Consider the following 72089-nt stretch of genomic DNA (forward strand, 5'->3'; position numbering starts at 1 on the left):
TTCACTTTTCAAATAAGAATAACCTTTAATTAAACTTTGAATATATATGGTAATAAAGTGAATAATTTTCTATTTTTAAGACACTGCTGCCAATACGGATAGGAAAGAATCCAGCAGAATTTACAAAATAATATAAATTTCATGATAATTGTTGCAAAATATACTTAACATTTTACACATAGGGAATTTTAGGGATTTTTATAGTCTTTAAAATAAAAAAAAATAAAAAACACAATATTTTCAGTTCTGATTTCACATTAAATGATCTTAAAATGTTATGTATTATATTTATTCATAATTTTTAATAGTAATAGGCATTCAATTCATCAAAGACAGTCAACAAAATTTTATAAATGAGGCTCGCTTTATTATGTATTAGTGGCACTTATTTTAAATATTCACGCAAGCAAGTCTGCACAAAAATTCTATTTCAATCGGAATTTTTTTTAAAAAGGAAACTAAGGGAACTCGTTTTATGGAATTTTCTAAAATATACAAAAAAAAGGAGAATTTTTATTAAACCAGTAGATCAGGAGAAACTGTCAAAATCCAGTAGTTTCCTGGTAAATCCAGTAGAGTTTGTAGCTAAGTTAAGATTATTTTATTTAAAAGTGGTAAATTGCCAAGTGCTTACAATGTTCCAATTTGGCATTTGTTTAAATTCTGCCTCTCCATTGCAATTATTAATTCCTTAATAAAATAATTTAAATTAAAATGTAAATATTTAATATTAAATTTTTCAAAAATTTAAGTCTAAGATAGGGTGCATTTATAAATCTTGCAGGCGGCCGCACCAAAGTTTATGCATGCCACTGTATAGAAGTAATATATATTCTAATCAGTTATAAATAATAAACCACTATATCTGTAAATAAACATGCATTAATATTGTTTATCAGATTTTTTCCCATTTCCAACAAGGGTTTTACCAAACCCTGATTAAAATAATCAAAAAATAGTTTTTTAAGCCTGGACATGCATTCTGATTTTGCAAGGTTTTTCTGATTTTAAATTTTCATCCCATAACAAAAATGGTTTTAGATACTTTTAAACTCTTTTTGCACTTACCAACCCTAATGATGATTTAGGATTGGTTAAACATCATTTACGATTTGTTTGAAGATTGGTTAGAATGTAAAATTTTGTTCTTTTTCCTTTAATTTGGACTTTCTTATGAGCATTATGTTTTCGACAAGAATTCTAAAAAAGAAAAAAAAAAAAAAGAAAAAAAGCAGCCATTATGGAAAGCAAAATATTAAAAAAAAAAATGACTTTTTGAGACTCTTCCTATAAGACTGTAATTTGAATAGCTTTGGGCAATATAGTGATAAGCAACACTTTTTTCCAAGATGACATTTTCATATCTCACTGTGCCTTGATATTGTTTTCATTTATATTTCAAAGCTTTTCTGAATTTCCCCTGTATAACAACACAGTAACTGCATACCAGGAAATTGTGGCCTTATTCAACAAAAATGCACTCCAAAACAATTCAAAAATGAGACATATCATTGTTCTAAGTCCTTTATAATGAAACAAAAATAAAGTGTTTAAACAAGGTCTATTTAAAATGTGAAAACATAAGTAATCAAAAAAATTTGAAAGTAGACTTAACAAACGTGCTTTATTCAAACACACATTCGAAAAATGTTTTAAATGTCCACATCATATATATATAAATATATATTTATAGGCATTCTTTTCAATGAGCTGCTAAAAAATGAAAGATCTTCCTCACAACTTTTCAGTTCTTCTTTTGTTTAAAATAAGCACTACAAAACGAATGCGAGAAAAATAAAACAAATAATTTTACAGTGTAGGATCTCCATTCTGATCAAAGTAAGTTCCAGAAAAATAAATACATCTTTCAATATTCTTGCTTAACTTTTTCACAACCATCTGAATTACTACTGATATAAGAAAAGCTCCTCAGATTTGTACTGAAGAAGAAAAAAACAAAACCCAACATCATTAGCATCACTTAACACGTGCTTCTTCCAATTTTTTATGTGACAAATGTTAAAGTTTGATGACTAACGACAAAGATAAAAATCCAGTTTGTTTTTATGACGTTGAAAGAAAATACTTCTTTCTTTCTTCTTTTTTTGTTTTGACTGAATAGTTGACTAGGCCCCTTGAAAATGGAAATCGTGAAGGACTGAGGTAAAGAGTTAAAGATTATCACAAAAAACACACACAGTAAAGGATGGGGCGAAAATGGTACACAGTTCCTACGATATACATTGATACAGGATGAAGCACACACATTCCACGTGTGACCTTATATTTTGTTCGGGTGCCTCCTGTTAGAAGGCGCATCCAGCAAAACCTTTTATCAACTACATTCCGTTGCCATACCAACAGCGATTGCTCTTTCCTGTAGGAGGATAAGCACAAAGACAAAGTAGGAGTTCAGTTTTAAAGTGAGCGTGTGATCACTTTATCGTTGTGAGCGAGGAGGACCAGAGGCAGCCATGGTTGCACTCTGATGTTGCATATTACTGTTATTGTTAAGAGGAGGGGAGTTGGAATAAGTAAACGGTCCAGGGGAGGTTCCAGGTACTTTGTCGTTTGCAGATAGTTTGGAAAAAGCCATCAAAGTGTCTGGAAAGTTTGGTGGAGTGGCAGGTGTATTTGCAGGAGTTATCATCTGGAAGAAAGAGATAATTTAATAAATAAAAAATAATAATTTTTGTTTATTACATTTAGATACAGTCAGACCTGAATCAGTAGTTTATTTTGGAATCATTTATTGTTAATGATAGATACCGGAAAATGGCGAATTTGGACCAGTTCCAATATCAAAAAATGGCTAAAATAAACAAATAACCGACCTGCCCTAAATAGGGCATACAGAGTAATTTTTTTACCCCTGTTGTATTATAAGTTGTAAAGGCCCTTATATTGCTAAAGGCTCTTATAAGAGTAATTAAAATTGGAAAGTTTGGGCCTGGCTGGCACAATTTAAGAAAGATTAAGTTTCACAACATAATAGGAAATGGTACAAACAAATTACAACAAATAAGCAAAGTTACACAATAATTCACCACTAAAAGTGGGTTGAGTGGCAACTACAAAATTAAATATATAATAAACAAACCATAGGAAAGTAAAATCATGCAAGGAGATAAAACACCAGTATAAGGCAACCAAGTATAAAAGATAATTTTAAAAATGAGAAGAAGAAAAAAGAATTAAAAGGTGTTGAAATAGATAAATCTAAGAGAATAATGAAATCAAGCAAATTGTAAGCCAAAAGGGCTTGTAAAATCTAAAATAATAAAAATCAATTAGAGAAGAAGTTAAAAATAAGAAAAGCCAAAAGACCAAGTTATACAAGTAATATCAAAAATTTACTAAAAAATGTATGAAAATTAATAAGTAATGAACTTGAAAAATCACTAAATTTAAATAAGAATAAACAAATTTGAACATAAAAAATCTCGTACTTACAGTAAATGTATTCACAAGGCAAAAGGAAGACTACATACAGCAAATTTGCTTAATTTGAAATTGGATAACTCATATACGGGAGATCTTTTTGTATTAAGTCTTAATATTTTTATCTTAAATTAATTTATCTTGTATTAAGTCTTAATATTTTTATCTTAAATTTTATATTAGTTTAACTTTTACAATGCAAAAAAGGAATGAAAATTAACAACAACCAAGGAGGAATAAATTTCCGTCCTCTTCTATTGTTATCGACGCATAATAGACTTAATCCAATCAGAGTCAGTGAGGGTAACAACTGTAGGGAATGATATACATTGTCTACATCAGAGGTTGCCAAAGTGGTCTATATAGACCCCAAGGGTCTATTTAACAAAAGTGGGGGTCGATCTCAGCCAGGGGGTCGATCTGAATCGGAAGGGTCGATTGGGGGTCAAAGAAAAAACAGTTCTTAATACGTAAATCACACATATCTAATTGAGTATGTAAAATTAGTGAATATTTTTTATAATTGACTTAATATCAGTTTCTTTATAGAACATAAATTAATAAACGCATCATCAAAAACGTGGACATCAATCTGCAAGATAAGTTTGCTGAATTATTATCGGATCTTGAAGCAAAGACGCCTTTTAAAAATTTAACAATAAGTAAATTTTGAACAAATATAAATATAAAGCAAAAATATGTAGAACTTTATGAAATAGCTCAGCCTTTTTATGCTAGCTTTTCCAAGTTCCTATATGGTTGAAGCCGGTTTCAGTCACGTAAAATCAATCTTAACTAAGTACAGAAATAAATGTGGAGTTACGAGAGGATTTAATATTAAAATTGACCAATTTTGAACCCAATATAGCGAACCTTGCAAAAAAACACCAGGCACACTCATCTCATTGGTTAAGAAGCAATAAATCTGTAGTTACTTTACTTATTATTTCTACTTATTTATAATTACTTATTATTTAATAAATATTAAGGTATTTAAATTTCAGCATTAATATATTTTTCATAAAACTATTGTTACACAATGTACAATTACTTTAATAAATGTTTGAATCATAAAATAAATGTACTAACACAGTATCTAATAGAGTTTTATCTTAATTAACAGAAAATTACTTTTATGGGGGTTGATGGAGATTTCAAAAAATTATATAGGGGTCGATGATCAAAAAAGTTTGGCGACCCATGGTCTACATCAATACTAAATTGTATTGAATAGGAATTCATAAATTAAAATGTTCAATGTAGATGTACGAATTCAAATTTCTTCTTTCATTTTTTTTTCTTCCTCTTTCAAATCTAGTGTGTTAGCCTGAAAACTATCGTACCAGAAAGTAAGTAAATATATATTAAAATGTTTAATGCAGATGTACGCATTCAAATGTATTTAATTTTTCTTCTTCTTCCAAATCTAGTGTTGTAGGGTTGAAAATTTTTTTTATCAGAAAGTAAGCATAAATTAAAATGTTTAATGTAGATGTGTGCATTCAAATTTATTTCATTCCCTCCCCCTTTCAAATCTAGTGAAGTAGAGCTGATAACTTTACCAGAAAGTAAGTAGAAATTAAAATGCTTAATGTAGATGCATCCATTCAAATTTGTTTCATTTTTTTTCAAATTGAGTATTGTAAGGTTGAAAACTTTTTTACCAAAAAGTAAGAAAGTACAAATTAAAATGTTCAATGTCGATGTATGCATTCAAATTTTTCAAATCCAGAGTTGTAGGGTTGAAAACTTTTTATCAGAAAGTAAGTCATTGCATTGAAGGGAGGGTGGGTGAAATCTAAAATTATCACATCACCTAAAGTTATAAAAGTTCTCTTCAATTTTTTCATTTTTATTTTACTGTAACCTCTAATTTTTTTCTACATTTATGAAAAACTATTCTGTGTAATTTTATTTGCTTAAGAACGGTTTTATTTACATACATGTATACATACACACACACACACATATATATATATATTTTAAAAGATTTTTTTTTTCCGGTTTGGTTTTGTTATTTAGAAACTCCAACAATATTTTTTAAAACTATGCTTCCAGCACAACAAAAGCATAAATAATAAATGTGCTCTGTCTACATTTTACAATTGAGACCCGGCATAACTTTTATTCTGATATAATCACAAATGTTTTATTAATGAAGTGTTTTGTCGTAATTAAAACTTATAATTTTTTTGTTTCCTTATGTTGATATTTATGACATATACACATCATTAAAACATCGAAATGTAATAAAGGTTCACTATTTTTAGTAATTTTGGTTTACGAAATAAAATTGTCAGCTTTTAAAAAAATTCTAAAAATTGGACTGTTTCACTGACTTTTTAAGTTTACCTGCAGATTTGTCGAATGCCCACAGAATTTCCTTAAAATGGTTCTTCCCTTCCCTTATTGGTACTTTAATTGAGACAGAAATGTTACAGCTCTTATAAATAGCATATATTGGTGTTCTTCATATTTATCTACTGTACTTTAATTTAATGCAATGATCAAAGTTAATCAAATCAATATTATTGTGAGTTGTATTGCAGCTTTAGGGAATTTAGCAGGTTATAATGATTTAAATTGCAAATTAAACTAAATTTACTTTATTCAAATAATTATTTTTCACAAGGTCGTCCTAATAGCAAACAGAGCCCCCCGGTACAGAAATGTTTTGTAACCCTATAACATGTCATACTGTTTAAAATTGAACTAAAAAACTTCACATACATAAAATAAACCAATTTTATGATATGCAATAATTTTAACCAACTTAAACACATTTTTACTACCCCAAAAACTCAAGGCACATAAAATAAAGCATTTTTAAAGCATGCATAATTTAAAAAAAAAAAAAAAATGAGATGCTAACCAATTACAATCCTCAAATAATAAAATAATTTTTCAATACTAAGAAGCTAAATAAAATAACTAAATAAATAAAAAAAAAAAAAAAAACAAGAGTACAACAAATAAAAAAAATCTAAAATGTATGAAGTATTTTGTCTAACTAAAATCAGTTATTAAAACATCTTTCAATGCACATCAGACAAAACCAGTTTAAAAGCTACTGCCTCATAGTGCTGCGTAATTCTAAGCTCTTTCGATTATTACTTTACTTAATTATAAATACTAAACAGAGTTCGTGGTGGTCAAGCATATATAGAGACATTATAACTTAGGAGTTGAGTACCTAAAAATAGAAAAATAAATTTCGGTCGACTTTTTAAGTTTTTCTGGCGATAAACTATTCAAATTAAAGGAATTTGCATAATAATCACTATTTGTAGAAAAAAAAAAATTCACACTTTTTACATGAGAATAAATTTATTTTAAAATATATATAATATAATGTTATTTATTCTTAGCTTTTTCTTAAATACAATTTATAAAAAAGTAAGATTCTCAAGAGCCCCTTGAGAGCTTGAAGCACCCAGGCGCTGCTCGGGTACGTATGTGCATGAAGATGGTATTGATTTTTCATCAGATATAATTATTTTTGCAACATAAAAATTTTTGTAATACATAACTTAAATAGTTTACGATTTCCAGTGAATTTTACATGATATAAAGCATAAGCGAAATCACTATTAATACAATATTTCTGCAAACTATGAGGTTGTATTAAAAAGAAAATGATATCCCTACATACAATTGAACCTAAAAATAATTTCTGAACATTTTAAAATATTTCAAACTAAACAATTAAACTAAATTTACTTTATTCAAATAATTATTTTTCACAAGGTTGTCTTAATATGAAACAGAGCCCCCCAGCACTGAAATGTTTTGTGTCCCTATAACATGTCATACTGTTTAAAATGGAACTAAAAAACTTCACATACATAAAATAAAGCAATTTTATGATATGCAATAATTTTAACAAACTTAAACACATTTTTATTACCCCAAAAACTCAAGGCACATAAAATAAAGCATTTTTAAAGCATGCATAATTTAAAAAAGCTTAAAGACAGCTTATCATTCGCTAGTTGATACTACGAAAAAAATTATCATTATAAAATAATCTTAAAAAGTTATGAAAACAAATTATTATCAAAATAAATTTGTTTCATAAAAGCTTTTACCTAATCTAAAATAAGAAATGACATATTTGCTTGGGAAACAGTTGTAGTTAAATAAAGTGGCATTTCAAGAAAAAGGTCCTGATATTTATATATTTTACTATTTATATTTAGGATTTTTCTTTCAGCATATGAATTCAGTAATATTTTACATATTTATATCAAATAACAATATTTTAAAATTTTTTAAAGTAAAATACTAGTTTTAGTATTTTCAGGATTTCACTATCAGGGATCTATCCAGACACTTTGTGAAAGGTCCGTTTTTCGTGAAATTGTGAAAAAATTACTCACATTCTTTCAACCAGGGTCCGCTTTTATGAATTTGTGCAAATAGGGTCCGTTATTGCAAAAAAAGACTTTTTCAAGGACTTTTTAAATTGTAAATAGATACAAGATTATGCTCGGCACTGTAAAATTACTATAATAAAAAAATTAAATTTTCAAAAATAAACAGCAATTGCTGCTTCTAAATTAGAGATGCAACATTTGATATTTAGCCTATACGGCTGAACGCAGAATATTCATTTCGGACGAATAATGGAAGAATCGTCTGCCGAAGACAAAACTTAATTCGTTTACATCCATCTTTCTTGTTTTCTGCCCTGGGAAGGGTTTATTCGATTAACAAAACAATAATGAAGATAAACAAATTTGTGAAGGGTCCAATTAAAAGAAAAATCATTTTGTGAAGGGTCCGTTTTTAAGTTAAAAGATTTTGTGAAGGGTCTGTTTTTAAGTTAAAATATTTTGTGAAGGGTCCGTTTTTATGAAAAGATATTTTGTGAAGGGTCCGTTAACGGACCCAAATTTCTTCTAAACAGACCCCTGACTATGCAAATATCGTAACTGTTATTACTAACTAGCTATAAATATTTTGAAGACAAGAAAATTTCCATATAGGGGCCTATGCCACAGAATCAGAAGTCATTATAGAGAAATCTTCAGAAGGCATTGGCCCACATTTGGCTGTCTGACCAACTATGATGATGACTGTGCCACAGATTTGAACGGTTAAAATCCTAACTATTTTTGAACAAGTTATTAAAAAATTAGGTATTTTACACGTTGATTTTTGTTGCTTTGAACAAATACTAGTACAGAAATACCCCCTCTCATTATATTACAAGTAACCCTCAATGTATAATGTATGTAACCCTCATTAACAAGTGACTCTTAAATGCTATTTGTCTTAAAAATAGTTTTCAGAAGAAGAAGTAAAGGGAAAAAATGACTCGATTTGATCAGAGGAATTCATCATTAGCAGGTCACTACTATTTTAAATACATAATTATTTCATTTAAAACCTATGTAGTTATCAATTAAATTGAGAAATGAAATTATTAAAACTAATACTAATTTTGAATGCATTACAGAGAAAACTCCTATGTTAAAAAACCTACATATGTATTTCATATCACCAAATAAAAATAAGAAATGTAAGAAAAAATTGCATTGGTGCTAATAGCAATAAAAAACATATAAAAAATTACACACGTTTTATTATATTCCAGATTACGAAAAATTCAAATTATAGGACGAATCCACAAGTTCTTAAGACTGTTTGTAATAATATATTACTTTTAACACGTTATTAAGGTAATGTTACATAAGAAAATTTTATATTACATCAGGAAATTTTAATTATAAAAAAAATTTAAAACAAATATTGAAAAAAAATTATATATGAATATCAAATTAAACTCCTAAAAAAAATAATAATCACAGCGCAAAGAGTTTTTCGCTTGACCTCTGAATTTTAAACGGTAAATAAATTAAGATAACGAACGTAATCTACTATGTTTATCTTTTTTCAAAATGTAAACAAAAGACATTTTTAGAAATTATACAATAACTGTACAAGTAAATAAAACAAGGTGTTTTCAATGAACTGAAGTAATACTTACATTTACAGAATTAAACCGACTATTTTGAGTATGGTGGCAAGTAGGCACTGTTGCTTCTTGAAAAAAAATGCTTAGCGCCGTCTGCAAAATAAACAAAAATAAATATTTATTCCACTCATTACAATGCCTAATCAAAATGAATATTCAATAATGAATAACTGACAAGTGGCTTGAATTATAAAATGACTACCGGTACAATTAATTATGTCCCAGATAAACAAAAACAGAAACAATAACATACCGTGAATATTTTAATAAGTACTGTTAAAAACATACCTCAAATTGCCAATGAGCCGCTTGCAAGAGTTGTTTTGCTTGGTCTCTAGCACAGCCAGCAGCTAGTACAAACTGATTTATCATTACTTGTTCCCTCAAAGACTCCATATTTGATATAACTTATTTATAATAAGTTGATAAACGGAATATACAACAAAGTATATATCCGTAAACGTGCTGATGTTTTCACTATGGCTGGTTGGTGGTCGCATATATTGACGTCATGTCCGTGTCTGATGTTTTCTCACCTTTTTTATTTCTCTTTTTTTTTAAACTTTTGTCTCTTAATTCTATATTAAGAAAGGAATAGGAAAAAGTTCAAATTGAAACTCGTCGGTATTTACAGAGACCGTGAATTGTTAAGTTTACGAGAGAGAAAAAACGAATAACAGAAATGTAGCACTCTTTTTTTTTTATTTTGTGTTTGATAATACATTTCCTCTTATAAACATTAGCTACTGCGCATGCGCGAATCTAATGTTTATGTTTTACATCTGGGATCTCTTTCCGTTTATTTTTCGAGCTATCCCCTTCCCCTCCTCTTTATGTTAATTGTTATTTAAGTCGATTATGCTGGTGTATATCGCGATTGATTTGATTCAAAAATATTCTTAGATATTAGATTAGCAAAGAATATCAGTTTAATCAGAATATAATAAATTACTTCGCTTTTTATTTTTAAATTTTTTTAAAATCATCTTGTTTGTTGCTTTGTTGCATTTAAAAATATTGAAAATTAGAGAGTTCGTGATATTTTCTTATCCTTTTCATGTATTTCAATTGCATATTTGATTAATGATAACTTAGTTGTAGCTTCGAGACGCAAAATCTAAAATAAAAAAGAAAAGATTCTTCCATGATCAAAGGCGTAAGACTTCTGGCAAAACGCCAAGTCATTCAGTCTTTCATAAGTGTCACAGAGAAATGCGTAATAAGTGACGAATAATGCATACATACTTTTACATTAGTTTAAAATAATAAATTAAGTTTTGTAATGCTGTAACACAAAAAAACAACACTTTTTTATGTTTTAGTCATTTATAATAATTTTATTTTTGTGTTTGTAAATTGAATATCAGTATTTAAATTGCAGTGGTGAGCACAGTTTAGAAGAGTTCAGGCTCACTTTTGGAGGTCGGAGCCCGAGATACATATATTATATTTTTTTCTTTTTTTTTGGGGGGGGGGCAAATTTCTAGTTTGCCAAATGAATATCAAATTTGACCAAAACATTAATTATTCATTAGCTTCAAAAAAAAAAAATTTTTTTTTTGTTGCTCTTATTTTCACAATATGTTTATTTTTTCTTCGATAACATTCTAAGATTAACAATTTTGTATTTAATCATTTTAGTCAATGATGAATTATGATAAGACAATAAGGTATTGAACTGTTAAGAAGAACTTGTATTTGATTCGAAGTGGTGATTTAAAATGCCACAATGTTTAAAAACTAATTAAAAAGCTTCTCATAAAATTTCAATATAAATCATTATTTAGCTTTGAGGCAATAATTATAACAAATTTAAACATATTTCGATTCTTCCCGAAACTCCCCATTTTTAAACTACGCATAATTTTTAAAAAAAAAAAAAATTGCAATGCTAACCAGTTGTATTCCTCATATAATAAAATAATTTTAAAAACCATTTAAGTTACTTAAAATGATTAAATAAATAAACATTAAAGTATAACAATTTTTTTAAAAAATTTAAAAGGTATAAACTATTATGTCAAACTAAACTGCTATTAAAATATTTTTCAATGTCCAATTACATCGGAACGCAGAAAAATAGATTTCGGTTGCCTTTTTAAGTTTTCTTGGTGATAAACTATTCAAATTATTGGTGTTAGCATAATAATCAATCAATATTTGTTAAAAAAAAATGCACACTTCATACAATAGAATATATTTATTTTAAAAAATATATAAGGTAATGTTGTTTATCCTTAGCCTTTTTTTTTTAAATACAATTTTAAAAAAAGTAAGATTCTTAAGGACCCCTCCTGTCTGTCTTGGGCCTCTAGGTTTTTGCACTAGTGTGCCAATGCGTAAAGACTGTATTGGGTACCACCAGTTTGTCCGGGAAGTACAGACTGCCTGTATGCAATATTGCAGACCATATTGCTTCAATTGCCACATTGTGTAGCACTTTGATCACAAAGGGCTGTTACGAGAATACTTTACTTTCATTCTAGTCAATAAATAAAATATTGAACCATTTGATAAAAAAGTGTAAAAGTAAAGAAAGAAAAAAAATCAGAGATAAGATGAAAACAATATTTTTCACTATTCTATGAATCAAATAATGTATACTTTTGTATCAGGCAAATCTCATCGAATTCCGGATAGAAATAAAATGCGTATTCTAAGAATCATGCTTTAAAATGAAAATACAGTTTCAGTTGTTAAAAATTAAAAAAAAAAAAAAAAAAGAATAAAAAATGTATTATAAATAAAAAGATTGCTGAACTTTTTAAAATATGTTTTAAGTAAAACAGCAAAGTGTGACTGGAGTTTTTAGTGACAGAGAGCAACTAATTGCTATTCCCGAGAGTCCGAAGTTCGAACCCCGGACATGGTCAAGATTTAAAAATTATGTTTATTAAAATGTTATTTTTTTCTTTTTTAAATTTCTTATACAATGCTGTAACGTAAATAAAATATTCCTTTGCTCAAAATTATTTCTTTTCTTCTAAATGCTAAATATAATAAAAGCCTTAAAATGAAGAAAAAAATGGTGCTTTTTTACACTGCACCTTCCCTCAATATTAACCTAGAATATTCAAACTCGATCAGGTATATTATATTATGACATTCTTTACTGCCATACCAATGAAAATGATTATAGACAAATTAGAGGGGCCACAATATTTAAGTATGTATGTAAATATAACTGGAAATAATAGCGTTAAAATGCAGAAATATAATTGCTCCTATATTGAATATAGGAGCAGTCTGCGTAGTAACCGAGGGTGTGCGGTATTGTTTTTTTTTTTTTTTTGTTTAATTTTTTTTGGCAAGAAAAAAAATTAAGGTAAATGCTCTCAATTCGAATGTAAATTTAATTGCAAAGTTAAATTTACATTCGAATTGAGAACATTTACCTTAATTTTTTTCTTCTTTTAAAATATAACTCTGTCATTCATTTCCTAAAACATTAAAATAAAATTATATCTCAAATTTTTACATTGTTATTTTTTGTTGGTTGGTGTTTTTCTCTTTTCATTTACGTCGCACTAGAGCTGCTTAATGGGCTATTGGCGACAGTCTGGGAAACATCCCTGAGGATGATCCGAAGACATGTCATCACAATTTTGATCCTCTGCAGAGGGGATGGCACCCCCGCTTCGGTAGCCCGACGACCTGCACACGAAGTCGAGCACTTTACAGTAGAACAGTTTAATGAGGACCAATATCGCACACCCTCGGTCCCTACGCAGACTGATCCAAGTGGTCACCTACCCGCACACTGACCGCAGTCAGTGATGCTTGACTTCGGTGATCTGCTGAGAACCATGTCTTAATGATCACTCCACTGCGGGACTGTTATTTTTTGTAATAATTCAGACAATAAAGAAAATTTAAAAATATTCAAATTACTTACTAGAATAAATTTTTTCACTGAAATTAGAAGGAAAAATACTTGCGTAATTTTATCCTTTTAGAATCTGAAATTTTACTTTACACTTGAAACAAAACCCACAGGCACCGGTCAAAATATTTTCAGGGTGTGAAACAAAGAAAGCCTTTATTAATTTCATTTAAAAAATTTGCCAAAAATTTTTTGTAACGTAAAAATAATTTCATATTGGCACATCAGAAATTTTTAACGATACAATCATTCGTTTGTTATATTGTTGCTGTTAATTTACGTCGCACTAGAGCTGCACAATGGGCTATTGGCGACAGTCTGGGAAACATCCCTGAGGATGATCCGAAGATATGCCATCACAATTTTGATCCTCTGCGGAGGGGATAGCACCCCCGCTTTGGTAGCCCGATGACCTGTGCGCGAAGTCGAGCACTTTACGGTAGCACAGTTTAACGAGGACCAATACCGTACACCCTCGGTCCTTACGCAGACTGATCCAAGTGCTCACCCACCCGCACACTGACCGTAGCCGGTGATGCTTGACTTCGGTGATCTGCTGGGAACCGTGTCTTATCGATCAGTCCACTGCGGGACTCGTTTGTTATAAGTCAGGTCACCAAGTGTGACTGGTAGGGATAAGTAACAGGAAGTAACAAATTGGTAGTAGTACCGAGAATCAGTGGTTTGAACCTCGGGCTTAGTCAATATTTAAAAAAAATATATTTAATTAAAATGTTTTTTTTTAAAAATTTATTTTACAATGCTGTAACGGAAATAAAATATTCCTTTACTTTCCTTCTCGAGGGCGAAAATAAATTAAAAAAAAGCGTTAAAATGATGAAATTGGTGCTTTTATACTACTTTTAAATATATGGCCCGGCAGCTTCTTTTACCTATAATTCTTAAACTCGGTCAGCTACAATACCAAAGGAAATAATTATTGACAAATGAGGAGGCTAAAATTGTATGTATATTTCTAAGTGTGTATAATACCGTTAAAAGTAAGAAATTGTTGCTTATATACATGACACTATATATCTCCTTTTAATATTAACCTATAAGCTTCAAACTCGGTCAGGTATCATATTGTAACATACTATACCAGTACACCAAAGGAAATAAGTATAGATAAATTACGGGGCACTCATTGTTTGTATATATAAATGCGTATAAATGTATTAAAATAGAGAAATAATAGCTCATATACTGTTTATATATATATATATATATATATATATATATATATATATATATATATATATATATATATATATATATATATATATATATATATATATATATATATATATATATATATATATATATATATATATATATATGGGCCCATAACTCATTTAATATTAACCTATAACTTTCAAACTTAGTCAGATAGTAGATTATACGATAACATATAACTATACCAAAGGAAATTTTTTAGACAAATTAGAGGAAACACAAAAGGAGGGATACAGTTAAAGTAGGGGGCGTGTGGCCTGATACGGTTTCATTGCAAAATCGAGCGAAATTACTCAAGATGTTTGTTTTAAGTCCGGCAGCCAGGAAGGTTTCAGTGATAGGATGCAACAAATTGCGAGAATCCGAGAGTCGAACGCCGGAAGTGGTCAATATTTAAAAACTATATTTAATTAATATGATCTTTTTTTCTATTTTGCAATGTGTAACGTAAATATAATATTCCTTTACTTATAATTATTTTTTCCTTTTACAAGTGCGTAGTATAATAAAAACGTTAAAATGAGTAAAATTGGTCCTTATATACTGCAACTATATATATGTATGGCCCCCATGTCTCCCCTTAATATTGAAACTCATTCAGGTACTACACTGGTGTGCAAAACTTAAGCAACAAGTGCGTTTTTAGTCATAACTCTACAAGAAATCATCCGATTGACATAAAATTTGAATATGATGTACATTATTTTGTACTTAAACGATGGTAAAAGAATAATGGCGCAGAAATGAATATAAAGCTTAAAGTAGGGTATGGAACAAAAAAAAGCTTTATTTGACATATAGTGGCGTTACACATGAGTGCCTGAAGAAGCGGAAGTACAACTGGCAGATGTTCCCTAGTATGGGATATGCCCTTCCCTTACTGTAATTGTTGCTTGGCATCGTCTCTCCATGCTAAGCACCATATTATCCAGGAGTTCTTGGGGTAAACGTCTCCATTCCTCCTTTAACGCATCTTTCAGCTGATGGGTGTTACCAGGAGGATACTGTCGTGTCGCAAGACGTCTCCCTAATGCATCCCACACATGTTCTATGGGATTTAGATCTGGAGAGTAAGCTGGCCAATCCATTCGTGTGATATCTTCACTTTCCAGTAGCTCTTGAACATTAGCAGTACGGTGTGGCCGGGCATTGTCAACCATAAGAATGAAGTCTGGTCCAATGGCCCCTCGGAACAGACGCACATGGGGTAGGATTACCTCATTGCAGTAGCGGTCTCCAGTTACAGAACCTCGGTCAAAGGTCTGAAGCTCACTCCGCCCGTTCAACATAATGCCACCCCAGACGACAACTCAGGGACCACCGTAACGATCTCTTTCCGCGATGTTATTGGGATGAAATCGTGCTCAAACCTCTCTCTAGATCAACTGACGTTGAGAATAGCTTGTAGCACTAAAAAGACTCATCTGTGAAGAGGACGCGACTCCATTGATGAGGTGTCCAGGTTTCATGTTCTCTGCACCACTCTAAACGGTGTCGTCGATGGCTAACTTTTAAACGTACTTTCATTTCTTCTAAAAACACATGCGTGAATGGCCATAATATAGTATTGCATATTATGGTGTTATATTAATTCTATAATTAATATTAATTCATTCTAATATATATAAATATTACATATTTTTACGCTTTCATTTTTTTATTTATAACTATTTGAAAAATTTAATATTTTGAGAATGCTTATTTCTCAAATCGCTTTGCATTATGATGGCGATAAAGGATTTGTGCATTTTCGCAAGTAAATTCTTGTAAATCATTTTGATATTAAAGACGTTTATTTTTTGCTGAATGGACAAATGGTTGGATAATTTAACAGCTACTTAGAGCACAATCTTTTGATGTACATTTAAAAACTAAGAGAAAAAAAAACTTATAGTTTATGAAAGTTTTATTACTTTTGAAATCTACAATTCTGATACACAAATGAAAAATAAATGGAGTAATGAACCTTCAAAAAGCCACGTTCGGCGCACACTTTATTTGAAGCGCACAAGCAGTCCACTTTTTTTTGGCAATAGAAGCATTCTCGTGTTTATGAGGAATAAATTGCATAAGAATCTCACTATATATATTGACTACAAATTAGGATGAGCATTTGGTAAATTGGCTCGTTGCTAGGCAATGGAGAGTGATCTGTGCTGTCTCAAATACTATTCATTTCTTCTTCTTTCCTTGTCCAATCATGGCCAGCACAGATGCAACTGCATCCTGGATCAACTGTTGCGATTTCAGACCAGGCGATAAAGCAGATAAAAGAACTGAAAGACAAATCATTTTATTTAGTCATTTTAAGAATTTTTTTCGAATTTAACATAAAAAAAATTTCTACACTTAATTGACAAATAACATTGCTAATTATAAAATTTATAATAAACAATTACCTATAGCAGAGGTCGCTAAACTTATGAAGCTACCGCACTGTTTTTAAATACTATTGAGAGCTACCAATTTTGTTTCTCTCTCAAAAAATTATCTAATTGGAAATCATTCCCTATGGTAGAATAATAATTATAAGGAATTATTGAATGCAGAATTAAAATGAAACAAATAAAATTTGCTATCTTAATATACAGGCATTATTAAAAAATAATCTGAATCATAAAAAAACATATTTTTGAAAACAAGATAAAAATTTAATACAATGTTACTAATTTAATATACAATATGCTGCAGATTAAGGTTTGCAGGCCTACTTCACAATTAAACGTTTTTTTTTTTTTTTTGAATTTAATAGTTTTTTTTTTAACTTTTTGTCAATTTAGATCAAAGTTATGTTTATATTTCTTGATGACAGTCTTTCACCAATAAATACTATATATATATATATATATATATCATACCTGCCAAGTCTCCTGTTTTTTTAATGAAGACTAATGTATTTTACAACTATCTCCTGTTTACCTGTATATTCTCAAATTTCTCTGTATTTGTTGAAGAAATTTTTAAAAAAAATAATAATTTCATGATAAAATATCCACTCATGACAAAAACACTTCTTATTCCTCAACAGATGGCGTTATTGCCAGTATTGTAGTATGTTGAGTGTTATCAGAATTGAAGTCGAGCGCCTGATGGCTCAGGGGATGGCGCATTCGCTTTCCAATGATGTGCACCCAGGTTCGAATCCTAGCGATGACTGGTTGATACAAATTCCGCATTCAGTGTGCATCAACCACAGTGCTGACACAAAATATCCCCAATGGTAGAGGAATCATGGGTTAGAGTCTCCTTGTCCTCATGCTAACTGTGGGAGGTTTTTTGTGGTTTTCCTCTCCATGTAACTCAAATGCGGGTTAGTTCTATAAAAAAGTCCACCACAAAGGCAAATTTCACCCAATACTTGATCCAGGAGTTCCCACGTTTTCTGGATTGGGTTCAAAATTACAAGGCTACAGAGCTGAACATTGGCAGTCGTAAACCTTAAATTGGGTCGATTAGTAAAATCTCCAAACCCTTATTTCTCCAATGTTGGCAGGTATTTTATGCATATATATATATATATATATATATATATATATATATATATATATATATATATATATATATATATATATATATATATATATATATGCGAGGCATATATGTATGTACATATATAAATACTGCAGTGACAAAAGTCATGGTAATGCAATATGGACAACAGCCTGAACAACAGAGTGGCCAACCAACTGCACTTAATGACTGAGAGCACCTGCGTGTGCGTAGAATTGTCAGTGTTAACAGACAAGTAACATTGCGTGAAATAAACATAAGCATCAATGTGGCATGTGAAATGGTCGTGTCCTGTTAGGACAGTGTGGCAAAATTTGACTATAATGAGATATGGCGGCAGAAGGCCGACTCGAGTTTATGTACTAATAGCACGCTATTACATCTCCTGTGCTGGAGACAATACTGATTGGAACCTAAGCGACTGGAAAACTGCAGCCTGATCAGATGTGTCACAATTTCAGATGGTCAGAGCAGATCAGAGAGTTCAAGTGGGGCACAGAACCCCACAAAGCCATGGACCCCAGTTGTCAAAAAGACACTATGCAACCTGGTACATGATGATTTGGACTGGGTCCTATGGTAGGATTTCACCGATCATAGACTGGAAATGTTGATGTTCAGCTACTTGCTAACCACTTGAGGCTACTAGGAGACCTTCATGCACCCAAACAAAGATGGAATTTTTATTGAGGTTCTAAACTAGTTCAAAAAACAACATTCCAGACAATTCCAGAGAATGATTTGGCCAACTAGATTGCCGAGTTGGAGCCCAAGAAATATCCATAATATACAATCAAGAGGCTAGTTCGCGCACAAAATCCTGAACCTGAAACAATTCTGCAAATGGACAACTAGTCAAATTTTTACTTTGTGACATAGCTAAGTTAACTGTTAGCTGAGCTTAAAACCAAAAAGTAAATATTTTCTTCACTTTTTTTGCTGTAAATGTAAACAAAAACTGGTCCTGAAGCACGCAAAGAAATTTTTCAGGTCCTTATAAACATTGCCTTCCTCATTACATAATTGAACTGGGTGAATCTCGTTCCTTGCTTGAGAGATCGCCTTACTTATGAGGCAAACATAAACAACAGACCAAAACAGTTAAGAGGCTCTCATTGTGTCTTATGGATAACTGTTGGGAATGAATTATTATTTTTAAACAAATTATTATTTTAAAAATTATTTTTAAACAAAATTAAAAAAAAGAAAAAAGATTAAGACAGCAGATTATAGTGTTTTCTAGTATTGTATTATTGTAGTCAAAACATTTAAAATAGTTTGTCTTTTTCTAAAAAGAATTTTTTTATTAAAGAAATTAGTATTTCTTCTTTTTCTTTAAAGAATGTTTTTACTTTTTTTTATTTCTTTCTTTCCTTGTTTTCTTTATATTATATATGTTTGCAAAAATCGAATATTTTAAAAGTAAGAGCTGCCACAAGCTCAATACCATCATTTTATCGTTTTTTTAAAATTTCTTTTGGGCAAAACCAAAATTTAATAACTTCTTTTAGCAGCTAAATAATTATGCAGAAAAAAAAACATTCGATTTTTTTTTTGTCCTCCCTTCCCATTTTGAAAATTCCAAGATTTCTAAAATATCATTTCAAGATAGCACATTGAATCTAGTTAATGAAGAATATATTTAAAATTAGTTTTAAAAAAAATTATAAAATGTAAACATTCTTACAGTAAAATAAATAAAATTGTAATAGTTCTAAAAGTAAAAAAATAATAATAATTTGAATGAATAAGAAATAATAAGAGAAGGAAATAATAAGAAAAATTAGAATTGGCATCAAAATACAATAGCGACTAAATGAACAGCGACAGTATACATACCAATCAAATATGTCAGAAACAGATTACTGATTAAATTTCCAATCCAGGCTGTAAGTATCAGAGTTCCAACGACTCCCAATACATACTAGAAAGAAACAAATTAATTACATTAGTTGTAATTTCGTGAAAAATATATATACTAGGTCAGAAAAAATGAATCGTAAAATATATAGTTTTCTAAAGAAATAAAAAAAATATTTCTTAACCAACTTAGTAAAGAACAAAATCAGTATAAAAAAAAAATTTCAGTTTTAGAAAACCCTTATTCATGTCAAAATTGTTTAAAAGTGCCCAGCTGGGTCCCATACTTCATGTTTAATCCCGTTTGCAGCTGCCTTGCTGGAACAATGGCTCAAACTTCCAACGAAACTGCTAAACCACATAATTGAAAGCATCACTACACCAATATATATGCTGCTAGATGTGCTCATACTCCACACTGAAGGCACTTTTTCTATTCCAAATTGACAAATCTGATTTATTCATTTCATACACATGCTATTTTCCGTAACATTATAACTGTCTGGTAAACAATTTTTATACATTATTATGAGCACAATGTGTGCCAGTTTCGTTAAATTCAACGGCTAACTTTTTGAGTTATGGTCATTTTTGTGATTTTTACGTAATTTATGATAACCAATGTACAATCGTTATCGTGATATTTGATTTTTAAATTATGTCAATACAAATCACGATGCACAATTTTTAAATAATGTGGATATGAATCACAAATTGTAGCTTTATGTACAAAATGCTTGGTATTAAAACTCAGTACTCATTGGTATTGTACTCCTAAGTGTTTGGTATTAAAATTGTGTGAATAAGGATTGGAATATCAGAGCAGTTTCAAACATTGAAAAATGGCAAAAAGCTGACAAACGGAAAGAACGAAATTGGCGGATTTCCATTAATTTGTGTGAAGGTCGCACATATGCAATCGGATTTAGTGAGCATCTAAAAGATTAAATTTCAGATTGTGAAAACTTCATCCAGTTATGAGCTTTTGATTCGTGAAAATCCGTGACTCAATAGTCTTGAAATAGGCAGGATTGTGAAAATTCACAGAAAAATCTCATAGGTCCTACTTTTAGTTTTTACACCTGGAAGAATGATAGGAAAAACCCAAAACTCTGGGGTACACCCGGGATACAATCACTTCTGCCCTATAAAACAAAATATGAATAAAAAATTGAAATGAGGTCCATAATGTACCCTTATTTGCCATGTGAAGGCTAATGTATGCTTCTTGAATTACTAAGAGTGTATCTTATTGAATGAATATCTAATCATTAGACCAGAAATTATGAGTTGTTCAATTCTTCACAATTGCCACTCAAATCTGGAGAAATATTCCCTGTGTTTTCCCTACATATTCCTTATGTTTTCCCTACATATTACAATGTATTAAGAGGAAACATACAATCACTGCGCTCTTGAATGACGCATAATAGTCCAGCTATACTATTCTTAATTGCTGGAAAAACTTAAAAAATAAAAAACAGCTTAACATACTTGAAACAAATAATGTTATAGTAAACAAAATAGTTTAGTATAGCTGAAATATCATCCTTAAATATCCCATAGATTGCGCTTTGAGTGATCTCCACTTTTAAAAGACCAAAATAAGAAATAAAACTCCCTGTATTTTCCCAGTTTGAAAGGAAAAATTCAAAACTCCTTGTATTTTAGGTGATTTTTAAATTCCCTACATCTTCAAGGTTTTCCCTATTCTTCCTTTGGAGTGGCAACTTTTTTTTCTTTTGCTCACTGGATTCAACAATAAAACACTATTAGCTATATGTACAATACTCCCAACAAAAATGAACTCAAAATTACTCACAAGATAAGGTTTTGTTTCTTTTGTCTGTCGTAGATAATCACAAATGTGCTTTGTTTTCACGTAACAACCAACAAGGCTGCGACAAATGTCTTCATACTTCTTTTCTCGTGATCCAGTCCTGAAGAAAAAGACCATAAAAGCAAAAGGAATAAGAAAGAAATTAAATTCTAACACACACGATTAAGACATGAATCTCAACACAAAATCCTAATTCAATAGATCAGTTTGGAGTAATTTAATTGTATATATAAGCACCTATTTTAAGTGAAAGTGGCCAAAGTTTTGATGATGTGGAAACATATTTCTCTGTTGATCCAAATTTAACTACTTAAGTCACATTTAGAGGTCTTACTCAGATATACATACCATACAACTCTTTTTTCTTTAATAAATTTCAAGACCAATTAATAACAATTATAATAAGATAATTACTTTTTAAATGGCTTTTATAATGTTTATTGAATTATGCAATTTGATTTCTGCATGAAATAAACACGCTCCCCAAATAATAATATGGATGTCTGAACATAAACAATATTTTTTAACTTTAATAATAAACTAAAAAAGACAGAAAATTTTACATTCTATGTCATTATATAATTATTTCATAGAAGAAAATAGGAATACCGTAGCACGTTTTTTTTATATTTTATTTTATTACATAACCATCGTTGAACAGCCGACCCAATTTCTGGGTTTACAACTAATAATATTCAACTCCATAGCCTTGTAATTTTGAACCAATCTAGAAGAATCAATCACTCCTGAATCAGTATCCCCCAGAGGTATGGATTTGTTATGGGAATGTGGAGGACTTTGAAACTCGACAGATTTAACATGCATTAGTCACCATTTACCACACAGCGAGCCTTCGGCCAGCAGGGATCGAATCCATGACCTCTTAGACATGAACCCAGTGCTTTATCAACCAGGCTATCCCAGCCCTCATATTCTATTTTTAGAAGTAATTGGCTGTGCAATTGTACGCAAATCATTATTAAAAACAGACAGCGGAATTTCGATTTCAAGTTTACCGTCGGACCAGTGATAAAAAGCCCAAGAAGCGGGATGATGTAAAATTAGGGTATAAAAAAGAAGTATACATATTTTTCAAAAATTGACACTTACAAGATAAACAACTAGAAAAAATGTGTAATCTCCACACATTTTTTCTTCAATTTCAACCTTCTATATACTTATTATTGTTTGTAAACTTGCTTTGTAGTTTATATGTGCACATATTTCAGAGTTTTTTTATGCTTTCCAAATCTTGGATAGTTGTGGGTTTACCTCCCAATATCAGGGCTCCCAACATATTTTAGACAAGAAAAAAGGGAAAAGAGGACCATTTGTAGCAAAAAGAGGACCTAGGAGGACCAATTAAGACTTTAAAAAAAAAAAAAAAACTTAGTACCATTTACAATTGTAACAGTTGCTGAATACAGTTTGACTCGATATCTTTACCAAAAAATTAAAAAACATCAGTCATAGAAATTTAAAAACAGAATCCTACTAAAAAGATATAAATTTCACAAGTTTCCTTTACCTTAATTTACTATAAAAACAGCTAGATTTTTTTTCCAACCTCTTTTATTTAATCTCCAAAGCAAGACTGGAAATTTACAAACATGATAAAAAACAATATAAAAAATAACAAATAATCACTGAAGTAAACTAACTTTATATTTAAACATTCTCAATACTTATTTCAGTTGTACAGAATAGAGAAATCAATTAAAACAGAAAAAAACATTAATAATACATCTGAAGCTACACATGCGCTATTACATATATGCTAAACTATTCTTTTGTTTTTGGCTTCTTGTTAAAAAAAGTTGTGATTAAAGAATCTTTTTTTTTCTCAAGTTCTTTTTCAAGGGTATCAACAATCTTACGTTTATTACTTCCCTCTTCTTTAGATTTCATTGCGCCTTCAATCATGCTTTGTGCAATTTTAGCCTCTGTAAAATCCCCTTTATCGAGAGCTTTCTTCAATCGTTTATTGGCTTCTTCAAGAAGTTTATCAGTAACTTTAATCTGAAGATTTTCCTCTTTTTTCGCAGCTTTCAGCTCGGTTGATAAACTTTTAATGTCTTGTTTGTTCCTATTTAATTTCAAAAGACTTTCTTCTGCTGCTTTTTTCAAGTCATCAGCCTCTTTAATTTTTCTTGCTTCTTCCTCTTTTTTCTTTCTTTCCTGTTCAATATAGTTATTGTAGCTTTTATAAGCTACACTAGCTAAATTGAGGAGCTTTTTTGTCACAGGAACTACTTCTGGTTTATTTTTATATACTTTAAGAGCATCGCTAACAGTCAATCTTGCATTTAACATCCGAATTGACATGGAGGCTCTATCCTCAGTCATTATTCTAGCTGATCTAGAAAATCCTCGCTCCACATCTGCACTACCGTGGATGAGAGTTAATGCTGGTTTAATTACTTTGCTAAGATTAGTGTACTTTAATTGATCTTTCAGCAAAGTGTTCCAATAATGGTCTATCCGACCATCACATTGCTTAATGTCTTCTAATTGCAATAACTTCCACTCATCAATGAGGTGATCGGTATTTACTTCTATGGGTAATAAACTAGCAATTTTCACAATATCCTTCAAACTTTGAGGATTCTTGATCTTCTCAGGTTGCATACAACCTAAAGCTTCTAAAACTCCATTTCCAGTGACAATTCTCTTTTTTAAAATGTAATCTCCAGCAGCAACATAGTGCTGTCTAGCACGTAAAGTAAAATTGTCTCTTTCATTTTGTGAAAGTGATGACAGGCAGCTTAAAAGTGATTCGTTGAAAAAAATATCCTTTCCTTTCAACAAATTTTCTGCTTTGAAAGCATCTAGGCTCGGTTCTTGCCTGAATTCTGTTACAGCTTCTGTTTTGCAAACGCGTCCCATTATAGTTAATAATAACTCCTTGATTTCATCAAATAACACGTGTATTAATGGCTCTTCTTTTTGAAATAAACCTGTGAATTTAGTGAATAATGAAGAGCTTGTGCAGATAAAATTCAACTCAGCTCTCATACTTTTCTTTTGCAAGAAAGATAAAATTTTTTTGTAACTGATTGTGGCCATTAGTCTTGATTGTTTTGATGGAATATAATTTAAAAAATACTCCACAATCGCATCCCACTGCTGCAGAACTCTGTTTGCAGCAGGTTCGAGAGTGAGCCACCTTGAAGTCACGTGCTTAAGGAAATGCAAGTTTGGCACTTTCTTCTTCATTTGGATGTTGGAAAAGTCTTCCCAGCGGGATGGCCAGTCTTGGAAATAGTTAAAAAGGCCAATAATTAAATCTGATGCATCGCATCCTAGTTCCCCCAACCCCTTTTGAAATGCATTATGCATGATATGAATATTACAGAAGCCTACATCAAACAGCCCTTCATTTCGAACCAATTTCATTTCTTCATTGATCAGTCTAAATACCTTTTTATTAACATTTGGCCCATCACTTCCTAACATTAATATCTTAGAAAGAGGCAGGTTTGCATTGTCTAAACATTTCAAAATGTTTTTCTTTATGTCTTCTGCTGTGGCATGCCCCATGCAAACACTCTCCAGATGTTTTGTGCACACTTCTCCTGTGGATTCCGACCAAAATCTTATTAAAATTTGCAGTTCTTTCTGTCCCGCATTGTTGGTTGTCTCATCATACTGAATTGAAAAGAAAGCTCCCTGTACTTCTGTTAAAAGCATTTCTTTAAAATACGGAGCAAGCGCATCTGTTATTAAGTAGCTTGCTTTGGTTGGATTCAAAGAAAATTGCTCCGGAATAGCTCCAGGAAACATTCCTTTGAATAAATGAGCAATGTCTTTAGTCGTTTCTACCGACATGTTGCATGCAACTACTTTCATGCACCAGATCAGTTCAGTGCGTAAAGCAGCTTCTTTAGAACAATATAATTGTAAAGATGGCATCTTATTTGAATTGTCTTCGTCAGAAGTCCCGCAAAATGAAAGATGTAACTGCGAGGAGTCCTTCTTCAGTTTAAAATTGTTCTTGTGTTTAACAGTCTCATAATGTTTTTTGATGGCATTGAATCCTTTCTCAATCGAGATTAAACTGTCACATACTAAGCATAATAAACTGTTTTTTTCTTCCTTTCCCCAATCTTTAATCTTATGTCCATCTTCATCAGTTTTCTCCAACCATCGACTGTCAAATTTACATTTTCCCATTTTTGTTAAACCTTAAAAATAAAAAAAATATTAGTATCTAAACCATAATAGCATTGAAATTTAATATACTTGCAAAAATACAAAAGATGAAGTTGAAAAGTAATGAGCAAACTACCTTATATCCTCAAAATTTGAAGTATTTTTACAGAACCTTAATTTACAGCCTTAGAAAACAAATAACTATTAGTGTTACCAAAAGTATGCTATTACTATTAAAAATATGGCTACCTTTAGAAATATTTGAGTAGGATAAATTTTGGTAAGGCCAAATAGATAATGCCTTCCATTATTCTTGTCCAAGGGATAATTATGTAAATAAATTTAAATAGTTCTAATCTAAGAACATAAACTAACAATGATAGAAAATATTAATGAACATTGTTTTAAATGATAATTAAAATATGTTTCAGTTAAAGAACTAAATTGATAAAAGATATGCTGGCAACTTAAAAGAGCTAATTTCACCTTAGGCTGCCATCACTCATAAGGGCAAGCAATGTAATATACCTAGAGTAGTAGGCATAACTTTTTTAAAATAGCTTAAATGCATATAAAGCTATGAAAAAATGACTTAAAAATGAGGGACTTTTGCATATGACATATAAATTTAGTTTTACACTGATTAAATATATTTTACTTGTAAATAAATATCTTCCAAGTGAACCTATAAAGGTGAAACAGCATATATATTTTTACTTTAACTTTAAATGAGTAGCCATGACAACACACTGATATTAGCTTCATCTGTTTTTCACTCTACTATTGCCCAGTCAAATAGTAACAAATCCTCATAATCTTTAACATCATCCTAAACACTCAATCTTAAACATGTTTTATAATTATTTTATTACATTAAAAATGTATGTTTTTTTAAACTTTCAAAATGCTATCAATTTTTATAAATACAGAGATCTTTCGCGAAAACTTACTAATTTTCTTTTTAATCTCCAATTAGGAAAAAGCTTATTTCTTACACAATAAATGCAAAACTATTTTTAAACCTTTATTTCAAATAATATTTTGATTTAATTTTATCATTGTTAATTTGATTTAATCAAGTCATTATGGAGAAATCTTCAGAGGAAGGCATTGGCCCACATTGGGCTGTCTAGCCAACTATGATTATGATAATTTGAAATATCAAGCACTACTTAATAATTTTGGAATAAAAATTCTTATTTATTAAAATACTTTTTAATAATAAGTTATACTTTTATTACATTTATTATTATTTTACAATAAAATACATTAATAAAATTAATAGTGGTTCTTTAGTTTTATATCTTCTGTATGAATTAAACAACATTTTTAAACCTTTGTTTCAAATAATATTTTGATTTAATCAAGTCATTATGGAGAAATCTTCAGAGGAAGGCATTGGCCCACATTGGGCTGTCTGGCCAACTATGGTGATGATAATTGGAAATATCAAGTACTACTTAATAATTTTTGAATAAAAATTCTTATTTATTAAAATACTTTTTAATAATAACTTATATTTTTATTACATTAATTACTATTTTACAATAAAATACATTAATAAAATTAATAGTGGTTCTTAAGTTTTATATCTTCTGTATGAATTTAACAACATTTTAAAACTTTTTTTTTAAATAATGCTTTGATTTAATTTTATCATTGTTAATTTGATTTAATCAAGTCATTATGGAGAAATCTTCAGAGGAAGGCATTGGCCCACATTGGGCTGTCTGGCCAACTATGATGATGATAATTTGAAATATCAAGTACTACTTAATAATTTTTGAATAAAAATTCTTATTTATTAAAATACTTTTTAATAATAACTTATATTTTTATTACATTAATTACTATTTTACAATAAAATACATTAATAAAATTAATAGTGGTTCTTTAGTTTTATATCTTCTGTATGAATTTAACAACATTTTTAAACTTTTTTTTTAAATAATGTTTTGATTTAATTTTATCATTGTTAATTTGATTTAATCAAGTCATTATGGAGAAATCTTCAGAGGAAGGCATTGGCCCACATTGGGCTGTCTGGCCAACTAACTATGATGATGATAATTTGAAATATCAAGTACTACTTAATAATTTTGGAATAAATGAAAATTCTTATTTATTAAAATACTTTTTAATAACAACTTATACTTTTATTATATATTAATGATTATTATATAATTAAGTACATTAATAAAATTAAGAGTGATTCTTTAGTTTTATATATTCTGTATGAATTAAACAAAAAATTTTATTTGCAATTTTCTGCTTTCTCCATTTTCTTAAAGATTCATAACAATTATTTACAAATTATATTAAAATTAAGTACCTGATAAAAACCTAAAATAATTACAACACATTTTGCAACAATTAGTTAACTATAAATAAAAACCCTAGTCAAACACTGACGGTAAAATAAACAAAAAAAAAAATTAATTATAATAAATATCAGTACTGATAATTAGAGGGGGGGGGCAAGAATTTTGATATGTGTAAGTAGTAATTATAACAAATTTTTTGAGAGAAGATTCAACTAAATACTTTCTTTAAGTGAAGAATTTTGATAAATTATTATTTCAAGTATAAAATTATAAATTATGATTAAAGTGATTATCTAATCAAAAATTCTTTTGAAATTACATATGAAACAGTTAATTATATTACTTGAACAATGACACTTATCTTAAATTAACATGTTAGGCAATAAAAACAAAAGTTCTACTAAAGAAAAAAAAAAGTAAATAAAAAAATATAAATAAAAATGTCAACTAAATTCTAAATAAAATGAAAAAAAAAATTTATGATTTTTATTATGGAAAATCGTTAATGGAGGTGCATATCCTTCTGAACGTCAGTTAGTTTAATGAAAAAAAGAATGAAAATCAAGGAAAAAAATAAAAAGCGACAATTGGCAATTTGCCAACCACACTATTGTAGAAATTCAGAAGAGAATAAAAATAAGAAAGAAAGAAAAAAAAAAAAGGGGGGGGGAGCAATAAATCGGAAATCGGAACATGTGCATACAATTATCCCTGCAACTACTACCATCAAGCACGGGAAAGTGAAAAAGATCGCGATATAAAAAATGGATAAAATTGACAAAGTTTAAAATAATAAAACTAGAATTTATTATATTTTAATTTACAAATTTGATTTCATTTCTAAAAAAGAAAATTTAAAAAAAAAAAAAAAACAAGATCTATTTTCAAAATTATGTTGTCTTTGTTGAATTCACATATTTTTTTTTTTAACCTTCTTTTAAACATTAAAATTCTAACAGCTTGCATACATACATTTTCTATCCCACTATAGAATTATTTAAAAATTAATGAAACAAAAAGGAAAAAAGTGAAAAATAACTTACTTTATTTTAGAATGCCTTCTCTGATACACCATTAACAAAATATTCTTGATTTGATGACTTAGTAGAATTCAAGCAACAGCAGCTGAAAGTAAAAGAATCTCCATGTGGCTGTATTTGCAATGTCCCATGAGCCAGTTGCAATATATCACATTTGACACTCCCCTACTTCTTATCTAGTCAGCTTCTTTCAATTTTCTCAGAAGTCAGGTGTCAACCACAGCAGGGAGCTTAACTAATTGGATAAACCTACCTCTTTTTTTTGTTTGACCTTAGTTAAGATTTATGGCTTGTTCCAAAAGAAAGTTTGGAGGGCTGACATTTGATATGATTGGGCCTACATGCCAGCCACCTGTTTTCCAGCCCCCTTTCGTGGGGTGACCTAAGGTTGTCAGCTAAAATCGCAATTTTAAAGTAATTGAGACGCTTTTTTAAAAAAAAAATCTTTTGAATGATTTCAAAATAGTACTAAACGGACCAAATCGTTAAAAAGCGGACTAAAACGGACTTAGATCTGAAAAACGGACTTTAGCGGGAAAAACGGACCATTTGGGAGCCCTGCAATATTATTTGCTCATCTTCATTGTTTTCATCCTGATCATCAGGAGCAGGGATTAAATCAGACTTTAGGGGAATAATGAGATGTGTGTTCTGGTCGATATATCCGTCATCAAATTCAGAAGATCTTCCGAAGTACATTTTTGTTCCATGAGGTCAATTTTCCCATTGGATATTCGATGTGGGGTGACCGACTGTGATACGTATCCTCTAGTTCGTTGAGTCCATAAAGCTGTTACAAGATGGAACAGACAAGGGGATACTAAGGGTAACCGATCATAATATCTGTTGATCATTATATCACTTCTACTGTTTATGTAAATACATACATTGTTGAATATTATATGCTTTCCAGTGATCTCCTGAGCCTTACTAATTGAAAAACAATACAGAGAGGCATTTGTGTTACAAGCGTTTAAGGCTTTTCTTTATTTCCTCTAAGAAAGGAAATGCATAAAAAATTATAGAGAAAATACATGCCCATCCACTGAAATAACAACAACGTTTCATGAGTTAACATTCGCATTTGAAGGTGTGATAAATAAGCTATTATTGATAATGAAAATGATAAATTAGTTATTAATAATGGTTGGTTGCTTGGTTGAATGTAGAGTTTTATGGTACAATATCCAAAGAAGGATATGCTGAGTCAAACAATTTGTTGAGTCAGATCTAATGGTAAATTGCACACAACAATTTCATCGCTACAAAATAAATGAAACTAATAAAATTGTTAATTAAGACACATATTTTTAAAAGTTCATAAAAATCGATAAAAGGCGTAATTCTATAAAATACATAGAAAAGGTAAAACGGCACACAAGTAAGAAATAAGAGTGAATAAAATAAGATAAGGCAGTTATATGCAATATAAAATGTCAATAGCTCGTAAAAATGTCGGGATGAATTTCACCTCATAAATCCTTCATACATAAAATAGTGCTATTAAAAAAGGTTAGACGATGTTGGTTAAAATGTGATGAACCATAAGTAAAACATTACCAATGTATTATTAATAATGGATAAGTTAAATATTAGTAATATCCAATTTTAAATATGTAATTCTAACTAATGCTCAGTCACAGGGACATGCTTAATATGCCCAATGATAGACGTGTGAGGATTTATATCAATCATATTCGAAGAATTAGTTCTATTTGAACTTTAGTTTCTTTACCAAACTAACGTTAAAAGTTGTTACAAGGAATCGCGCTACTAGGAATTTTTTTCGCACCACACTACTCACAACGCTACAAAAAAAGTAGCAACTGGAGCAGTTTCGTTACTCATAGTGTGCACATTAACACACCACAAATTGTAAATGATCCAACACAGGTCCATGCGATAACAATAAATCAGGTCCCTACAATAACAGGAAATTATAAAAAAATTGAGAAATCGATATATAACTGCAAATTAGTTATAACTCACTTAAAAGTAGAATTTGTACAAAATTGCTTTTTAAACAATCTCTGAATTTTTTTTTTTAATTATACAGATTCAAATAGAAATCTAAGTCTTACCACTTGCTAGAATCGAAAAAAGTAGAGCTGAGCATAGGTACTGCATAATCCAACAAACATGCAACAATTCCAAATACAGAAAATGTGGTCAAAACAGATGGATCAAAATACCAAAGCAAACTACAAAGAGAAAATAAGATATTAATTATTTGGACAACAATCATGGAAGTCAAAAATTTATTAAAGAGAAATGATTTTCCAAACGATTAAATACATGAGGGTGTAAATGAGTGTGCCTTTTTTTTTCTTTTTTTTTAAGAAGCAACCAATTGTGAATTTTGTCATTCCAGAATAGAACAATATTATAAAGACAAATGAATAATTTTTTTAGAGCTGTTTTATAAAAATATTGTGCACTAATCTAATTTTCTTTCTTCTCCTTACTATTATTGTTAATTTTTTTTAAGTAATTAAGGGATATCAAGAGAGTTTAGGAAACAAAATGCAGTCATTCTCTTGCTACAAAAAAATATTATTTTATATGTATTTGAAAGTAAATCATCTATATACAGTTAAAAAAAAAATCATAAAATTAAAATTTCTTCAGAGAAAGCTAGAGACTTACTTTAGATTAATTTATTTAAAGAAAACAAATTGCACAAACATTCAAATATTCTTCAGTTCAAAAATATTATACCTTTCATTTTAAAAAAAAATCAATATTGATCTTATTACATAAAAAATAATTAAATTAAAATTATATAAATGTCAATTTCAATGAGTACACAAGTAATTTTTCTTTAATATGGCCAGCTTCCAAAAAATATTGCAGATTCCTACTGTGGACCAAATATTTAAATTTTTTTTTACATGGATGGCAAGTTTGCAGAAGGGGAAACAAAACACACAAAGGAGAAATAGGTTTTATGTAATGAAAGTGGAAAAAACTCTTTCAAAATGCAATTTTTCAAACAATTATTTGCAAACTAGTTTAAATAACAAAGTTATTTTCAAAGTTATTTAATAAATTTAGCTATTCTTAAATCAGTAAAAACTGGTAAAAATTAATGAATTTCGTAAGAAATTAGAATAACTTTAGTCCTTCAATATTTCACAAAACATTTTCTTCAATATATCTTGCATAGTAAAACCTAGTTATACATAATTATATAAAGAATCTGTAAAAATATTATAATGCAGTTTTTACTATGCCACTAAATTTACAAATCACGCATTGAAGCCATGTATGCACTACTGCAAAAACAAAACAAAAAAATTGCACATTGAATTCACAAACACAAATGTCACATAAATTTCTATAATCAAACGCTGTTAAATTACCCAAACTAAAGAGCTGTAAAATTTTAGTATTCTGCACAAAATTAAAATAAATAAAATTAAAATAGTTATTTTTTTAAAATATCAATAAGGAGAATTTTAACTATTTTAGTTTCTTCCATTTCATCCAATTTTTTTCATTCTTCCAGTTTTTTAAAGCTTCTTTCCACACAAAATGTCACCCATGGTTTTTAAAAAGCCATGATAACAATGATTACATAGTTAATTACACAGGGTGCATAGCCAAATTTTGAATAAAAAGTTAGAACCTCTTAAGCACTTCTTGAGCACTCATGAAAGATTCTTAAACTCTTCATTTCTAAAAAAAATATAAGGGGATATTTCCTTATCGTTATCTGTAGGGCCAACTACAATCACCAAATCAAAGTGCCAAATAGATTTTGAACTTTAAAAAAACAAGTAGGTGCTTGCCTGGGGGTGGATACGATTCAAGTTGGTCACTTTCTGTGATTTTTCTTATTTTTAGTTTCTCTAAGGCCATTGCTCAATAGTTGCCAAAACTTGGCGATTATTCTGCAACAGATCACGATACAGAAATCTTTCCAAATATGATTAGGATATGTGCATGAATAAAAAAACTTTTCTTCCTATTATTAAGAAGTTTTTATGCATATATATATATATATATATATACATGTGAACTTTCAATAGAAAGGAATTTTTTTTATTCATGCACATATCCTAGTAATATTATTATGGTTGAATGAATTGTGAAAACATTGAATAGAATAGCGTGAAAACAATGCTTTTGGCATAATTCGTGACAAAAACTGACATGATAAAAAAATATCTCATTTTGGAAAAAGGAACATTAAGGACTTTTTAAAAAACAACCAATGAGAGAACGAAAATCGAAAATAAGCACTTTTTAAAAATGCTACGCAGCCTGTTGCATTAGTTCTTTAAAATAAATATGAAGAACATGCCTTGAAACAAGTGAAGTATATTAAATACATACAGAAACACCACTGTTACTGTGCCAGCAGTGATTCCAGGATAAAAAGGTTTTTCCCAAACAAGCAATGAATGAAGGTGTATCAACACTTCTCGCCAGTTTTCGAGTCGTCGTTTGCACAGCTTAACAAGCTGAAAATGGAAAGTAAGTATTATAAAAAATAATAAAAGTACACTTTTATTTTTAAATACAGAGCAATACATAGACAACATTTAAAAATCAGTGTATTTATAAAAAAAATTTAAACCAGAAATTATCAGTTACATTAGTAATTGAACAGTCACAGTTGATCTATAATACCCAAACTATATCCTAGTTTTTTTTTTATTTTTATTTACACCAACATCTTTATTTGTTAAAACAATAAAACTATTGGGCACTGTCCTTTAAACTTTTGATTTCATGCCTTTTTTTTAATGACGAAGCCAGAATTTTTCGGGATTTGGGTTATAAAATTGATAATTGATTCATAAACTTACTTTGACAGTTTTTGAAAAGTGTCAAAATCTGGGGAAAGTTTCTTTTTTGAGATTAGAGGCATTTTATTTGATACTAAAACATGCATTATATACTATGCATTACATACTTGCATTATATACTATGATAATTATTATTTACATCATATATCACAGATAAAAAATGATGCCAAAATCATTGAAACTATTAATTGTTTTTTCTAATGGTGATCTTAATGTTTTAAGACTCTTATTATAATAACTATACGGTTTATATTACAGGTAATAACTATGAGTTGTTTAATTATTATCAATCTAAACATTGATTTTAATTTCTTTATGTTGCAATTTAGACAGATTTTTTAGATTAAGTAAAATTAAAGTGTTTGTCAATACTTGTCTGATCTTAACATGCTTTATACTTGCATTAATATAAATAAATAAACAGCATGAATCAACTAGTTGTATTCATTCATCGAATTCTATCACAGATAAAATTCTGGAAGGGGAATAATGTGGTGTAACTACCACTATAAATATTGAATACCAATTCACTAGTATATAAGACACGTTAACTTGATACTATTTTGAGGTACCTTTTGATAGACGGTTGACATAGTCTAAACTTAAATCCCCCCACTTTCATTGCTACTATCATCTGTCCTCAGAGCCGGATTATACCTTTCGTAGGCCCTAGACACAGAGCCGGATTATACCTTTCGTGGGCCCTAGGCATAGCTGTTTATGGGCTCTCCCTTCCTTCCCTCTTTTCAAAATATATGCTAAAATTTTCCTGCATATTTTTTTTAACATTTTTATTAATATGGATTTTAATTTACAAATTTGTTTATCGAACTTCATCTGCAATACCGACAAACTGCCGATATTGCAGTTGATATCGATAATACCATTATGATTAGTTCAATCGTTAGTACTTTTCCTAACGTTCACATTGCATTAAGAATATATTTGTCGATTCTTGGATCAAATGCAGAAGGAGAAAGATCTTACTCCAGATTAAAATTGATAAAAAATTATTTGCGTTCAACAATGAATCAAGATCGTTTGGCATCGCTCGCACTTATGTCTATTGAATACGACATTTTGCGTAGTTTGGAATTCGACAGCATAATACAAGATTTCGTTGAATCCAAAAAAGTAATATATTATATCATAAGATTCTGCAAAATAATGTATTACCGAAAAATATTATATTTTTATTTGTATCTTCATAATTTTGTGCAAAATACACTTGTTGTTTTTAAAGCTAAATTATTTTTCTCAACAAATTTTTTTCTCCCAAGTTTTTCGTAGGCCCCTGAATTTCGTAGGCACGTGCCTAGTGTGCCTATAGGTTAATCCGGCCCTGTCTGTCCTTAACAATAGTCTAGCAGTGTAATAAACAGTTAAAAACAGTAAGACAAAAATTTTTTTTTGCCACTAAGTAGCAATAACTACAAAAATCTAAAAAGCAAATTAAAAACCTTAACATTCCATTAAAATATTGAGCCACCAATGAGGAGAATTTCATGGTGAAATTCTCTAGAGACTCCATTTGGGCAGTTGTGTCAATTATGTAATTTATATTTACACTTGGCTACTGAATTATTTTGCAAAATTTTCCAGAAATAATTTTATCTTAAAGAAACACGAAATATAAATTAAAAGCGTTATAATATATGATTCGGGGATATTTCTATTTCGAGATCTGTCGCACCAACTACAATTATCAAGGCTCCAAATGGATTTTTTAAACTTGCAATCTTTTTTAAAAAATAAAAGACACCTAGAGATTTGCCTGTGGGTGGCTACAAGTTATACTCTTCGAGTTAGACCCCTACTAGGAATTTTCTGTTGGGCGGGGGTTCTTGAGGGCTAATAATCAGGAACTTCATAAATTTGGCTATTATTCTGCTACAGATCATGATACGGAAATCTTCCCCAGATTACAATACGGAAATATCCCCCAAAATAGCACTAGATAGTTTAAAAATGTAATTTAGACTAACATAAGAAATTAACTTGCCTGATCGGGATTCTGGGATGCATCCTCCGGTTTAGTTTCAGAGTTATCGGCCATAAATAAAGTTTTAAGGTTTAATTAATAAATGGAATCTTAATATTCAATATACTTGCAAAATGATAATAAATCAGTCATCGATTTCTAAGGGAAAAAAGATGATAACAATAATTGCTTAATGAAGCCACTCAATTAAAAACAAATTCAGTAAGTAACAGTAAACAAACAAATCTAAGCATTGCACTATTTCTATGAGTGACTAGATCAAGTGGTGCAACTGACACACCCACCATTACGTTTCATTAACGTCATCAAGGACTAGTGTAGTGCCGCCATCTTCAGATCAATTTTGTAATAACTAATAATTTCTTTAATTTCAAAACCATACCTTACTCAGCGTTATTTCACAACCATTACTTTTTGTTTTTTCTGTTTAAAACTCTTCTTCGTTTTCTAGTTTATTTCACCTTTAAAAGAAAAAAGAACTTTTCTCAGTTTTCATAAGAAGAAAAAAATTTTTTAAGGCTTATTATAATTTCAACACAAAGCTGAATACATTTCAGTATAGAAAACTGTCAAAACATGCAACTTATAATGCTGACTAAAACACATAGGTATTTAAAGAATATTTCCAGTTTAAATATTCGTATAATTACAACAAAAAAGAAAAAAAGAAGAATTATCTTACTTCTTAAAATGTATAGTATGTTGGAAAGTTCTTTTTTTTTTTTTTTTTTTTTTTTTTTTTGTTAATAAAAATATAAACAGAGTTTCTTTACTATGTTCAAATTAAACTAAAAAATTAATATTAATAAAAATTAATACTTTGAAATCATTAACTTTTTAAAATATTCAGAGTAAAAAAATATACAATTATATTAATTCCTTCTAGCAACTTACCACTAAGTAATTATAAAAATACATACATATTTATGAAATTTCTAATTGACATGCTCTTAAAATCGAAAGAAACATTGACATTTTTTAATTAAATTTGAAAGTAGAAAGAAAACATTGGGGATATTTCCTCATAGTGATCTGTCGCACCAACTACATTCGCCAAGGTGGCAAATAGATTTTACACTCGGAAATTGTTTTAAAACAAAATATGTAGATGTTTGCCCAGGGCTACGAAGTGTAACTTTCCAGTGGGTCCCTTTCTGAGATTTTGTTTTAGTTCCTTGTGGGAAGCTTCCCGGAAAAGATAAGACTTTTCTATTATTCTGCCACAGATCACGATACGGAAATGCCATAAAATTTTTTTATCCCTAATGAAAGTAGTAGGTTAAACTAAAATAAAAAAGAAAATTTTCAAAATTTGTTAATATCATAACGCTGTGTGAAATTAAGAACATTTCTCGCTGTTTTAGCAAGAAAAAGCTGCGAAAAAGACTTCATTTTGACTGTAAATGAATTTTAAAATCATACGAAGCGTGACTAAATTTAAGAATAAGAAAATTACATAGATTTTTAAATTTAATATTTTTATCAAAATCTATATTTAGTACAATTAAAATCCTAAAGATGGCAGCACAGCACTAATTTTTGATGATGACAATGAAACGTAAGGGTGGGCGTGTCAGGTACATCGCTTGATCTAGTCGCTGCTATTATTACTGGACGCGGGACTAGTAAAAGAAAAAAGAAAGGAAAACAATCCTAATTTTTGCGTCAAAGTATTACAATCACTAAGGAAGAGAGAGACTCCACCCTAATAAACATTACAATTCAATTGGTCAAATTTGTAATCATTATATGACGTCATACACATACACTTAAGTTAAACAACCCATTGCTGATGCTATGAAATACAATACGAACAATAACAAGCTTCCTAAATCCGGAAAAAATTTAGAAAACTTCCAGTAAACATTGTTTTTTCCTTCCTCGGTTTCTTTTTTCTTTATCCCCTTTCCAACGTCATCGCGGTTCGAGGGTGAAACGTCTTCGGACGGCTAACGCAGACGGATGAGACGGTAGAACGAAAAGTGCAATTAACAACAAGTGCAGTAGCTCTTGATTCTAAGAGATTTGACTAATTAAAATACGGCACAACTTAACTGTTTTGGAAGCATAATCTGATTTTATCATGTCTGATAGTGAGTTGGAGGAGGATGAAGTTCCTGGGAACTTCGAGGACTCTTTTGAGGAAACTCAGCCTGAATGGGCCCACTCTGGAGCGTTCCTGAGGGAGAAACTGAATAGGTTAATTGGCACATACAGGGTGATTCTAAAAAGATGGGCAAAATTTTAGGAAGTGATAGTACACACCCAAGCAAACAATTTTTATCAAAGAATGCATGGTCGAAAACAAAACGCAAAGGTGCTGGCGCATTTGGAAAATTGTAGGATGCAAACGTGAAAGCTCCATTCCTGTTGCGAGTTACTGCGATGCGTTACTTGTCGCCAAGCTTTCGGTTGCCGCAGGGAAAGTTCGTGATATGCCTGGTGTGTTTCAGAATGTTCACCTATGTTTTCTTCGCCGTTGTATTGCGTGCATAGCCTTTGCCGGCCACTGTTTAGAACACTTATTGTAATCACATGCCATTAAATTTGCTTTTATAACCTAACTTCATCGTTCTTTGTGTGTTTTTGCCTCATATAAGAACATAAACTTTGACGCCCTCTAGCGGTTTTGCGTTTTGTTTTCGACCATGCAATTTTTGATAAGAATTGTTTGTTTGGGTGTGTACTATCATTTCCCAAAATTTTGCCCATCTTTTTAGAATCACTCTGTATAACGGAAAACATCTGGATCTGGTGGCGCAGTCCCAACTGATGATAATCGCATATGAGTATAATGACATTATTATTAGACAAAATGAAGTGCTCTCCTACACCTAGAGGCTGCAGCATGAAGCTGAACGAGCATTAAACACAATGATAAAAAATAATAATAAAAAGAAAAAGGGTAACACATACGCAGAAGTGCTTAAAAGAGATGACGTCACTGGGGTCCCAAAAGTGAAGGCAGACCACTGTGAAGCCAAAGGATGACAGTGTCAAAAGAGACGCAGCAGAATTGATCAAAGAAAAAATTAATCCAAGTGAGCTCAATATTGGTTAAAGAAAATTAAGAAATGGCTGAGTTTTGCTGAAAATGGAAAAACGTAGCGACACTAAGAAAATCCTGGAGGAATTTAGACAAACCGACTTGAGTGAAAATTTTACTTGTTAAGAGGAGAAGAGATGGAAACCTCGGCTGATTGTACTTGGGATAGAAAAGATAAATGAAAAAGAAGAACTTAAGTTCTAACTAAAAGAAGCAAATAAAGAGTTTGAAGAAGCTGAAATAGAGGTTCTTTTCTCCATTAAAGGTAAAAAAAGGCACTCACTGGGTCCTGCAACTTGACCAGAACTCCTTTACCAAAGTGACTAGAAGGGGACACGTCAACATTGTTGCTCTACTCCTGCGTGGCTCAGAGCCTTAATGTTCGCATTCTACTTGGGCTCTCGTGCCGTCAGGGGGTCTATTATGACGATGAGACATCAAATTTCGGCGTATGGGCCTATGACCTGGTTCGTCGTCTATTAATTACCTTATCCCCTTTCCACATATCGAGTCGTCTTACAATCGTTCTACCGATAGATATTTTTCAGGGCAATTTTCGTATTCATATCAGAAATACCGGTATTTCTAATGGTCAATTGGATTGTGTTGCTAAGCCCATTGAAGTCGGAGGAGTTTCTGATTCAGAGACAAAAGAATCCTGAGCAGAGGTTTTTTGCACGCAGCTGATTCTGTAGCAAACGGGAACAAACCGTTGAGCTAGACAGCAAAACACCTGCAACCGTGCTCAAACGTCGTAGTGCTAACACACGAAAAGCTGCTATACGGTCAGCACAGCCTTGTGGATGAGATATCTGTCGAACCGTTTTCGCTTTTTTTCTTGCGTTTCCATTTTTCCAAATACGCAGCTGTTGTGGCTATACACAGCGTGCTGGCTGCGTATAACATTCCCTCTTCCACGATTTAAATTTACGTTTTCTTTTATAGTTATGAATTCTAAGTAAAAGAAAATTAAAAAGGTGGGGTATCAATTTATTAAAAATACTTCCAAAATTCGATTTTTCAGGAACTATTAGACCGATTTCGTTCAAATTTTGCCATTTAAAAATCCATTCTTTAAAATGATGTAAAACATTTTATACCTAACAATTCGAAATTTTTTCGATTATTATTAAATAAAAAAATAAATACATATTTACTAAAAGCTATATTTGTATGAATTTAAAAAAAACAAAAAAAAAAAAACAAATTTTATAATTGTAATCAAAAGTTTTTTAATTCGCCTCAAACGCTTTTGAGATATGGTGAAATACGCAAAGTTTGTCGAAAAAAAGGTTGTTTATTCAGAGAAAGTACGTTTTCGTGTCTGATTTCATAACTTAAAATATCGCCAGCACTAATTAATTTGCATATTTGAGGTCAACCTCTTGAACCATAAGATTGAGTTCCAGAACATGGAGATCTGATCATTAGACAAAAAGTTATTCAGTTTGGGCCGTTTAGTTTCTTGCGCACTGTACATAATGGCAAAAGATTTTTTTAATTATCATATATTTGAAAATAACTGAACTGGTGGTTATGCACTTATAACCATGAGCGTATATATAGGGAGAATATATTTTTTAAAAAAATATTATTATTTAAACATTTGCATGTCTTTATTCACTTTACTTTTCATACAAGTTTGGTTCAATTTACATAACTCCTACATGGTGTTGCAATTTTCATAAACATGAGTGTATATATAGGGAAAATAAAACTTTTTTTTAAAAATATAATTATTCATCCATTTGCATGTCTTAACTCTCTTTACATTTCACGCAAGTTTGGTTCAATTTACACAACTCCTTCATGGTGTTGCAATTTTCATAAGCATGAGCAATTCGCGATCGCAAGACTCGAATACGCCATCTGGGGAGAGACCGGTTTCATGCCTTTAGCCCTTCTCCCTCTTTTCAGTTATATAGGAATGTACTACGATATTTTCCCTTTTTTTAATATTTTTCCTTTTTACTTAATAAAAATATTTTTAAAAATTTCCGTGATACTATTCTTTAGAACTATGTTTAATGTAGTTTTCAGTTCCATATAGTTTTTCAAGTTAAAAGATTTCAATCTATATGAAAATCAAGAGAGAAACTAACGTACTTCCTTCCTCTATGACTTTCCACACGCTAATGGGGAAAGCATGTGAAGTGTTGCCATAGGAAAAGAGTTCTGCTCTACACCACCTGCAGCCCATTTCGATCGCCAATATATATATGGAGAATAAAATTTTTTTTAATTATTATTATTTAGTCTGGTCCAAATTGGTACCAAATTTTTACAAATTGTTAGAACAGTGGCGTAACTACCACTATAAATATTGAATACCAATTCACTAGTATATAAGACATGTTAACTTGATTCTATCTTGAGGTACCTTTTGATAGATGAAGGTTGACACGGTCGATTTATAAATCCCCACAGAACACAAGTGAGAGACATCAAAAAACGCAATCTTCATTCAAATTAAATTGGCTATCGAAATGGGCTACAGGTGGCGTAGAGCAGAACGCTTTACCTATGGCAACACTTCGCATGCTTTCAACATTAGCGTGTGGAGAGTCGTAGGAGAAGAAAGTACTCCAGTTTCCGTCTTGATTTACGAATAGATTAAAAACTTTTTAGTTAGGTAAATAAATGGAACTGAAAACTACACTGAACATAGTTCTAAAAAAAAGTGTCGTGGAAATTAAAAAAAAAATATTTTTGACAATACAAAAAATATTAAGAAAGGGGGAAAATATCGTAATACATTCCTATATAACTCAGAAAAGGGAGGGTCAGGACATGGAACTAGTTTTCTCTCCAGATTGTACGCATTCGAACGTTGCGATATAAAAAAAATGACACTTCGTATGAAATAGATTTTATCGATTAATAATTATGGGAATATTAAAAAAGAATCTCCCAAATTTTACGATAACATTTATAATTGAAACGAATCAGAATATAAACTTCTAAAATAGTCTAATGTTGTTTACTGCTATAAAACAAAATTATTTTAATGTTAAGAAACTATGAGAGCCGGTATCGCCTCTGTTTTGGTTTAGAAACTTGAAATCACGAAGGTTTATGCTGAAAATTGTACAGGGGTTTTAATGCAATAAAAGAATTTATAATTAGTTTGGGAAATATAAACTTCTAGTGAAAAATATCATGCGTGTTGCTCTGCAAGCCTCGGAAAGGTAACTATCGAGTTTACATTTCAGGTTCTAGAAGAACCGTTTTTGATTATGAAAGTAACACAAGTTTTTTTTAATTTCAATTTTTTTAAGTGCTTTTATTGTTATTTTGTTTATTTATTTGCTATAGTTTCGCTGTGCGTAAACTTTAAGACTTGAAATCGCGAAGTTGTATAAAAAATGTCCCAAGGCAATAAAAAACGAATTCGGTTATTAGTTCAATAATTATCAGCGATTAAATTTGAAGAATCGGAAGCAAAATACAGAGTTGAAACTTAACGAGCGGAAAAGTTTTTTCTTTTATGAATTTAATGCAAATTTTTCTTCAAAATTATAATTTGTTTCAATGTTGTTGCAAATTTAAATGCTTTTCCCGTGGTTTTTTTCTCTGTTTGAAATAATAATTGTTTAAGCATTGTTGAAGAAAACCTTATTAATCTCTCACGAGATTTTATAAGCTCAAATTTGACTTAACGCTAAAAGCAACAACAAAAGTTAATAAATTAAAATGAGAGAGAGATTAGATGTTGCCAGATATTAATTCTAACATTTGTATTGAAATTTGTTAGAAATATAAGAGACTCGAGAGTTGTTGTTGTAGTTAATTTACGTCGCACTAGAGCTGCACAATGGGCTATTGGCGACGGTCTGGGAAACATCCCTTAAGGTTTGATCCTTTGTAGAGGGGATGACACCCCCGCTTCGGTAGCCCGGTGACCTGCACCCGAAGTCGAGCACTTTATCGCAGAACAGTTTAACGAGGGCCCATACCGCACATCCTCGGTCCCTACGCAGACTAATTCAAGTGGTCACCCACCAGCACACTGACCGCAGCCAGTGATGCTTGACTTCGGTGATCTGTTGGGAACCGTGTCTTAACGATCAGTCCACTGCGGGACAAAAGAGACTCCAGAGAGAAATAAAAATCTTTGATGTGCACCAAAATAGTGCAAGCAACCGATTTTCGGTGGAGGAAAACAACGCTTCTATTATTTGAACACTATATCTGGCGAATTTTCTCTCTCTCTGAGGTTCTCCGATATTTTAGCAAGGTTTTGAATTTTCCGAGTTTTTCTGATCAAGCAGCAACCCTGTTAATGATGATCCGAATACTGGTGCACTACATTACCAGAAATTTTGTTTGTAGCTTGGCATAAATCATATTCCCCGACCGTGCATGGACTACCAGGGATATTACATTAGAAAGAATTCTCTAGTAGAAGGTGCGGTCGATCGAAGAAATAGTTAGCATGGAAAGCGAATAGAAATTTTTCACAGTTCTAGCATAGTTTTTAATTTCAGGTGTGCAAAAGCACCATTATAGATACAGTGCTGAATTATCCATTAGGCCATGACCTGGGTCCCCCAATGATTAGGGGCCCATTTAAAATGGATTTTTTGAAAATAAATTGAAAAAAAAACAATGATTTAAAAAAAAATCAATTTCAAATATAAATTAATAAAATACTATAATTTTTTTACATGATGTTAATCATATTTATTTATTACTTATTTTAGCTATTATTTATAAGTATTATTACAGTTTATGTATTATAAGATTTATCAATGTTAAATTTAATCTAAGGGCCCCTAAAATTTGAATGGCCTAGGGCAGGGATGCGAACCAATGGCACGCGACACAATATTTTGGGCACTCCACCTATCACAATTGTTGTTACATTATGAAGCATATGTAACAATTAAATTAAAATTCCAAAAAAAAAAAAAAAAAATATTAATAGAAAAAATTAATGCTAAAAAAACAATTAATAACCATAAAAAACAAGCTAACAATATATAACTAGCAAAAAAAAAATTAACAGTCCTGCTTAAATTAACATCTTACAACCTAATATAAGTTACTTGTCATCTAATCTGCAACAACAGAAGTCACACTGATGTTACTTGAAAGTTGAATTACGCGCATAACTGAGATATTGCAAAATGTATTTTCTTTTCAATGTAAATAAAGAGTTTCTAGTTGATAGTATTTAGTATTATTATTTTCCCAATAATCATGAAGTCAAAATTATTTGACGGCACGTCTAAGACCTCATTAAGCAATTTTTTTTAGAGAAAATGGCACGTTGGTGTATGAAGGTTTGCCACCCCTGGCCTAGGGCCTCGCATACACTTAATCAGGCACTGTATAGATAATTAAACAATAAAATAGATAACGAGCATACTCATCAACTTCAAAGCATACGTACGAGAGCGGGTAAGATGATATGAAAAACTGCATAATCTCTTTAAGAGGATGCCATACCGCAGGAGAAACTTTTCTTCACAAATTTTGTTTCACTTGCACAACTTATTTAAAATAAAAAAAAAAGTGATTTCAGACAAACTTCGAGCAAGCCATGAAATTTTAAATACTGAAAAGAAATTTTTAATGAATCAAAATAAAAATAAATTATGAGAACTTAGAATTTTAAAATAGAGAAGTTCTCTTCCAGTAAATTGTTTGTGTTTTGATATTTGGAATTTTTTTTCCCACAATTGAAACTTCATGGCTTATTCTAGACATGCCTGAACTTACTTTTTCTTATGTTAAAATTTCAAATTAGTCATGGAGGGGAAAGGGAATTCGCCACGAAAGGTTTCTCCAACGGTATGGCTTTCTCTAATGCTACCAATGCATTGTAGCTAATAATGGGGCACATTTATTAACAGATCCACATTTCAGGGCTGCCATTGGATGAAAACAAGAAAAATAGTAGCTTTAGTTGTATCATATATGAAAAAAAGTCTTCTAAATAGTCTCCAAGATATATAAAATAGGTGCCAACATCATATCCTCCTCTAACATAACTTTAATTATTTGTGCTATAAAAGTATAAAATTCAAATAATATGCAGTTAGATACTCATATTTCATAAAAAATGTACATTTATTTGTGGATTTACCAACAATATATAGATAGAGGAATGCTGAAGGAATTGCTGTAGAAAACCGTTTGAACATTTTAAAAATATCTATTTTTAGTTTTATTCTTTATGAGGCATAAGGCTTCAGATATCATATAAGAAACAATAGCTGTAATTAAAAAAAATATTGAAAAAAAAAGCTAGAGACTAAAAAGTTTAGGCATTATAAAAAATGAAGTAGAAATGACCTTTACTTTCATATATGAATTTTTTTAACCTTACTATAAAATAAAAATTTAGTATATAACAAACAAAATCTGCATTCTAAAAGTACTTAAATAATTTTCAACAATAATATGAAAGGGAAATTATTATATAGGTACAAATAAATTAAAATTAAGAGTTTTATGATTGAAAATGAAGTGGGAAAAAAACACACAATGTTGTATAAAATGGGAAATTTATTATTTTTTTAAAATTTTCTTGGGGCTTTTAGTATAGATGAGGGTCCATAAATGAGTACCAAGCATGCTTGGGAACTAAACACTGGGAGTTTCGCGTTCGGCTAACCACCTAACCGGAACATCTGCTTCTTCACCCCAGAGCCCAAGGTCAAGAAAACTGAGATGGGCACAGTAGGCCTTGGCCCTCTATGGGCTGTCGCGCCACTGAGTTTAGTTTTCTAGTTTTAGTATAGATATCAATTAAGTTTGTTTTCCTTTTATGAACAAATTCATTAATTCTAACCGATTCAATTTCATGTTCTCTCTCTGTTACTCATAATTTTTCAGCAGCTTCATGAGTTAAACATGAATTGGCAAGCAGACACAGAAGCTGACGTACTAATAAGAATTCATGTTCTACCGTGTTCTGCTCCTCACATCCCCATTCAAAATGAATGAATTGAAAAACAAGTGCAGTTGCAATACTTGACCTTGAGTCATTATTTCGTTTTGTTGGCTGTCACTATGCATTTTAAAATAGGAATAGCAGAAATGAGAGGATTTTAAAAAAAAAAAAAATATAGGATATAACTGGGGGGGAAGGAAGAGTGCAGAAATAATAGAAAAAGTAAGGAAAATATGACGTCTGCGGTCCCTGCAAACTTCAACATTCCAAATCGAACCGAACATCAAAACAAACCGATCCAAAATTGTAATTACTTGTGGACCCTTATTCGGTCACACTACGCATAAAAACAGGGAGTTTTATTTTTATCTGATACAGAACAGGTGAATTTGAAACTCGAATTTCCTTTCTCTGCTCTAATTTGCAGCTGCTTAGTTTAGACATTTGAAGAAAAAAAAATATTGCAATTTAATTAATCTATCAAGTTTTTATTTTGTTTATTTTTCCTAACTGAAGCATTTCCAAATTTAAAGTTTATCAAAAAAATTACGATCACAATTCGACAAAACGAATATCACTATTACCTTTTTTCTATTGCAAATAGCTCTAAAAAAATTAACTACCCATTTTGTGTAATTAAAGACAATTTTTTATTTTATTTTGCTACTTTGTTCAAATTAAAAGAGGAGAGAAAAAAACGTAATCCTCAGAGATATTACATGAGCAGGAGGAGCATTCACGCAGTGTGAATTCCAAATCCATTAGTCTGATTGGTTAAACATGTCTGTCTTGCTTTTGACATCAGTGAGGAAGAATAAAGTTTGGATAAAACGAAAACGCGAGGGGGAAAAAAGTGGGGGAAGAGGGAAACTCAATAAGTTATTCTTAATTTTAGTTGCTAATTGGCTTAAAAAAGTCGCCAATTTTACGCAACTCATTGCAAATTAGTTGTTTTTACTCACATTTCTACTGAAATAGTCGCCCTAGTTGCTATTGCTTGAAAATAGTCGCTTTAGTAGCCTTTTTAGTCGCCAATGGCAGCCCTGACATTTTTAAAATTGTTTTCAAGGCAATTTTTCAAATGGGACTTTTCATTAGTGAGTTCATCCTTGTTTCAGTTTAAATTTTGTCAATTGCTACCTTGCATTTAATTGAGAATTATTTAGTGAACATTTCCTCCAAATTCCTTGTTTTTACATTCCTTTTATATTAAATTGGACACATAAAACAAGTTGCAGTTTTGGAGCATAGTACATTTACTCAAATGAGATATAACATGTGGATTTATACATGTGGAAATACTCCATTGAACAAAAACTTGCAAATGATACTGAACAAAATTACAAAAAATATATATTTTTAATCATGTAGTCATGAATTAACAATTGATTACAAATTGATTATTAACAGAACAAATGACATTAAGTTAAATACAAATGATCTTTCATAGAAATTCTAGAAAGTATTGTTTGAAACAAACATTTTTTGTAAAACAATATACAATCAATACTGTAATAAATTAGTTCCAGTGTTGAAAAAAGTTTAACTCAGGATGTTTCAAGTCTATGAGTTGTCAAATAAACAAGTACAGAGAAATAGCCTATGTTTTGATGGCTTAAAAACATTATGCATGCATTAACTGCTTTATTTGCATTTTAATTACTAAATATTAGAAGTAATGCTCATCAATATAGCAGTTTTGAGCCAATAGACTTATTTAACACTAGCTGTTATAAATATTGTTTAGATCATTTCATGATGATTTTCGGATATTTACAGATCACACCAATATGTTTTGTTAAATATTAGTATATTTTCCAAGTTTTACATATAAGTTTAAAATTTAACTTTTTTTCAATCCTTTTTTAAAAATTAATAAAGCATGTAATATATTTTAATAAAAAATGTTCAAAATAATGATTATGCCAAAATTTTTTAAAAATAAAAGTTGTTTTTGAATTTAAAAGATGTGCACATTTTACCGTTTTTTAAAAATTGGCTGGTATGCATAGGATTCCTACATTTTTGTCTTCATAAGCTAAATCCTGATTAAGTATAATTAAATGGTTCATTAAATTCTAATTTGTTTTTTACAAGCACGTGTTTAATGCATTTCAGCTTCTTTTTCCTATGTATTATAAAAATGTTCTTTTTTTTAAAAAGGTGTTACTGAATGCAAATTTATTAATCAGATTCATCGACGTGTTAAATGTTAGTACACATTATTTAAAACTGTAGGGGAAAATATTGTACAGTGTAATTATTCACGTCACCTAGTCTATGAATTTTTCATTCAGTGTATAACAACAGTTTTGGAAAACTGAAATAGGCACAAACCTTCAGAAACATGTTTTTGAAATTATAAATTTAACAATAAAATATATTACAATTTATATAAATTAAGAAAATATCTTCTATATATACCCATTCAGCAATTTTACTTAACATTATAAAACTGTACCAATAGTTTCAAAATATCATTGCTTGTTGAATTCTTAATTCCATTAATTTTTTGCTTTAAGAGCTAATCTTAAGTTCAAATATTCTGATGAAAATTAAAATTAGTTATGATATTTTAAGCAAAATTGTTCCATAAATCTTTAATGCGACTGAACATTATTTTTTTAAAATATTAGTTTGAGAACAACCCCTCAAATCACATTTTTTTTTTAAAAATGTGATTACCTGATTATTGAATTGTTAATTAGATTAACATCTTAAATAAACTGTGTAATGAGATAAACAGATGGTAACAATTTGCAGATGGTTCCACAGTTAAACATACCAAATTTTTGCAAGTTTAGAACCAAGTTTGTGATAGAGATCCAGAAAAAAAGCAGAATTCTACAGAAAAATAAGTACTAGCATCTGCTGTGTTAACTAAGTTATTAAAACCTTTTTTATTTTCTAATTGCTGAGTGATTTTGTTCAATCAATTTCAATGGAACGTAAAACCTTCAGTACTTGTAAACTGGACTAAGGTAGGTAAGTACCAAAAAGTCATTTACATAGTTCCCATTCTACTCAAGAAGCCAACAAAATAGTTAAATAAAAACCTTAACTAGTTGACTGGATAACAAGACTTAATTTTTAATTAATAGATTTAACTTTTTTAAAGTGGCTACATTTTAAGTAAGCGTGTTATTTTTTAAGGAAAGATAAATAATATCCAAAAAGATTGTTCATAAATAAATATTTTTGACATGTTCTTTCTTTTTTAAGACAAATAATTATTCTGATTACAGTTTGAATATTTGGATAAAAGTAAAAGATCGATATAAAAAATTAGATATTTTATTTGTTAAGGAAAGATAAATAATATCCAAAAGGGTTGTTAATAAATAAATATTTTTGATGTGTCCTTTCCTTACGTCAAATAATTATTCTGATTGCAGTTTGAATATTTGGATAAAATTAACACAGATCTTACACCAAAAATCAAGTTTGAATTTGTTAGAAACACACACAAGAACTGATTTGATTTAAAAATTCTAAACAATCAAGCGTCTATGTTCTGCTAAATATGAAACACTTACTCTAAAAAGTGATGCATTAAATGTGAGAAAAAATCATGCACAGTCAATTAAAAATAGAAACCATTAAGCATGCAATGACATTGTACATTAATTTACAAAATAGTTTTTTAAAAAATCGTGACTTGAGTATTAATGGATGAAACAAAATAAATACTAAGCTATAAATGAGTTTGGATTAAGTACAAAAAAAAAATTATATAAAGAGAAGGGAAAAATCAATAGAATGCACAGAACCTATGATTATTTGAAGAAAGCAAACCCCCTTTGGGGCAGAATAATACATGGCACCAAGTGATAATTTCAAATTTGTTCCGAAGTTTATCTTCTGAAAATTAGATGTAGAATGAGCTGAAACAAGCAGTTCATAAACACACTGGAGAAGAGAGAGCCAAATGATGTGACATCATACTTTTTGATTAAAATGAAAACATAACAGGGTTCCTACTCGTTAAACAAAGCAAAAATTAAGGACTTATTTTGAAAAAAATTAAGGACCTTAAAAATAGTATAATTGTTTATCATTGAATATATCACCAGTGATAGTGCCAATTATTTACCTTTCTTAAAAAAAATCAGTAAATAATATTTTTTTAAATATAATGTAAGTACTGATATAATCGTATTAATTAACAGGGTTAGTCAAAGTAGGACCAGACAATTTTTAGGTTAGAATTTAAGAAAAAATATATATTCAGATTGTTAAATGCTAACATTGATGAAACTTCCATTTTTAATGATTTCATTAAAATTGATCAGTAAAATAAAGTGCAGAAATTAAGATTTGCAAATTTTTTCATACATTACAAAAAAAAAAGAAAAAAAAGAGTAGTAAACAAAAGAAATTTGAGAAAAACGTTGAAAAAATTATAAAAACAAGTTTTCATATTTCGTTTCTAGACATGCATAACATATTCAAGCCAATCATGCTAAATATTCAGTTATGTTAAAAATTTTGTCTCTCTAAAATGCTGTTCCATGGTCTTATTTTAGGTGATAAAAGAATGACTTTTTTAAAAAATACTTTTAAAAGATCGAAAAAAATAAATAAATGTTTCTATCAAGTATAGTTGATACTGAAAAATTAAGGACTTGTAAAAACCTTGTATCAAAATTAAGTACTACTTTTAAGGGCTCTTATTTTCAAAAATAAAAATTAAGCAGTTTTTAAAGACTGTAGGAACCCTGTATAACCATTATTGTGGTTATGCTCACAAGTACCATTAAAATGGAGTATAAGTTTGAAAATAAATTTAAAATATGATTTTTGTTACGTAGCAGGATATGTGACAAGGGGCAGGGGAGAAGCAAAAGTGACACTTTGTGTAAAGGGGAGAGTGAAAAATATTGAAAAAAAAAGTGTGGCATCACTTATGGATATCCCCAAAAAGAAAATATACAAACAAAATAGAGTTTTGAAATAATTCTCTCAAATACATTAAACAAACAACACCTCTATAGCTTCAAATGAAATTCTGCATAATACAAAGTTCAAAACCGAATAAGTTGATGCTGGTAAAAAAAAAAGAAGCTTTGTTTTTCTTTAAAAATTTTAAAACAAGGTATTATAACAATTAAAGTAGTATACAAAATAGGGATTGTAATTCTGGAATAATGTCTTTTTTTTAGTAAAAAAATCTATTTGATATAAAACAGAATTTTTTTTTCAAGATACCTCACGAGCTTCAGTATTTAATTAGTTAAATAATTTGAAAATATTATATTTAGCACTTATATTCTTGAATGGTCTTCAATTTCTTCCTTTATATTGATTTCTTTTAATCTTCTCTTGAATGAGATAAATGCTCTATAAATTTAATTTAAAAATGCGAATAACGGTTAGTAAATTTTACAGTTTTAAAAAATTATTAAAAAAATTATTTTAATTTAAATATTTAAATTTTTGTTGTTCACAGTTTTAAAATGAAATTGAAAAAAAAAATAGTGTTTGCTATTTTAGTTCCTAACGAAAGTTAAATTTAAATTCTACAATCATACTAAAAATTTTAAAATAGAATATTCATTCTTATTCACCAGCGTTACTCTCATTTTGAAAAAAAAAATGCTTTATTGAGATTCACAAAACATAAGAATTGGATAATAGAAGGCTGGGAGCATAAAAATAAAAAAACATTCTTAAAAATGAAAACTCACAAATAAATAAAATCCCTGCACTGTACAATCAAATTCAAAATACTTGTCTTCAGAGTCCTTGCAACTTTCGTAAATTGCCTTCTTCATAGAGTTTTTCAAAATTGGATTCAAACATTTTTCTTGCAACAGATCTCTTCACTTTCAGTGTGGGTGTTAACAATCCATTTTCTAGAGAAAATGGTTCAGGACTCAAATACACATTCCCTACCTGAAACAAGAAAAAAAACAAACATAGATACAGTAAAATAAGTTTGCTTTTTTTAAAGAGGGATAAAAATGATACAAAACAATAAGATTAAATTTATAATAATTAAAATTTACTTCACTTCATTATAGTATCAGCTATGAATACACGATATGCACGGCAAATTTTATGAACTTATACAGGGTGCATAGCCAAATCTTTTAACAAAGAGCAAGCACTGTTTAAGTACTTTTTAAGCACTCAAAAAATATTTTTAAGCACTATATACATTAACAAAATAATGTTCTAAGACTTTACATGATCATGATAAAATAATCAGTTTATAACAAACAACTCTTTTCTTGATTATATTAGCCATTACAAAAAGATTGAGAGTTTTTTTTTTATTCGACATCAGAGAGTGGGAAATAAAGCCTCAAATTGAGAATATCTTGAAAAATGCAGCAGAGTTGTACGTGAGAGTGCAAGAATCTCACCGATCAGTAGAAGCACATTTGGACTCTCAAGTGTTTCATCAAACATGTAAAATGATTGGCATTTTCATATGCTATGGACCGACGGGACGCCAAAATAGATTGTGGTTGAATGAATTGGGAAAATGTTGAACAGAACAATGTGAAAAGCACGCTTTGCATAAATGTGGCAAAAATTGACATGGTTAAGAAAAGAAATTTCATTTTCGAAATGGGAAAATTAAACACTTTTTAAAAAGACACCTTTAAGCACTTTTTAAAAACGTTACACACCATGTAATAGTTCTAAAGTAAATTTGTAATTCCATACAGCAAAGCTTTTGTTACAAATTTGTCATCATAGAAGACTACAGTTTGTCTACGCTAAGAACTCTCCCCGCCACAACTGAGTCTGGTTGTTGCTATGGAAACAAGAATAGCGCATTTCAGTAAGGGTAACTTCTCTTCATTCTAGGGCTAACACAAGAGGCCGACAAAAAATATTTCCTTTCTCTCACCAACCAGAGCCAAAACCTGTACTAAACAATAACCCCACTTCCCTACTTGAAATAGTTATACCCTGCTATCAAAGTCAGCGCTACGGCTCCAAACGAATGGCTAGGGGAGTTCTTACTTTAGACAAACTATAGAACTGATTTTTTTATGTGTCACATATAAAAAAAAACATATGGAACATAAGAAAAAACATATGTTTGGTCTAATAGCAGAGAAAATACAAGCAAGATACTCAATATGAATTTAGAAGCCTTAACCTGGATTTGAATTTGGGTTGCCTAAAGCCGAAAGTGAGTTAACATTCTGCTTTAATATATATAATTTGCTAATGCATTTTTGAGGCTTTAAAACAAGTTAACAATATATATATATATATATATATATATATATATATATATATATATATATATATATATATATATATATATATATATACACACATAGAAAGTTTAAACTTTATTATTAGAACTTTATTCACTAAAGAAAAGACAACTAAAACCTACAAATGTCACATTAGTTTAAAGAGAGACTACAGCAAAAATCAGGAAATATAAAGTTTCAACTAATTTTGTTTTAATATTTATAAAGTAAAAATTATGAATGAATAGACAAATTGACAGGGACTAAACTTTTCAATTATTTAAAAATAATTCCTTATCATATATTCCTTACAATATAAGTTTAAATTATTCACAAATTAGATGACTATTCTAAATGTAATAAAATCATGAAAACACTTGGACTAGACGTTTTAAATTGCTTTGTCAATTAAACAATTTTAAATATTTCTACAATTACAGTTGTAACTGTCAAATATTCTATTTAAATCCAATATAACAGAATAAACTCTTAAAAAAAAATTTAAAGGGAAAAAAAAAAGCAATTTCATGCAAACCTGATGCAATGAGTTTAGATCTTTTTTTCGGCCAAGTTTCAACAAATGAGATAATACTGCACGCTTCACATCCTACAATATTAAAATAAATACTTTTACATAAAATGAATAAATGAAATAATTATTTTTAAAAACAGCAGCTGTAATTTCATTTTAAGTAAATATTGCTGACCAGTACAGAAGCATTAAGGGACAGAAAGATACAATTCATAGATTTAATTCATATTCTTTAAACTATTAAACATAACGGAACAATATATATATATATATATATATATATAAAAAAATTTAAGCAATATTTTAGCAAACCTTTAAATTATCTGAAATTATTTTAAACAATGCAATTTCATTTTTCATTCATTTTAAATTGAGATTAAATTACTCAAAACTGCTTCCTGATAAATTTAATCATTTTTTTTTTATATAAACCAGGGGTGATTGCATTCTGGGTAAACCCCGGAATTCCGGATTTTTCATACCATCCTTCCAGATTTAAAAACTAGGAGCAGGGTATGCGATTTTTTTCTGAAAAACTCGTGGAGTTCCACGTTTTTCAAGACCATAAATTAAGTCGAAATTATAATATTAATAAGATTAAGTCTAAGAATAAGATTAAAGTCAAAAGTCGCTATTTATATTCAGCAATTTAAAAATACAATATCGCAATTTGTATTTTCCCGTTCTTAAAATCGAATATAGAGATTTTAAGATTTTAAAATCGAATATCGAGATTTAAGTTTCTCTTAAATGAGTTACTATAAGGGTGTGATATTCTTCATTGGTATTTTATTTTAATTGTAAATCTTAGTTCAAAAAATCATATTAAACATGTATAGCATGGAATTTTTAGGATACAATATTTAGGATTTTTCATTTTGTCTCACAATTACCCCTGATACACAATATTTATAAAATAAATGTTATTGAACAAGTTTTAACAAAAATATAAAAGTTAAGCAGAATAATTTTTTTACACTTTTTTTTTTGTAATAAGAGAAAATCAAAACACAATTTACTTTACAATTTTTACAGTGAATATTTTACGATGTCACAAATATTTCTTATTTAAGAATTAAAAAAAAGTAAGACAGCAAATAGGAGCATAAAAAATTGAAGCATAACTACACTAAAATTGGCTCAAACTTACATCATTTTGGCAAAGAGTTTCAAATTCCATTTCTTGAAAACCTTTCTTTTTCGCCCAACGAATGAAAAGATTTCTATCAGGTACTACTATTCCAACTATAAAATCCTGTAAATACCCAAATGTTATTAATTTCAATGAAATTAAAAAGCAATAACTAATCATACTATAAAAAACTATATTTATTACTTACAGGGTGTGTAGCCAAATCGTTCAACAAAAAATAAGCACCCTTTAATCACTCAAAAAATATTTTTAAGCACTACATACATTGACAAAATGTAAAATAATTTTCAAAGACTTTACATGATCACGAGAAAACAACTAGTTTCTGATAAAGAAATCTTTGATTATATTAGCTGCTATAAAATGATCAAGAGATTTTTCAGTTCGATATCAGAACACAATTTTCGATATCAGAACACAGGGTAGAAAACAAAGTCTGAAATTGAGAACATCTTGCAAAATGCTGCAGAGTTGCACATGAGAGTGATCTTACCTGAACCCAGCTCAGTAGACGTATATGCAGACTCGCAAATATTTAATCAAACATGTAAAATGATTGTGGTTGAATGAATAATGAAAATTTTAAATAGAAAACAATGTGGAAACCACGATTTTTGCATAATTCATGGCAAAAATCAACATGGTAAAGAAAATATATCTACTTTTGGAAAAAGAAAAATTAAGTACTTTTTAAAAACACCTAATGAAAAAAGCACCTTTAAGAGTTTTTAAAAAATGAAAATCAAAAATAAGCACTTTTTGAAAACACTACGCACCATATTACATATGTTATCAACTGTCCTATGCCACAAAGTTTTAGGTATATTGACATAAATTACTTTAGTTGAGATATTGAATCAATATGTGAAGCAGTTATCATTCAAATTTATGCCTAAAATCAGACCATTCAACAGAATATTTATAAAGGAAATACATATATTAAGCAGTACAAAAATTAATAAAGTGGCTTTAATTCAAAATTTCAATCAAAAGTTAAAAAGGAAATAAATAATAATCAAAACATGCAAGAAGGAAAACTAGCCTGATTAGGATCTCCGTCCACATAAATTTGTGACACAATAGGACTTTGCATGTACACTCCTTCTGATTTTTCAGGAACAATGTATTCTCCCTATAAAAACAATCAAGGAGTTAAATCACGAAAATCAGAATTTAGAGCAATGACACTAGAAAATAATTTAACTGGTTTTGTAAACAATACATTAATTTTGAAATTTGTAGTGTGTCTACTACTATCTATTTCAATTCACTAGTATATAAGACGTGTTAACTCGATTCTATATTGAGGTACTTTTAGATCAGGGGTTGCCAAACTTTTTTGATCATCGACCCCTACATAATTTTTCGAAATCTCCATCGACCCCCATAAAAGTAATTTTCTGCTAATTAAAATAAAACTCTATTAGATACTGTGTTTGTACATTTATTTTATGATTTTGAACATTTAGTAAAGTAATAGTACATAGTGCAACAATAGTTTTATGAAAAATATATTAATGTTGAAATATAAATCCCTTAATATTTATGAAATAATAAGTAATTATAAGTAAGTAGAAATAATAAGTAAAGTAACTACGGATTTATTGCTTCTTAATCAATGACATAGGTGTGCCTGTTTTTTTTTTTTTTTTTTTTTTGCAAGGTTTGTTATATTAGGTTCAAAACTGGTCAATTTTAATCTTAAATCCCCTCGAAACTCCACATTTAACCTATTTCTGTTCTTAGTCAAGATTGAATTTACGTGGCTGAAACCATATAGGAACTTGGAAATGCTATCATAAATGGCTGAGCTATTTCATAAAGTTTTACATATTTTTGCATTATATTTATATTTGTCCAAAATTTGCTTATTGCTAAATTTTTAAAAAGCGTCCTTGCTTCAAATCCCCATAATAATTCAGCAAGATCATCTTGCAGGTTGATGTCCACGTTTTCAATTTGAGCAGAAAATGGCACAATAATCCAATCAGGGATGTCAATGTTTTTCAAATCAACAAAACGCAGTTTAAAATCGTGGCTCAATTTTTGAAGATTACCTGTACATATTTCCAAGTCTTCTTCTTTTATTTCTAATTGTCACATATCTGAAAAATGCTGATAATCCTTCGACAAATCGACCCTTCCGGTTCGAATCGACCCCCGCTAATGTAAAATAGACCCCTGGGGGTCTATATAGACCACTTTGGCGACCTCTGTTTGAGAAAGATAAATGAAGGTTGACGTTGTCGACAACCACTATCTCCATATTGACCCGGAAATGATGCGAACACACCTACTTTGACAGAAACTCCCACTTTGATTGATGGTCAGTATTAAAAAGTCGACTCGTTACTACTTGTGACTGTAACATAATTCACCTCATTGCTACTCAGTCTCGATCACACACAAAGTTGGCCTGTATACACTAAACTGCTAATGGCCACACATGAACGACCTCGACCGTGAACTTAATACAGCTCTCCCGGCTTCTCACAAAACAGCAATGAATCAACTAGTGGTATCCGTTCATTGAATTCTATCACAGATATTATTCTGGTGGGGGAGTAATGCAGTGTGCCTACCACTATCTACTTCAATCCACTAGTATATAAGATGTGTTAACTTGATTCTATCTTGAGGTACCTTTAGATACACAAAGTATCTAAAGATACTTCGTACATTGTTGTACATTGTACATACTTTGTACATTGTTGATAACAACTATCCCCACAAAATTAATTTTTAACATTGTATGATTCATTGATTAAACCTTATATGAGCATAATTTGTATTATTTTCTTCATTCCTCTATTGTTAACTTTTTTTTAACATTTATTTTTAAAATTTATTTTGTTCATTTGGTTAGATGCTCAGTTGCCATTGTGATGGATTAGAGTTATATCTGCTGTGGCAGCTTGACGTCCACCCAGACTTGAATTGAGGGGCATCAGCTTACTTGGGATTTAAAACACGATGCCAACCATATTACAACTATCATACACTCCGTCTTGCAATTGTGCAGTTTTAACTTGGACGATTTTTTAATTGTATTTTACTGTAGTGCCCTCAAAAAGTCCACCTCAAAGGATAGTTTGTCCCATTGCTTGATCCAGTAGTTCCCTTTTCTTCTGGTTTGGGCTCAAAATTACCAGGTTACAGAGTTGAACATCAATAGTCGTAAACCCAAAATTGGGTAGGTTTGTAAAATCTCCATTATTTTATTTCTCTGATGTTGGCAGGTTTGATATATATAACAACATTTTTTCGACAAGGCTACGGAGTAGAGTCCCGATGGCTCAGGGGATAGAGCGTTCGCCTTCCAATGAGGTGAACCGGGTTCAAATCCCTGCAATGGCTTGTCAATACGAATTCCGCATCTGGCTTGCACAGACCACAGTGCTGACGTGAAATATCCTCAGTGGTAGACGGATCACGGGTTAGAGTCCCCTTGCCGTGAGGCAAACCGTGTGGGGTTCTTGTGATCCTCATCTCCATGTAACGCAAATGCGGGTTAGTTCCATCAAAAAGTCCTCCACGGAGGTAAATTTCTCCTAATACTTGATCCAAGAGTTCCCTTGTCTTCTGGATTGGGTTCAGAATAGCAAGGCTACATAGTTGAACATTAGTAGTCGTAAACAGGAAAATTGGGTTGGCTGTTCAACGGTGGTTATAAAATATAAAATAAAAGGCTACGGAATTGAACATTGATAGCCGTAAGCCTAAAAGTGGGTAATCTGTTTAACGAGGACTATAAAATAAAATTATTACTGCTAAAATAAGAAAACAAGAGTTTTTTAAGCATAAAAAAATAGTATTAAAAGTTGTGAGCAACAAATTAAGATAACAGCATATTACCTGACTTAGTTTGAAAATATGTTTTTTCCTATCAATGACAGATAAAGTTCCATTCTATAATAAAGAAAACAAAGCTATATAATATGAAGCCGTATTTACAAATTTAAATATAAAATTAGAGAAATTCGACTAACTTCATTCCATTTTCCAATGTCTCCTGTATGATACCAGCCATCTTCATCAAAAACTTCTTTTGTAGCATTTGCATTCTTGTAGTACCCTTTAAAAACATTAGGTCCTCGGATACAAATCTAAACACAAATATGCAGTAAGAACAATGCAAAACAATTGAAGAAATAATAAGAAACACTGTTATCTAATTAAAACTTTTTCCGTTGTCATGTTATTTAAAGATATTATATGAAGTTCAAAATTTACAAAACCTCTGCTTTTCCACAAAATTTGAAATTAATCTCCGTGTAAATAACATCAATCAAAGCTAACATAACTTTTTCAGATTCGCCAAAATAAATTATACTTTATAACCTATAAAATGTTAAGATCAACAGCTCTAAAAATTCTTAAAAAATTTAGGGATTTTTTTTTGTTGTAAACTTGAGGAACTGTTTAATTTTTGGCAATAAAAAGCTTTGCATTCCATTTCTTCCAGGGTTCGACTTAACCTAACTGGGGTCAGGGGCAAAAACTTCGTTGGGGGCTCCTCTCTGCTTCACTACTTCAGTAACGAAGAACGGAACTTTATGGAGGTATTTAAATTTTTCACCTCAATATAGATAACAAGAAAATTGACTAGAACATAAAATAGTTATAAAGTCCCTCCCCTCCTAAGGTCAGATGAAATATCGTTCTCTTCATTTTATTGATTTTCTGACAATTCTATGTATACAATTTCTTGAGTCGTTTTTTAAAATTGTTATTGCAAATTTACAAATAATGTTCTTTTTGTAATAATGTTTTAAATAAAAAAATTAATTAATCCAAATAAGAAAGTTGCAAAAAAATAATACTAAATAATTTTCGAATTCACAACATTAAATAGTGAGAATGTAGATGTTTATAAATAAAACCAATTATTTATACTTTTGAGTATAAATATAAACATTTTATTATATATGTAATTTATTATATAATTTGAATAAACAATTCAAATTTATTATAAAATTTTGATATCGATTTCATTTAATCCAATTGAAATCTCATTTTCACCAAAAATACTGCCACAACACACTTTTCACTATAAATGACAAAAAATTTTCAAAATCTCATATCTCTGTCAAAAAAAATCATAAAGTCATTTACTTTAGCGCATTTTAAAGTTAATGACTTGTACTTTGATGTGAAAAAAAAATTTGTATGCAAAAAATTTTGTCGCCAAATAGCAACTTGTCAGACTTGACATTTTTTTTCAAAAAAAAAAAAAAATTGTTTTGTTCAAATGTGCAAATTTTTGCATAAAATTGAGATAAATTAAATTAGTAATTTTTAGGTGAAAGTAGAAGACCTGAACATGATATTCTGAAATTTTTATGAAAATTGATTCATTTTTGAAAAAGTTATGACACTTTAAAAAATGAAATTTTTTCAGAAATTTTACTTATTAGCCAGCGTTATTATCCTGTTATTAATTATTCTTGTTATTAGTTTCTGTTTTGATAACTATTGACTGTAACAATTACGCCTACGTATTTAAACTGCCTCACCCCTTCAAATGTATTATCATTAGTCATAAGAGGTAAAACCTCAACTGCTGATTACTGATTGTCATACATTTTGTCTTATCCTGATTAATAGTTAAACCAAATGTTTTAACAGAAGCCTCAAGCCTGGTAAAAGCCTCTAAGGTAACCTGTTTGGTACATCCAATCATAAAAATCAATATCATTTGCATAAGCCAATATTTGAACAGACTTTTGGATAATTGTGCCCCTAGTATTTAGATAGGCATCTCTAATTGCTTTTTCCAAAGCAATATTAAATATTGCGCAAGAGAGGGTGTCTCCTTGCAATAAACCTCTCTGCACAAAAATGTTTTGATAGTTCAGACATAAATTTTACTCTGCATTTGAAATCTTCACAAGGTTAACTAGTTTATATGGAATTCTAAACTAAATCATAGTATCAGCTTTTCCCTTTCAGAATCCGTATTGTTAGCTCCCAATAATATTTAAAGTATAAGAAGCAAGTCTGTCATGCAGTAGTATGGAGAAGATTTAAAAGTGTAATGCCTCTATAATTTGCATTCAATTTAGATAAGTGCTATTTCTTCAATCACATTTATATTAAAAATTTTCATGATAGAAAAAAAAAATTAATACAGAATCTCCAACAATTTGAGGTTGTTGCCAAAATAAAATATTGTCAAATTTTTAAAAAAAGAAAAGAGAACCGGAGACTAAAACAAGGAAAAGATATAATCTCGTCATCAGCTAAAATGAAAAAAAAGTGCTTTCGGATATTGTATCAATATAGCCAAAGCAAAATAAATCAATACAATTTTGTGAGGAGCACCAAACTGTAAGATAAAATAAAAAATGCAAAAAAAAAAAAAAAAAAAAAAAAAAAAAAAAAAAAAAAACAATCATGCAAAAATTAGAAAATAAAAAGTCAAGAAAATATAGAATAAGACTCAAAATGTAATATACAAAGTGATTAGCAAATTCAAAAGCACGATCAATCTCCAATTCAGTATCCCCAGAGGTATAATTTGTTATGGGAACATGGAGGACTGTGATTAGGTGCAGATTGAACGTGCACCAGTCACCACTTACAACATGGGGGTCTACAGCCAACTGGATTCGAACGAACAAGGGACAAGATACTGGTAAAACAAAGTATCCTCTTACCTCACCAACATTGTCTTCAGCATGGTAAGATAGTTCAGGGATGCTCACTAGTTTGATGTGGTTACAAGGCAATGGTGCACCTACAAAACCTATGGGACATAAAAGAAAGAGTTATTAAGGAAAACATTCAGAACATGAAAATTCAAAGCAGGGTGGTTACAAACACTTTAAATATTGTAGACCGTAAATTTTATTATTAATTTATCTTTGTACATTTCAGGTTAAAATTTTTTGCTTGGTTGCTGGCTTTCTCTGCCATCAATTCTTCTTGTGGTGCTCATCAGCAAGCGTGACTCTAGGTCTTGTCACCAAAGAGAGTACCATTGTTTAGTGCATACATACTGCCACAGTGTCAAATTTGAGTGTCTTCAAAAGTTTACTCTTAACATATTAGAAAACATTCATACTTGCTATTAAAGATAAAAATAGTTTTGTTCGTTAAAATTATAACGAGATAAAATGTTTTTTTTCTTCCAAATATTAAATTTGTAAAGTGCCTTAAAATCAAATGAATTCATTTTCCATGACTTTTAAAACAGTTTAATTAAATTTCCAAACTGATAAAATTTCCTGTTCTGTTACCATCTTACAAAGAGAAAGTGCCAGTGAAATAAATAAATAAAAGAAAAATATTCACAAAGTAACTTTCAATTTAATGAACAGGAATTTATGCATGCTAAGATGGTTTACTGTAATAAGAAAATTTTAGTTTCACTTAATTTGCAGTTCTTATGCCGGTAAAAAGATGTTTTGCTTTGCTTACTGTATTCTCCTTGAAAATGCGTTTTGGAGTAATAAACATGACAATTGCTGATTAGCTTTTAAATTATGCTAAAAAAAAAATCATGCTCTGAAAAAAATATTTGTTACATACATATTTAAGAAATAATTTAAATAATGCAAAATAAGTACCAGTCTTATCTTCAGACATAAGGGTCATCACAGAAGCACCAACTTCAGAAAGACCATAGACCTCAAACACCTGAAATATAAATTCGTTGAATATAGTTTATATAAAGAATTCCTCCCGCCACAAAATCTGGAACTTTTTGCTGATATTTAAACAATAAGATTGTTTGTTTCTTTAATTGCTGATCTCCTTCAAAACTTGTTCTTAGTATTTAACCCACACCCCTACCCAGAAGAGTTCTTTATATAGACAGACTGTGCATCACATTTATTTAGTAACAATACAATCATAATGTTTACAACTATAAGTTTTGTCCTAATATATAAAATACAGATAAAAAAGCCAATACAATATAGACAAAATATACAGACTTTTCTTGAGCTACCTCAAAAAAACATTTTATGCAAATTTTGAAAGTTAAATTTATTGTACACCAAAATATATTCTTTATGTTCTTCAGACATTCTTGTTTTTATTCTAAGCAGATGAACACAGTTTAAAAATTATTAGTTATTGCTTATTTTTTAATATTATTAACTTTTATTATAGTAAAAAAGAAAAAAAAAATATTTTAATAACATGCATGTAATTGAAATGAACTATGTAGTCATAAAAAAATAATAGTTATAATATATTTTACTATTTTTCTTGATTTAAGCTACATATGCATACAGAATGATTTCTTTTAATTAATATTCTTTTTTTTACACTTAACTGCCATGGGCAGTAAAAAAATTAGCGGCCATTGTATGTCTTTCCTTGTATAAATTTCAATATATACTGATATAGATTATTTCATGCTAAATGTAATCTTATTTTCTTGTTTTTATATTTCTTATTTTTATATTAAGGCTACTTAAATTAAATAATTTTAAAGTACAGTTTCAATATTATAAAGCAGAAAACATTGTGAATACACCCATATACATTTTTGCTTAAAAATAATATATTGAATAATCCCTTAATTCATCATGCATTATTAATTAGAAACAATAATTCTTAAAATCAGATGAAATAAATAAATCTATAGTTGTGAAACAACAAAAATCGACCCTATAAGATTTGTTACTGCATTTGTTGAAAATAACGCATGACTCTTGCATTCAACACCATTAAAATTCAATAATATTTCTTTTTTTTTACAGTTAATTGAGTTTTGTTCTCATAAAATTATTGAATTCTCAAAAAGTTTAAAACAATGAATTTTGTAGAGCCAAGGATTACTGTGCCCACCTCAGTTTTCTTGACCTGGGGTTCTTGGGTGCGAGAGCAGATGTTCCAGTTGGGTGGTCAGACAAACTCGGCACCCTCAGTGTTCAGTCCCCAAGCATGTACTCATTTTATCGATCCACTGAAGGGATGAAAGGCTGAGTCAACCTTGCCTGGCCCGAGGATTGAACCCAGGATCTGTGGCACGAAAGAGCAAAGCACTACCATTCAGCGTCTTTTACAAACAAAAAATTTTGAATCGTTAAATCGATTATCTTAAAACCTGCATTAGTATTTGTAGGAAACGAGACATTCTGAACAAACACAAAAATCATGAGAAAAGGCTAAAAGACTACAAATAACCACAAAATATTTCTCATCAGTAAAGCCAGTCATGATTGTTTAGGAAAAATATCTAAACAGCATTGGCATCATACCAACAAGTGAATGTCAAATCTACAGAGCAGGTAAAACGAATGCTGAACACTTACTATCATGTCCAGAACTCAATAAAGAATCTCAAAGTAATGGAGGTATTCTCAAGTTATATTGGAATGCTAGAAGCTTAATGAATTCTCTGAAGGACTTTTGTGCGTCCATTTGTTGGACACGTTTTACAGTAGTTCACTATAATTTTGTTATCCTTAAGTTCCACTGTTCTTGTTGATTGGTCATGTATTTTAATTGTTGTGTACTCTTAATGTTCATGTATTCATATTATACTCATATTCTCGATCTTGTATATGTTGCCTATAATATATGGATTGATTTCCAATAAAGCGATATGTTAAAAAATAAAAGGACAACATCAAGCTCTGTGAAGCTGGTCAATAACATCAAAACAGCAATATGCAATTGTTTTTAAGCATTATGAAATGATTTAGTTTGTACTAAGGTTAAAACTAAATATGTATTATCAATGCATGAACAAAGTTATGTACTTCAAAGAACGAGTATTGAATGAGTAAAAAAATTTATCACATATTATAAAAAGTTAAAGTATATTTTATTAAAGGTTTTATACAAAAAGAAAAATATTGAAATTCGATACCTAAAGCACACGAAAATTATCTTTGATACTATGCAATGCATTGAGTGTAAAACTATGCATTCCAGAGGCTATAGAATGCTTTGTTTTTTCACGATCTTTAGCCTTTGTACTTAAGTTTGAAAACACTGATTTAAAAATAAAAAAAAAAACACAAAAAAATAAGGTTGAAAACAATTAAGAAAAAAAAATTTGGTAAATTCTTTCAAATGAAAAAAAAATTGCAAGAATGCACTTGAAAAAACAATGAACAAGAATTTTTGTGTGCAGTGAATTAATTAAGTAATGATATTTTTGCTCAAATGGTTCTTCATACGAATAATTAAATTTTTTGGACTTTAAACAAACTATTGACAGTGTGGTTACTTTTAAACACCCCAGAAAATATTAAAAATGACAGAAAATGATTCTATAAAAAATCAAAAGAGAAAAACAGGAAATAGCGGAGCTAAGAAAAAACAATTTTTGACAGCAATTATATTTATATTTTCATTAGTAACACTTACCAGACAGCCCATGGAACAGCGAAAAAATTGCATGACTTCTTTACATACAGGGGCTGAAGATGAGAAAATTAATTTTGCTCTCCCTCCAAGACGTTCTTGTATTTTAGAGAATATCAGCTTGTCCCACACAGTGTTCTTCCTTGCAATGCCACTGCATTAAAAAATTAATTATCAGTATGAATTAATAATGGTTCCAAATAGATAGAACTAAAAAAAAAACAATAAATTTCTTTTACCGACATAATTCTTTCTGCTTTTGAAGGAGAGCTAGTTCAAACAGACGCCTTTTAAATGGAAATGGAACCATTTGTTTCCGAACCTACAAATCATAAGAATAAATTGAGAAAGCTAATTATTTTATTATAATGATTTTCATGTTAATCATGACAAAATTTCTTCAAATTCCACCTAGTTTTTATGCATAAATTAAAAAAAATGAATGAAGTTGTTGTTATGAAATCTGAAAATTATGTAGACTGATAATTATAATTACATGAACAAAACTATTACTCGGATGATTCATGAAAAAATCACATGCTTGCTACAGGTGTAGATAATATTTCCTGGAGAAATTGGAAGATCAGAGTCAAGAATGAATTAAACACATTTAAAAGGAATCCAAGTAAAAACTGCAAATGAATTAATTAAAGTTATTGACCATCACATAATACAGTAGAGAACCATTTATCCGGTATCCAGATAACCGGGAAATCTGAAAACCGGGAAGAATTTTGCTTAGTTTTCCCGCTTTTTAAAGTACTATAACGATTATAAAAAAAAAAAAACATAAATTTGACTCATCCTTAAAGCTGAGTAGAGGGAAAGGGGGAATTCTTCTCCTCACTTGCCCAGAGGAACTTCAATTCTTCCCCTGACCTTGAAGATCATTAGATCCAGAGGGGGCAGGGAAGGGACAAATGTTTTATTTTCTCCTGTGCTTATTTTCTTTTTCTGATAAGCTGCCATCAATCAAACTTAAAGGAGTGGCAAGCTGATTTCGTTTTCTCTTTGATTTACGAGAGGGTGGGAAAAATGCATTGCACAGGCATAGCAATGAATGTTTGAGTTAAGGAACTTGAAACATCTGGCTAAGAGTATTGATTTTAAAGGTGAAATGTGAGATTTATTTTAAATCATCCCCTTCAGTTACTCAGTTTTGTTATTTATTATGGTGAATTGTTTTATTATTTCAGATAATGCATTATTTAATCACCAGTTATATTCATCTTTTTGACATCAATTAACAAAACAATATTTTTTTGTTGAATAAATTCTGATTTCTTAGAAATTGGATATCATTAGCAAGTTTTTCTTGATGTGCAATCACATCTGCTTTCCTTAAAAATAGTCTTTTAATAAAAAAATAAAATAAAAGGAGAAGATAGTTTATTAATTTAAGCATATAATTATTTGTTAATAAAAGCAGGTAATTATTTTATAAAGAAGATAGTTTTTTTTTGATTTTGATTCTGTTTTTCTGATTCTACTGCGTTTTTTCTTTTAGGATAAATTTCATACTTAATAAATTAATTCCCTTTATTCATAAATTTCATCATTAAGTTTTTTTTTTTAATTCCGTTTATCTTACAATATCCTGTCTCTTGGAGGTTTTAATACTTATGTTAGTGCCTTTTTTAAATATCGTTTCCATTCCATAATTTTCAAGTGTTGTTTTTATTTAGATTAATAAGTTTTATATATTAGTATAAAACTTATAACCCCCCAGTATAATTAGGTATGAAATATATTGCGTTTTTTAATTATTGATTTTGTTTTATATTAGTTAATTTGGGGATTTTAATTGTTATCAAAAAATAAATATGCAAATTTTGTATTTTTTAAACTTGTTTTTCTTGTCTAAATTTGCAAATGTTTTTATCCTTTTAAATGTTATTTTTCTACAATTTTTTTAATTTAGGAGATGTTTTCTTTTTTTCCCCATTTTTAAATATGTTTAACTTTTTCCTTGTAATTTCGGTTTGATGAAACATCGATTAAAGGCACTTTTGGCCGATCCAGAAAACCGGGAAATTCAGACATCCGGGATAGGGATGGTCCCGAGCATCCCGGTTAATTGGTTCTCTACTGTATCAATGATCATAACTCACTCCTTACAGTTAGCCCTAGCAATTAAGCATTTACTACAGAGTTGTAAATGCTCAATTGTAAGGGATAACTGTAATATTTGAGCCATAGTATTCAATGTGGTAGGTACTTCATTTACGTCACACTAGAGCTGCACAATGGGCTGGGAAACATCCCTGAGGATAATCCGTCGAAATGCCATTACAATTTTGATCCTCTGCAAATGAAATGGCTCCACTGCATTAGTAGTATGACGACCTGTGAGCAAAGTCGAGCACTTTACGGTAGAACAGTTTAAGGAGGACCGATACTATGGATTCTTGGTCCCTACACAGGCAGATCAAAGTGGTCACCCATCCGCTTGCTGACAGCAGACAGTAATGCTTGACTTCGGTGTTCTACTGGGAACAGTGTCTTAACGATCAGTCCACTGCGGGACTCATACTATTTAAATGGTCAACTTTATATTAAGTAAGAAAAATAAAAAATAAGTGATAGTGTTCCAATACAAAATATGAAAGTGCCAAAAATTAATTTATGATAACAGTGACATTTTATGGCACAGTAAATTAGACGGGTAATACAAAAATGCAATTATAGACAAGGGAATGCAAGAAAAGTAACATACTGCTGAATATATGAGATTCATTAGTTTAGGAACCAAAGGCACAACATTAGGCTTCAGCTTCTGCATGTCATCCAGTAAATCCTCAGTTGTTCCACTATAAAAACCTAGTCTTCCACCTTTATACAGGCAAAATATCTAACAAAGAAGGGGAGAATCTTAAATAAACAAAAACGATAGTAAATCTAATAAAAGAGCATTAGCTAAACACATTCACAAATAAGGATTTTCACATTCGTCATATCCTACAAACCATTATTAGGACTTAAGAAAATTATTTTACTTTTTAAAGGATATTTGATTAAGAAGATATAAAAAGATCTAGCTTCAAAAAGTTAAATAATTTTTTAATATTTTCAAAAGTAAAGATCTTAAATTATATTAGGTTTAACACCTACATTTAAATTACTTTTACAAAAAAAAAAAAAAAAGATTTTTAAGATTTTCACACTTGTCCTATCCTAAAAACCATTTTAAGGACTTTAGGAAAATATTTGTAACTTTTTTAAGGATATTTGATTAAGACACTGTAAAAAGATTTAATTTCAAAAAGTTAAATAATTTTTTAATGTTTTCAAAAGTAAAAATCTTAAATTACATTAGGTTCAGCACCTACATTTAAATTATATTTACAAAACAAAAAAAAACAAAAAAATAATAATAATACATTTGACACATGATTGTGGATAAAAAAGTTAAAAAATGAAAAAAAAAAAAAGCAAACTTTATTTGTTATATATTATTAAGTGTAGTTTCTCATATAATGTTCATCCCATTTTAAATAAACAGTTATTCTATAAGACACGAAAAAAAAAATCTGCAATGAAAAGAAATACACCCTGAATTTTCTTAGTATTTATTCTTCACATGATAAAAGCTTCACAAGACAAAAATTTTACAAATAGACCGTGATATTTTTTAAACTAAAATACATACGCCAGAATACTTTAAAAAATGGCAACTGACAAACTAGAAAAAGGATTTTTTGCTCCATTTAGGTATAACAATGGTAAATTTTATAGCAAAAAATAAATAAATAAAACAAGATATTTTTTAAGTCGCAAATTACGTTGTTCAGAGCAAAGTTTTAACAGTTTCTACTATAATTATATTAATGGAGATCTGATTAGCACTGAAAAACTCATAATTAATCAGCATTTAAAAATTCTATAACTACTTCATTGAGAATTGAAATTTACAACTAATTGATTATAATCATTTTTAAAATGAGATGAATCAATTGGGAAACAACTAAACTCCACAGAGATTATTTACTGAATATACTGAAAAAAATAAATAAGAATGTGACCCATGATTTTACTACCATTAAAATTTTATAATTAAAAATTATTAATTGAGTTTCTTTTTCATACAATAACTGAACTTTAAAAAAAAATTGGAACAATACAAAAGACTGTAGGCCTGAACCATGTAGACTATTAACAGACATTTCATAAGTTTGAAGTATTGAATTCAGCAAATTTTACTGGCATTATTAAAAAAGATGTTAGATCTAAATTTCAAATATTTCTATTCTTCAAATAGATTATTTTAAAACCCACATTTGCATTTTCAAAAATATTCTGATTGCACAAAAATCAAAACAAAAAGATTAAAAATCAAGCGAAATAAGAACGATAAATAACCATAAAATCCCAAAATATACCATTGCTAACATAGATAGAAATTCCCTGATATTTTCAGACCACATCTTAAGACTTTAGAGAGTCCTGAAACTTTATAAGAATTTTTCTAATTTCATTTTAATGCAGTGTGATTTTAAAAATTTACTTTGATACTGTAATAAGAATTTATGAAAAAGGCAGAAATAGTTTTAAGAAGAAAAATTTTAATTTTTTTCTACCTTAATATGTTTATTATTTCATACCAAAAAGTTTCATATTAAACATAAATTTAAAAAAATGAACAAATAAAAGGTATAATCTCATTTAAGCAAGTTTATTTCAAAAATGCTTAATATTTTAACTTTTTGGTAGAAATAATAAAATAATTGATTATAATAAATTATTAAAAGAGTACTTATCACAAGAAAAATAAATGATGGTACAACTCAATAAGTTTTTATAAGATATAAATTATTAAACAGTTTAAATGTCTTTTCTAGGTTTAGATTTTCAGAAAAAGTTGGTATGCAACACATAATATTTAAAAGTATAACTACTTCTAAGATTTATTTTAAAGTTAGAAAAAGAGAACATGAATTTAAATTGATTCCAACTATCATTTAATATCAAATATTCAATCATATTTTTTTCACAAAATACAATTTCAAAAATTTTTAAAATTTCAGACAACTTTCTTCAACTTTTACAAACATTTATTCGATTATTCGAATTTTTTTCAAGACATTCTGATTTCACGTAATAATGAAATTGTATGAAAAGCAAACTTTGCGTTGGTACATTTTAATCCAATAATGAATTCCCTATTAAATTATGTTAAGCACAATATTATAGAAAACATAATCATCAGAAAAGTAATGTGTTATGAAAGATTATACTAAATTACTGAATAACATAAATCTGTAAAGATATTATACATAAATAAAATCACAAAAACATACCTCATTAATTATTTCATAGATATGTGCACAAGGTAAGTAGCAAATCAATGTGTCATTACTCACAGAATCCTGAATAAAACAAATGATTCTTAGGTAAATCATGGCAACATTTTTTACTTTTGTATATTATGAATAAGCATGTTCATCAATCAATGAATCTTTTAATATGAGCAATGTATCAACATGAATATAAATAATAATAAATAAAAACAATCTTAAAAAGCCTAGGTTTTTCATTTTTTAATGGCAACAATAAAGCTATTTGCGACATTTAGTAAATTTTTCTTAAACAAAATGAAAAATCTATTTTCAGTAATTGTAAAAATTTCTTTCATATCTAATATTGTGCAATATTGTACACATATTTAATGCTTTAAAATAAATAATAGAATAAACAAGTTGATGAATAATCTTGTAATATAAATACCTTTAACTTAATCTCTAACAACTCTATGTTTGTTAAATGCTGACATGCAATGGTTAAGCTACAACTTCTAAACATAATACAACAGAATTACAATGATTTTCTAATGATTTACCAGCAATATAATACTATACCGATAAAACAGTAGACAAGGAGCCTATGCAAGAAAGAACATTACGATGGCTGACCACAACACCTTTTGGTTCACCTGGAATATTATCAATATGATTAATTCTACAAACATCAATTCCAATTTATAGCAAAATTGATATTTAGCATAAATTATTTTAGAAATATGAAAAAATTAGAAATAAATTATATTTTATAACCATTATGTTATTTAAAACTTTTTTAATATATTAGGCAGGTAGGTACTTTATTTACATCCCACTACAGCTACACAATGGGATATTGGTGACGATATGGGAAACATTCCTCGAGGATGATCTGAAGACATGCATGCCATTGCAATTTCGATCCTCTGCAGAGGGGATGGCACCCCTACTTTGGTAGACAAACAACCTGCGCGTGAAGTCAAGCACTTTACGTTAGAACTGTTAAACGAGGACCGATATCGCACACCCTCGATCCCTACACAGGCTGAATAAAGTGGTCACACACTTGCTAACTGGCAGCAGCCAGTGATGCTTGATTTCGGTGTTCTCCTGGGAACCATGTTCTTTTTGTCTAACATTGCGGGACTTTAATACATTACTAGGCTCCTTTCACCAATTTCCATAGTCATTTTTTTTTCTTCCATAAAATGTTGATATTTTTAAAGGAAAAGATTATTTAGTTAATAAAATATATAATTTTATCTGAGAGCATTCTGTTAATTGCAACAAAATAAAAGATTACCTTACTTTGAACAATAATGAACATAAAAAAAAATACTTAGTAATATAGAATGAGTGACATAATCAGAAATAAATTGGAAGTAATTTCACTCGTTAAAGAGATTTATAAAAGTTTAAATCAAAAACAGCTTTTATCTCTCATGAATTAAGTTTTTACATTGAATGTTAAGATTTATACCCGGAAAACACAAATTTTTCACTTTTATTTATTCTGTTACTTTCATCATCAGCTTAAGTACAAACTTATC

The 72089-nt window shown here is 29.6% G+C and overlaps 4 protein-coding genes across 10 annotated transcripts in view; all 4 read right to left on the bottom strand.

The window, feature by feature from the left end:
* Positions 1-1511: 1511 nt before the first annotated feature.
* On the bottom strand, positions 1512-10224 carry LOC107437258 (UBA-like domain-containing protein 2-A). The gene is made up of 3 exons (XM_016049192.4): positions 9710-10224; positions 9434-9514; positions 1512-2650 (listed from the first exon to the last, which is right to left on the bottom strand). The coding sequence occupies exons 1-3, from the start codon at positions 9815-9817 to the stop codon at positions 2441-2443; spliced, it is 399 nt and encodes a 132-aa protein (XP_015904678.1). The 5' UTR covers positions 9818-10224; the 3' UTR covers positions 1512-2440.
* A 6204-nt stretch (positions 10225-16428) lies between these two features.
* Positions 16429-36396, bottom strand: Arl6IP1 (ADP-ribosylation factor-like 6 interacting protein 1). Its single transcript, XM_016049190.4, has 6 exons — positions 36083-36396; positions 33605-33732; positions 31348-31467; positions 21733-21850; positions 19890-19974; positions 16429-16816 (listed from the first exon to the last, which is right to left on the bottom strand). The coding sequence occupies exons 1-6, from the start codon at positions 36134-36136 to the stop codon at positions 16713-16715; spliced, it is 609 nt and encodes a 202-aa protein (XP_015904676.1). The 5' UTR covers positions 36137-36396; the 3' UTR covers positions 16429-16712.
* LOC147808266 (uncharacterized) lies at positions 23305-29404 on the bottom strand. The gene is made up of 2 exons (XM_087166426.1): positions 29270-29404; positions 23305-25934 (listed from the first exon to the last, which is right to left on the bottom strand). Exon 2 carries the CDS (start codon positions 25921-25923, stop codon positions 23533-23535), a length of 2391 nt encoding a protein of 796 aa, XP_087022552.1. The 5' UTR covers positions 25924-25934; positions 29270-29404; the 3' UTR covers positions 23305-23532.
* A 14938-nt stretch (positions 36397-51334) lies between the features above and the next one.
* Positions 51335-72089, bottom strand: part of LOC107437256 (long-chain-fatty-acid--CoA ligase 5) — a 371824-nt gene continuing 351069 nt past the window's right edge. For all 7 annotated transcript variants that reach the window (XM_087166428.1, XM_087166429.1, XM_087166434.1 and 4 more), the window contains 13 exons: positions 71119-71192; positions 70561-70629; positions 67980-68114; positions 65503-65585; positions 65267-65417; positions 62506-62575; positions 61594-61682; positions 58924-59040; positions 58790-58843; positions 55977-56066; positions 54932-55036; positions 53785-53856; positions 51335-51924 (listed from right to left, as the gene is read on the bottom strand). In XM_087166428.1, the coding sequence (XP_087022554.1) occupies positions 51766-51924; positions 53785-53856; positions 54932-55036; positions 55977-56066; positions 58790-58843; positions 58924-59040; positions 61594-61682; positions 62506-62575; positions 65267-65417; positions 65503-65585; positions 67980-68114; positions 70561-70629; positions 71119-71192 (1268 nt within the window). In that variant the 3' untranslated portion in view covers positions 51335-51765. The remainder of the gene's footprint in view (positions 51925-53784; positions 53857-54931; positions 55037-55976; positions 56067-58789; positions 58844-58923; positions 59041-61593; positions 61683-62505; positions 62576-65266; positions 65418-65502; positions 65586-67979; positions 68115-70560; positions 70630-71118; positions 71193-72089) is intronic.

Source organism: Parasteatoda tepidariorum, chromosome 6 (genome assembly GCF_982258835.1).
Source record: "Parasteatoda tepidariorum strain Cologne lab strain chromosome 6, Ptep-v5.0, whole genome shotgun sequence".
Classification (NCBI taxonomy): Eukaryota; Metazoa; Arthropoda; class Arachnida; order Araneae; family Theridiidae; genus Parasteatoda; species Parasteatoda tepidariorum.

Excerpts from the sequence above, each read along its gene's own strand:
- LOC147808266 (XM_087166426.1), bottom strand. The coding sequence starts at position 25,923 with ATGGGAAAATGTAAATTTGACAGTCGATGGTTGGAGAAAACTGATGAA.
- LOC107437258 (XM_016049192.4), bottom strand. The coding sequence starts at position 9,817 with ATGGAGTCTTTGAGGGAACAAGTAATGATAAATCAGTTTGTACTAGCT. Across the intron at positions 9,515-9,709 it reads CGGCTCATTGGCAATTTGAG|ACGGCGCTAAGCATTTTTTT; the intron begins GTATGTTTTTAA and ends TTTATTTTGCAG. Across the intron at positions 2,651-9,433 it reads GTCGGTTTAATTCTGTAAAT|ATGATAACTCCTGCAAATAC; the intron begins GTAAGTATTACT and ends TCTTTCTTCCAG.
- Arl6IP1 (XM_016049190.4), bottom strand. The coding sequence starts at position 36,136 with ATGGCCGATAACTCTGAAACTAAACCGGAGGATGCATCCCAGAATCCC. Across the intron at positions 19,975-21,732 it reads AAGAAACAAAACCTTATCTT|TATGTATTGGGAGTCGTTGG; the intron begins GTGAGTAATTTT and ends GTTTCTTTCTAG. Across the intron at positions 16,817-19,889 it reads GTTTCTGACATATTTGATTG|TTCTTTTATCTGCTTTATCG; the intron begins GTATGTATACTG and ends TTTGTCTTTCAG.